We start from the raw sequence: 72,089 nt of genomic DNA on the forward strand, positions 1-72,089 counted from the left end.
ACATGAATCGTTGTCCATAACTCTTAAGACTCCCCTTATTAGGCTTTTTGGTGATAATCAGCAGACGCAAGCACAGGGAAATAAGACAATCGAAATGGGTTTCATGCATCTGACGATAGATAGCACCACACTCGAAAGCGAGTAATCGCTGAAAATCAGTCTAGCCAACCTCGTATATCGGTGTCTAGCTCCGGGTAGCTACCTAGCGCTTGCGCGGAGGTGGTTGGACGCAAGCCAAAGTACCAGTCGATTTACACCTCCAGGTAGTTTACCTCCCGGGCAGCTGCCAGCCACTTAACCAGCAGATGGTAGAACCGGCCCTTAATAAAATATCCTTGGCTGGCTTTAATCTCTCAATATTAAGAGTGGTCAAGAGTTTGTCAGTGTGAGTCAACTCTTAAGCTGGAAATGGACTTACGGAGGACGCGCACATGATCATTTTGAAAATCCACAGCTTGTTTCCATTCATTCGACTGGGTCAGGGATGGAATGAATGAAGCCCCCATCTAGCGGCGAGGATGGGAACTGTGCCGGCTGCCGAAGGCTGTCGCACTCCTCTGGGGCAATGATTAATGAATGACAGATGAAATGAAATTATATTGGAGAGTGTTGCTGGAATGAAATGATGACAGGGAGAACCGGTGAACCCGGAGGAAAACCTGCCCCGCCTCCCCTTTGTCCAGCACAAATCTCACATGGAGTGACCGGGATTTGAACCACGGAACCCAGCGGTGAGAGGCTGGTGCGCTGCCGCCTGAGCCACGAAGGCTGCCATGCGCACATGATCATTTTGATGGGAAATAATGATCTAAATTCATCTACCGAATGAGGCCAAACGAACAAATCCAAAATTACTCCTCAGCTGCCGTCCATGCTTCCCCTGCAACGCAGTGTTCATTTTTATTTTTTAGTTATTTATTCATTTTTATTTATTTATATATAAATAATTCGCTGGGGCCATCAAGGACCACGTTAAGTCTTCTTGCATTTGACACTGAACTTGGCCTTCTTTAGAGCCCAAATTTCCCTAATTCTTTGTGAGAGAGCCTGCTTACTCTCCTCTGTCCAAGGGGCACCGTGTCTTCCGTTCGGTTGCTCGTCTCGGTTTAGCCCGTTCGTCAATATTTTTTTGCGGAAGCGATCTCTGTTAAGGGCACCTTCTTCTGAGATATGGAGCATTTGCTGGTCTTCTTTGGTATTTCCAAACCCGGGAATGGTGGTTTTGGGATTTTAATAAAAACTGAACGATCCCTTTAGTTAACTTTCATCCGTCCATTCTTTTCAGATGACCGTAAAATCGTGCCCGCCTTTTTCGGATTGTGTCAGTAATTTTCTCTATTTTGCTGTAGACTTCTTCGTTGGATCTCTTTTGATGGATTCCATTTCTGTACTTTGATCCCAAGATTCCTCACACAATTTTGTGCTCTTTTTTCTCCAGTTCTTCAAGGAGTTCTTTGTTGGCATTTAGAGACAGGGTTTAGGCTGCATATAGAACTACTGGCTTCAGAACTGTTTCATAGTGACGTATCTTGGTGTTTTGGGAAAGGCATTTTTTGTTGTAGATTGCGCGGGATGTTTGGTAGGCTATTTCCAGTTTGCGTACTCCCTCCTAAATTGCTTCTTTGTCCAGTCCATTTCTCATGATAATCTCACCAAGGTATTTGAATTTGTGTACTCGGGTGATGCTCCCGTACTTTGTATGGAGTTTTGGTGGGGCCTCTTTGATGTTAGTCATTACTTCAGATTTTTCAAACGATATCTGCAGACCAGTTTGTTCGGCAATTTTCTTTGACATTTCAACTTGAGCTCTTGCCGTTTCTACGTCGTTTGAGAGAAAGGCAATATCATCGGCAAATGCTGGCTGCCTCTGTGGATCCGTGGTAGAGTGTCGGCCTCCGGATCCCAAGATAGCGGGTTCAAACCCGGCAGAGGTAGTCGGATTTTTGAAGGGCGGAAAAAAGTCCAATCGACACTCCATGTCGTACGATGTCGGCATGTAAAAGATCTCTGGTGATACATTTGGTATTTACCCGACAAAATTAATTAAATCTCAGCCATAGACGCCCAAGAGAGATCCGGTTTACTCTAGGTCCGCTGGATGGCAGACAGAGTAAACCAGAACGTCGAAACTGACGAGCAGACAGCCAGATGGCGTCAAATCGAAATGTCTGCAAACGGTAGCTGAGGCCATACGATTATTATTATTTTATTTATCGGCAAATGCTAAGCAGTCTGTTGTGATCCCTTTGGATTTGGTTCCTATTCTTAGTGGACTGTAGTTGGTTTCCTGTAATCTCGCCTGCCAGGTTCTGATGATCTTTTCAAAAACGCAGTTGAAGAGTATCGGGGATAGCCCATCACCTTGTCGGACTCCTGTTTTGATGTCAAAGGAATGCGAGAGACATCCGTGGAACTTCACATTTTGTATCGGTATTTATTTATTTATTTATTTATTTATTTATTTATTTATTTATTTATTTATTTATTTATTTATTTATTGTGTGCAATAGTTCGGCATATTGTAAATTCAGTGTTGTGTTGATTTTGGTAATTAGGCTTCTCATAAGGCACAAGAACGGAGCTGGCTTTCGGAATGGACCAAGTTTGCCTCACGTTAAGTATGTAACTACCTCTATGCTAACATAAAGAAAGATTTGAATAGTCATATTAACAATAGCGAGTGAGTTGGCCGTGCACTTAGAGTAGATAGCGTAGAGCTTGCATTCGGGAGATGGTGGGTTCGAATCGCAGCCCTGATGATGGTTTTCTGTGGTTAAGTGTACGGCCGCTATTTTCCCAATCCTAACACACTCCCTTCCTTGCGTCGCCGAAAGCCTTGAACCTGTTAGTGTGATTTATACCACTAATAATAATAATTGTAATAACGTATATACAACACCATTATAGACCGTTATGCGTTTCAGCGTTCAGTCTGCAAGCCTCTGTGAATTTACTAAACGTCGCCACGATCCTCTTTTTGCAAATTGTGATGTGGTCTCATTTAGTTCTATACCGCTTACGTTTAAACCGTTAGAAACTGAGTCTAACCATCGTCGCCGTTTCCTAGGTGACCTATCCTCCATTCATCTCACATGACACATCCTCTGAAGCCGCTTTATGCTAACTTAGCCTTTATCTACTTATTCCGAGTAACCTCCTGCCATTGTTCCGACCGATTTGTACCTGCAATAATTCTCGCTACTTTCATGTCTGTTACTTCTAGTTTATGAATAAGATATAATGAGCCCACTCAGCTTTCGCTCCAGTAAAGCCAAGTTTTTCTGAAAACAGACCGATAAAGAGATAATTTCGTTCGGGAGCTGACTTCTTTCTTACAGAATACTGTTGATCATAACTGCGAGCTCACTGAATTAGCTTTAATGCACCTTGATACAATCTTACCTTCCTGGGAGAACACACAACCTAAATACTTGAAACTGTTCCAGCTTTGTATCACCAATCTGACATTCATTTCTCTTGGATTTATTACCTACTGACATCAGTTTAGTCTTCGAAAGGCTAATCTTCGTACCATACTCACTGCACCTATTTTTAAGTTCCAAGATATTAGACTGCAGGCTTTCGGCACAATCTGCTGTTAATATCAAGTCGTCAGCATAGGACAGACTGCTTACTACATTTCCACCTTCCCTGCGACTTTATAGCTTTAAGCAGATGATTCATGTATACTTAAAGAAAAAGGTGAAAGATTACAGCCTTGTCTAACCCATGTATGTACCCTGAACCATGAACTCATTCTACCATCAATAATTCTCATTGCAGCCCAATTGTCAACACAAATGCCTTTGATTGATTTTAATAATTTACCCTTAATCCCATAGTCCCCTAATACGACGAATATTTTTCAGTCATTACCCTGTCTTATGCTTTCTCTATATCTACGAAACATAAACATAACTGTCTATTCCCCTCGTAGCGTGTTTCAGTTACCTGGCGCATACTGAAAATCTGATCCTGACAGCCCCTCTGTGGTCTGAAACCACACTGGTGTTCATCCAACTTCCTCTCAACGACTGATCGCACCCTCCCTTCTAAGATGCCATTTATTACTTTGCCTGGTATACTAATCAATGAGATACCTCGAGGGTTGTCGCAATCCTTCCAATACCGAGCTCGATAGCTGCAGTCGCTTAAGTGCGGCCAGTATCCTGTATTCGGGAGATAGTGCGTTCGAACCCCACTATCTGCGACCCTGAAGATGGTTTTCCGTGGTTTCCCATTTCACACTAGGCAAATGCCGGGGATGTACGTTAATTAAGGCCACGGTCGCTACATTCTCACTCCTAGTCCTTTCTTCTCCCATCGTTGCCATAATACCTATCTGTGTTGGTGCGACGTAAAGGAAATAGCAAAAAAGTCCTTCGAATAGTAGTAGTAGTAGTAGTACTAGTATTTGTTTTTGGCCCCACTAACTATATATACGGTCTTAGGAGACGCCAATGTGCCGAAATTTTGTCCCGCAGGATTCCTTTTAAGGGCCGATAAATCTACATGACTCGAGGCTGAGGTATTTGAGCACGTTCAAATACCAGTTGACAGAGCTAAGATCGAACTCACCAAGTTGAGATCATCAGGCCGGCCATCTACAGCCTGAGCTATCAAGACCAGGGTTGTAAACAAAGTTTACAAATCTCCTCATAGTATGTTCATGAGAGTATTTAGGGATTGTTGTAGGGATGTAAAGGAGAAGACGTGTAAGTCTGGTAAAACCCCAATTAGAATATGGCTCCTGTGGTGTATGGGACCTACACCAGGATTACTTGATACAAGATTTGGAAAAGTTTTCACAGAAAGCAGAACGAAATGTGTTGGGTTATTTCCGACAAAAGATTAGTATACGGTAATAAAAATATTGCAAACTTTGGGAATTTTGGACTTGGAAGTACGACGAACACGAAGAGCTGGGATACGAAGAATACTTCGAGCTGTCAGTGGAAATATGGCTTGGAATTACACTAGAAGACAGTTTTAATGGAGTTCTTAACAATGGGAGAGATTAAAAAATGTGGGCGTTATATTATTGTACTAGGATTCAAAATGTTAATTTATTTTATATTTTGTGGTATATTACTCGTAGGAATTTATGTACAATAGGACATTAAGATATGAATTCTTATAGATTTTTATTTCATGTTTGTCTTCTTTTCTCTAATTAAGTGTAAGACAGGGACACATTTCCCCAACTGTGCCAGTTAAAATAAATAATATACTATATTATATATATCTGTTCATTTAATCACTACGTCCACCAGTCTCCCTTCCAGAAAAACCCACTTCTAAATCTAAAGTACATCAGCTTGATTGGTTCAGTAGTTGAGATATGTAGGTGAGTATCGAATAAACACACTCCCATTTTTAATCTTTGAGCAATGAAATAAATATTTAAAAATTATCCACTACACGGAAAAGTATAGAATGACGGATATCGATGGCTAAAGAAAACCTCGTATTTTACAATTCACTTCCTATCCACTATTTCCCTGACTGGCCACGCCTACCAGCTACATACATAATTACGTATAAAAGAATGTCAACCTTCCATACATGAATTATGCTCTAGGAGTGCTGAAATACGTCGCGCAATCATACATTACAGTACGGTACGGCAAGGTTAACTTTCCTTTACATATCGGAGTAGAAAAATTAACACAACGAAAATTATTCTGATCGACTACATATCCATATGAGGCTAGGAAGCGTGATTAGTTTTAAGGGAAATAATAGATAGGAAGAGCATTTGGAGATACGGGGTATTTTAATTAGGCAGTCGATTTGTAGATATGGGCTATAAACGAAAGTGTGTTGAGTATCAGAGGAATGGTAAGAGGAGCCCACTGGTTTTGAGGTTAAACCAGTAAGAAAGATTTCATTTCTAATTTATCGTGCAATAAAAGTGGCAATTGACAAATCAGGGAGAGTTCGTAAGAATATTAGCAGTAGTTTCCCCTTCTTATATAATATTAATACCAAAACCCCAAAGGAAATTAATGCAGAATTGGCATACCAGTCCTCGACCGCCGAATTGCTGTCTAAAAACCCCTCCCCCACCTCCAATAATTTCGGAACAGGATGTTTTATTTTTCCCCCAAATGTTTAATGCGCGGTTCAAAGTGCCTGTTATTTTAAGTTTCATCCTCTATGCTCGTGTATTTACTCCTGTAAACCTCGCAAGTGGATCGATGACAAGCCAACGTTATTCGTTCCGTCAACTGCTATAATGTCCCCACTCTTTTGGCAGCCCTTACATGAAATACACGATACCTCTTCAATAATTTCAAACTTGAATGTTTTTCCCTCCGAGGGACTCTTTGCTACAGTTCTCTAGCAATTAACCACAGTAGGTGAACGGCTAACATATTATTCAATGAAACACACTTAAAATCACAGTGCATTTAAGAGGTAAGCGAAGGCTTGGTAAGTGGTCAGATTTCCGCCGAGGAATGTATATGAAGCACCAACTGCATACACACCTTCTTCTGTTGAAAGTTTAACAACCAGCAGTGTAGCTCGGGTGGTGCATTGTGAGGCTCTGGACTTCATGAGCGATAAAGATAGATGGATATACATTAAGAATGTCTTATATGTCATTCACATGGACAATATTTCTACAGAAATAAGGAATTACTTACAAGAGTCCCAAGAACAACCTGCTTAGTCGAACTACTCACCTGCAAAGAAAGAAGATAAGCATTACTTTAGATGAATGAGAAGAATATAGTGTAATTCAAGTTATTCCTGTTCAGTAAAGGAAAGCAAAGAGGAATATGGAAAGTGAATCACCATCTAAGAAGAAGAAATCAAAACTCTGAGATTTGCCGGGAACATTTTTTTCTGATATACGAGTTATAATTGCCATCTCCTTTAATTGCCTACTTTAGGCTACTTTAATTGCCTGACTGTGTCGTATAGATTTAAGAGTAGGATACTGGTTATGCACATTATCAAAAGGGTCACCATAATCCAATTTATCAATCATAAGTTTAACCAAAAAAGCTGCCCGTTTCCATTCCACAGCGAATAGATTTAACCCGCCTACACATTCTACAAGGTTTCATTGGTTACGTTGAATGCTATAGCGGTAGCCTGACCACACACAGAAACCTATTGCCTTTTTCTTTGTTGACTTTTCTTATGTGGTGCTCGAAGAACTTGATCGACATACTGTAGCCTAGAGAGAGCAAGAGCGTTATGTACCAGACTTTTTGTACTAGGTAAAGTAACATATTATGTAGAACACACCCGATTGGGTTGGCTGTGCGGTTAGGGTCGCTCAGCTGTGAGCTTGCATTCGGGAGATATTGGGTTCGAACTCCACTGTCGGCAACAGTGAAGCTGCTTTTCTGCGGTTTCCAATTTTCACAACAGGCTAATGCTGGGATTGTACATTAATTAAAGAAACGGCCTATTCCTTTCCATTCCTAGCCCTTTCCTATCCTATTGTCGCCAGAAGACCTATAAATGTTGGTGCGACGTAAAGTAAATTGTAAGTGAAACAGAATCCCACAGTACGCGCTGCGGAGGAACTATCCAAACATAGTATTAAAACGCAAGACCTTGTATTTGAACCAAAGGTACTTAGACTAGTGAAGTCAACGAGGGAGCTGGACATTTACTTTCTGTATTACATTCCAAAAGAACTACAGAGGGACAGTAGAAAATATAACGGAGCTCTGTTGTGACACAACCGTAAATTGTGTCGTACAATATGCACAGCTTGTTATACATTGTTGAAATAAAGTATTTAGTATCAGCCTGGGTTTGAAGTTTTACAGTTAGCTACCTATGTGGATCAATAGTAACGCACACATGAAATGCTGTCAACTGTGTACAGTTTTATTTACAAACTATACACACACACACATACATAAACTAATAACTGCCCTCTTCAACAAAACACTGTCCGACTCCATGGCTAAATGGTTACAGTGCTGGCCTTTGGTCACAGCGGACCCCGGTTCGATTCCAGGCAGGGTCAGGAATTTTAACCTCATTGATAAATTACGCTGTCACTGGGGCTGGGTGCATTTGTCGTCTTCATCATAATTTCACCCTTATCACGAAGCGCAGGTCGCCTGCGGGAAGTCAAATCAAAATACTTGCAACTGGAGACCCGAACCTGCCCTCGGACTAAAAGTCATATGACATTTCATTTCATTTTTCAACAAAATACTTCTACGGAAAAGGAGAATAAGAAAACTGCATTACTTGCATGTCAGCCAACTACCAACACAGCAGATTCACATAATCGATTAACAACTTGCACTCATAACTCTCACTAAAACAACCCCACTCAAGTCCCAAGACTGCCTCCTTCTATACATTGCCTGGCCAAGCTTCTAGAAGAATATGACAAAACAGGTTTTCTCGTAATTTTGAGAGCCTCCAATAACCTATTTGCAATGAATGGAATTTTCTGTAACTCTCTAGTTTCAGAGATACGATGTTCTGGACTATTACTGTGTGTTGCCCAATATTGCATTAGATCTATACATCATACATACAGGTAAATAATAAAGTATATACTATTAATTAGGTGTTCTGAGATTAAATAAACTTATATTAATATACATACAGCAGATGTCTCATGACATAGCTTTACAAATGATACGATCATGATTTATACTAAATAAAGTCAGTACTTAACTACGAAAATAATAATAATAATAATAATAATAATAATAATAATAATAATAATAATAATAATAATAATAATAATAATAATAATCGTCTAGCTTGATATTTCCATTATTTACCCTTGGGTAAGAGAATTGTATCCAAGTTATACTAGTGCATTACACCTCCATCAAACACAACCGATTGAATCGGTTGTGCGGTTAGGGTCGCTCAGCTGAGAGCTTACATTCGGGAGATAATGGGTTCGAACTCCATTGTCGGCAACACTGAAGTTGGTTTTCTAGAGTTTCCAATTTTCACAACAGGCTAATGCTGGGACTGTACCTTAATTAAGAACACGGTTTCCTCCTTTCCACTCCTTACCCTTTCCTATCTCATTGTCGCCATAAGACTTATCTGTGTTGGTGCGAGGTAAAGCAAATTGTACGTGAAACACAATCCCACAGTTGGCGCTGCGGAGGAATTAACCAGACACAGTAGTAAAATGCAACACCTTCTACTTAAACCAAAGGCACCTAGACTAGCACTGTCAAGGAGGGAGCTGGACATTTAGTTTCTCTATTACTTCCCGAAACAACTACAGAGAAAAAGTACAAAATATAACGGGGCTCTATTGTGTCAACACCGTAAGTTGTGTTGTACAATACGCACAGCGTGATAGATATTGTTCAAATAAAGTATTTAGCCAGCCTGTGTTTTGAAATTTTGCAGTTTGCTGCCTCCATGTATCAATAGTAGATAGTGTGACTCTGATGCCAAATCGCGGGTTGTATCCCTGCACAGTTAATGCATTTTTGAAAGTCATTGAAATATCTTTGTATTTTATATCATTGCTGTTGGTGTCTTAAAGATCTCTGGTGGAGCTCACAGCATCTCTCGACAATAATTTAACTCAGCCGTAGAACCCGTTATCCTTTCGTTCCTAGATAGCAGCACAATCGCAATGTCGAAATTTGGTAGGCAGGTAGCCTGGATTACATCAGTTCATGAGGTATCCTGCATTACGGCAAGTGAGGCTGTATATTATTTTTATTGTTATTCCCGGTATTACGTGGATCACAGATGGATAAGAAGCTCGTAGGTGGAATGGCTGGACAGGAAATTAACAAGAAAAAACTGAACACAACAAATTTTTAAATGTTATTCTTTTTCCTTCTTCCTTTATTTTAGCTTTAAAATTGATACATAGCAAATATGAGTGAATAAGAACAATATTGATAAGCTCGTCAGCTCTAACAATATAAGGGACTAGAGGTGTTACAAACGGTTTATTTTTATTTAACTGTTACATTTATCACTGCTACAAAAGTAACTGTGAAAAGTAACAGTTAAACGTCCAACGTTACTCACCTTTTATTTGTCATATCCTGGTGACGGCTTCAAGCTTGTTTCCTTACAGCTGTGTTGCGAAGTCCCATTCATTATACCAGGTGGCTCTCTAACGCCGTACTTCTATATATATAAAAGCAAGTCGGGCTAGAGCGATGTATATATAAATATTTAAAAATGAAAAAAGACGTGAATTAATGAGGCACTTCCAGAAATCTCAGAAATTTGAAACTTGGTACGGGAGAAACTGATGACCCCAGGATCCCTAGAAAAATCGGAAATTCTCAAAATTCCCTGAAGGGGGCACGCCAGGGGGGCTCAAATTTTGGGCTCAGCATAAGAACACAGTCGTATAGTATATCCAAAACGATAACCTATAGGTTTCGTGGGCTTAAAATTTTTTGGGAATTTCCTCATTTTTATCCCCCATCCCCCCAAATCAAGATGGCGGCACAACCTGCCAGACGAGGTAGACAATTGAAATTTGGTGAAATTATAGCTTTTGGTCCCTAACCGACGGGAAAATTCCAAGATGTTCAAATTTTTAACTTTTTACCCCCAAAGATATCGAAATATGGAGGCAATTTTATTGACTGTGCAGACATTCCTTTTGAGCTATTTTGTGGCTAAACGGTAAGTCGTATCACAAAACGGATGACACAATGTCGCTTCAATTCGGAGTGATCTACAACTTTGGTCCTGTGACATTTTGTCGTATCTCTCTCCCTTATACGTTAAATTTGGCCGTATTTCTGGATTGTTCGTAAATTTGGTGATTTTTACACGTATATTTCATTGTTTAACACACTTATAAGAATGATAGGATCATCACGTTGGGTGCGCACATTGGCACGATTAAGGGACATATGTGTACCAAATTTCATGATTCTAGCTTATACATAAGTAGGCAAAAAGTAATGTAAAATGTTAAAAATGCACCCAAATTTCACCCTATTCAAAATTTGAACTCAATTTACCCCCTTAATATGGGAGATACGAGGATATGGTTTAGAAACAAACATGTAGAGCAATAAATGAGGCGTCTCATGGCGCAAACCGTTTCTTAATATCATAAACCGTTTAGGAGATATGAATCTCGAAGTGGAAGTCTGCACTTTTCAACGAGCTCATGCTCATCTGTCATCTATATATATAAAAGCAAGTCGGGCTGGAGCGATGTATATATAAATATTTAAAAATGAAAAAAGACGTGAATTAATGAGGCACTTCCATAAATCTCAGAAATTTGAAACTTGGTACGGAGGAAACTGATGACCCCAGGATCCCTAGAAAAATCGGAAATTCTCAAAATTCCCTGAAGGGGGCACGCTGGGGGGGCTCAAATTTTGGGCTCAGCATAAGAACACAGTCGTATAGTATATCCAAAACGATAACCTATAGGTTTCGTGGGCTTAAAAATTTTCGAGAATTTCCTCATTTTTATCCCCTATCCCCCCAAATCAAAATGGCGGCACAACCTGCCAGACGAAGTAGACAATTGAAATTTGGTGAAATTATAGCTTTTGGTCCCTAACCGACGGGAAAATTCCAAGATGTTCAAATTTTTCACTTTTTACCCCCCAAAGATATCGAAATATATAGGCAATTTTAATGACTGTGCAGACATTCCTTTTGAGGTATTTTTTGGCTAAACGGTAAGTCGTATCACAAAACGGATGGCACAATGTCCCTTCAATTCGGAGTTATCTACAACTTTGGTCCTGTGACATTTTGTCGTATCTCTCTCCCTTATACGTTAAATTTGGCCGTATTTCTGGATTGTTCGTAAATTTGGTGATTTTTACAAGTATATTTCATTGTTTGACACACTTATAAGAATGATAGGATCATCACGTTGTGTGCGCACATTGGAACGAGTAAGGGACATGTGTGTACCAAATTTCATGATTCTAGCTTATACATAAGTAGGCAAAAAGTAATGTAAAATGTTAAAAATGCACCCAAATTTCACCCTATTCAAAATTTGATCTCAATTTACCCCCTTAATATGGGAGATACGATTAAATGGTTTAGACACAAACATGTAGAGCGATAAATGAGGCGTCTGATGGCGCAAACCGTTTCTTAATATCATAAACCGTTTAGGAGATATGAATCTCGAAGTGGAAGTCTGCACTTTTCAACGTGCTCATGCTTATCTGTCATCTATATATATAAAAGCAAGTCGGGCTGGAGCGATGTATATATAAATATTGAAAAATGAAAAAAGAAGTGAATTAATGAGGCACTTCCATAAATCTCAGAAATTTGAAACTTGGTATGGACTAAACTGATGACCCCAGGATCCCTAGAAAAATCGGAAATTCTCAAAATTCCCTGAAGGGGGCACGCTGGGGGGGCTCAAATTTTGGGCTCAGCATAAGAACACAGTCGTATAGTATATCCAAAACGATAACCTATAGGTTTCGTGGGCTTAAAAATTTTCGAGAATTTCCTCATTTTTATCCCCTATCCCCCCAAATCAAAATGGCGGCACAACCTGCCAGACGAAGTAGACAATTGAAATTTGGTGAAATTATAGCTTTTGGTCCCTAACCGACGGGAAAATTCCAAGATGTTCAAATTTTTCACTTTTTACCCCCCAAAGATATCGAAATATGGAGGCAATTTTAATGACTGTGCAGACATTCCTTTTGAGGTATTTTTTGGCTAAACGGTAAGTCGTATCACAAAACGGATGGCACAATGTCGCTTCAATTCGGAGTGATCTACAACTTTGGTCCTGTGACATTTTGTCGTATCTCTCTCCCTTATACGTTAAATGTGGCCGTACTTCTGGATTGTTCGTAAATTTGGTGATTTTTACAAGTATATTTCATTGTTTGACACACTTATAAGAATGATAGGATCATCACGTTGTGTGCGCACATTGGCACGATTAAGGGACATGTGTGTACCAAATTTCATGATTCTAGCTTATACATAAGTAGGCAAAACGTAATGTAAAATGTTAAAAATGCACCCAAATTTCACGATATTCAAAATTTGATCTCAATTTACCCCCTTAATATGGGAGATACGAGGAAATGGTTTAGAAACAAATATGTAGAGCGATAAATGAGGCGTCTGATGGCGCAAACCGTTTCTTAATATCATAAACCGTTTAGGAGATATGAATCTCGAAGTGGAAGTCTGCACTTTTCAACGAGCTCATGCTTATCTGTCATCTATATATATAAAAGCAAGTCGGGCTGGAGCGATGTATATATAAATATTGAAAAATGAAAAAAGAAGTGAATTAATGAGGCACTTCCATAAATCTCAGAAATTTGAAACTTGGTATGGACTAAACTGATGACCCCAGGATCCCTAGAAAAATCGGAAATTCTCAAAATTCCCTGAAGGGGGCACGCTGGGGGGGCTCAAATTTTGGGCTCAGCATAAGAACACAGTCGTATAGTATATCCAAAACGATAACCTATAGGTTTCGTGGGCTTAAAAATTTTCGAGAATTTCCTCATTTTTATCCCCTATCCCCCCACACCAAAATGGCGGCACAACCTGCCAGACGAAGTAGACAATTGAAATTTGGTGAAATTATAGCTTTTGGTCCCTAACCGATGGGAAAATTCCAAGATGTTCAAATTTTTCACTTTTTACCCCCCAAAGATATCGAAATATGGAGGCAATTTTAATGACTGTGCAGACATTCCTTTTGAGGTATTTTTTGGCTAAACGGTAAGTCGTATCACAAAACGGATGGCACAATGTCGCTTCAATTCGGAGTGATCTACAACTTTGGTCCTGTGACATTTTGTCGTATCTCTCTCCCTTATACGTTAAATGTGGCCGTACTTCTGGATTGTTCGTAAATTTGGTGATTTTTACAAGTATATTTCATTGTTTGACACACTTATAAGAATGATAGGATCATCACGTTGTGTGCGCACATTGGCACGATTAAGGGACATGTGTGTACCAAATTTCATGATTCTAGCTTATACATAAGTAGGCAAAACGTAATGTAAAATGTTAAAAATGCACCCAAATTTCACGATATTCAAAATTTGATCTCAATTTACCCCCTTAATATGGGAGATACGAGGAAATGGTTTAGAAACAAATATGTAGAGCGATAAATGAGGCGTCTGATGGCGCAAACCGTTTCTTAATATCATAAACCGTTTAGGAGATATGAATCTCGAAGTGGAAGTCTGCACTTTTCAACGAGCTCATGCTTATCTGTCATCTATATATATAAAAGCAAGTCGGGCTGGAGCGATGTATATATAAATATTTAAAAATGAAAAAAGACGTGAATTAATGAGGCACTTCCAGAAATCTCAGAAATTTGAAACTTGGTACGGGAGAAACTGATGACCCCAGGATCCCTAGAAAAATCGGAAATTCTCAAAATTCCCTGAAGGGGGCACGCTGGGGGGGCTCAAATTTTGGGCTCAGCATAAGAACACAGTCGTATAGTATATCCAAAACGATAACCTATAGGTTTCGTGGGCTTAAAAATTTTCGGGAATTTCCTCATTTTTATCCCCCATCCCCCCGAATCAAGATGGCGGCACAACCTGCCAGACGAGGTAGACAATTGAAATTTGGTGAAATTATAGCTTTTGGTCCCTAACCGGCGGGAAAATTCCAAGATGTTCACATTTTTCACTTTTTAACCCCAAAGATATCGAAATATGGAGGCAATTTTAATGACTGTGCAGACATTCTTTTTGAGCTATTTTGTGGCTAAACGGTAAGTCGTATCACAAAACGGATGGCACAACGTCTCTTCAATTCGGAGTAATCTACAACTTTGGTCCTGTGTCATTTTGTCGTATCTCTCTCCCTTATACGTGAAATTTGGCCGTATTTCTGGATTGTTCGTAAATTTGGTGATTTTTACACGTATATTTCATTGTTTGACACACTTATAAGAATGATAGGATCATCACGTTGGGTGCGCACATTAACACGATTAAGGGACATATGTGTACCAAATTTCATGTTTCAGGCTTATACATAAGTAGGCAAAAAGTAATGTAAAATGTTAAAAATGCACCCAAATTTCACCCTATTCAAAATTTGAACTCAATTTACCCCCTTAATATGGGAGATACGAGGATATGGTTTAGGAACAAACATGTAGAGCGATAAATGAGGCGTCTGATGGCGCAAACCGTTTCTTAATATCATAAACCGTTTAGGAGATATGAATCTCGAAGTGGAAGTCTGTACTTTTCAACGTGCTCATGCTTATCCGTCATCTATATATATAAAAGCAAGTCGGGCTGGAGCGATGTATATATAAATATTTAAAAATGAAAAAAGACGTGAATTAATGAGGCACTTCCAGAAATCTCAGAAATTTGAAACTTGGTACGGGAGAAACTGATGACCCCAGGATCCCTAGAAAAATCGGAAATTCTCAAAATTCCCTGAAGGGGGCACGCTAGGGGGCTCAAATTTTGGGCTCAGCATAAGAACACAGTCGTATAGTATATCCAAAACGATAACCTATAGGTTTCGTGGGCTTAAAAATTTTCGGGAATTTCCTCATTTTTATCCCCCATCCCCCCGAATCAAGATGGCGGCACAACCTGCCAGACGAGGTAGACAATTGAAATTTGGTGAAATTATAGCTTTTGGTCCCTAACCGACGGGAAAATTCCAAGATGTTCACATTTTTCACTTTTTAACCCCAAAGATATCGAAATATGGAGGCAATTTTAATGACTGTGCAGACATTCCTTTTGAGCTATTTTGTGGCTAAACGGTAAGTCGTATCACAAAACGGATGGCACAACGTCCCTTCAATTCGGAGTGATCTACAACTTTGGTCCTGTGTCATTTTGTCGTATCTCTCTCCCTTATACGTTAAATTTGGCCGTATTTCTGGATTGTTCGTAAATTTGGTGATTTTGACACATATATTTCATTGTTTGACACACTTATAGGAATGATAGGGTCATCACGTTGGGTGCGCACATTAGCACGATTAAGGGACATATGTGTACCAAATTTCATGATTCTAGCTTATACATAAGTAGGCAAAAAGTAATGTAAAATGTTAAAAATGCACCCAAATTTCACCCTATTCAAAATTTGAACTCAATTTACCCCCTTAATATGGGAGATACGAGGATATGGTTTAGAAACAAACATGTAGAGCGATAAATGAGGCGTCTGATGGCGCAAACCGTTTCTTAATATCATAAACCGTTTAGGTGATATGAATCTCGAAGTGGAAGTCTGCACTTTTCAACGTTCTCATGCTTATCCGTCATCTATATATATAAAAGCAAGTCGGGCTGGAGCGATGTATATATAAATATTTAAAAATGAAAAAAGACGTGAATTAATGAGGCACTTCCATAAATCTTAGAAATTTGAAACTTGGTACGGAGGAAACTGATGACCCCAGGATCCCTAGAAAAATCGGAAATTCTCAAAATTCCCTGAAGGGGGCACGCTGGGGGGGCTCAAATTTTGGGCTCAGCATAAGAACACAGTCGTATAGTATATCCAAAACGATAACCTATAGGTTTCGTGGGCTTAAAAATTTTCGAGAATTTCCTCATTTTTATCCCCTATCCCCCCAAATCAAAATGGCGGCACAACCTGCCAGACGAAGTAGACAATTGAAATTTGGTGAAATTATAGCTTTTGGTCCCTAACCCACGGGAAAATTCCAAGATGTTCAAATTTTTCACTTTTTACCCCCCTAAGATATCGAAATATATAGGCAATTTTAATGACTGTGCAGACATTCCTTTTGAGCTATTTTTTGGCTATACGGTAAGTCGTATCACAAAACGGATGGCACAATGTCGCTTCAATTCGGAGTGATCTACAACTTTGGTCCTGTGACATTTTGTCGTATCTCTCTCTCTTATACGTTAAATTTGGCCGTATTTCTGGATTGTTCGTAAATTTTGTGATTTTTACAAGTATATTTCATTGTTTGGCACACTTATAAGAATGATAGGATCATCACGTTGTGTGCGCACATTGGCACGATTAAGGGACATGTGTGTACCAAATTTCATGATTCTAGCTTATACATAAGTAGGCAAAAAGTAATGTAAAATGTTAAAAATGCACCCAAATTTCACCCTATTCAAAATTTGATCTCAATTTACCCCCTTAATATGGGAGATACGAATAAATGGTTTAGAAACAAACATGTAGAGGGATAAATGAGGCGTCTGATGGCGCAAACCGTTTCTTAATATCATAAACCGTTTAGGAGATATAAATCTCGAAGTGGAAGTCTGCACTTTTCAACGTGCTCATGCTTATCTGTCATCTATATATATAAAAGCAAGTCGGGCTGGAGCGATGTATATATAAATATTTAAAAATGAAAAAAGACGTGAATTAATGAGGCACTTCCAGAAATCTCAGAAATTTGAAACTTTGTACGGAGGAAACTGATGACCCCAGGATCCCTAGAAAAATCGGAAATTCTCAAAATTCCCTGAAGGGGGCACGCTGGGGGGGCTCATTTTTGGGCTCAGCATAAGAACACAGTCGTATAGTATATCCAAAACGATAACCTATAGGTTTCGTGGGCTTAAAAATTTTCGAGAATTTCCTCATTTTTATCCCCTATCCCCCAAATCAAAATGGCGGCACAACCTGCCAGACGAAGTAGACAATTGAAATTTGGTGAAATTATAGCTTTTGGTCCCTAACCGACGGGAAAATTCCAAGATGTTCAAATTTTTCACTTTTTACCCCCCAAAGATATCGAAATATGGAGGCAATTTTAATGACTGTGCAGACATTCCTTTTGAGGTATTTTTTGGCTAAACGGTAAGTCGTATCACAAAACGGATGGCACAATGTCCCTTCAATTCGGAGTGATCTACAACTTTGGTCCTGTGACATTTTGTCGTATCTCTCTCCCTAATACGTTAAATTTGGCCGTATTTCTGGATTGTTCGTAAATTTGGTGATTTTTACAAGTATATTTCATTGTTTGACACACTTATAAGAATGATAGGATCATCACGTTGTGTGCGCACATTGGCAAGATTAAGGGACATATGTGTACCAAATTTCATGATTCTAGCTTATACATAAGTAGGCAAAAAGTAATGTAAAATGTTAAAAATGCACCCAAATTTCACCCTATTCAAAATTTGATCTCAATTTACCCCCTTAATATGGGAGATACGAGGAAATGGTTTAGAAACAGACATGTAGAGCGATAAATGAGGCGTCTGATGGCGCAAACCATTTCTTAATATCGTAAACCGTTTAGGAGATATGAATCTCGAAGTGGAAGTCTGCACTTTTCAACGTGCTCATGCTTATCTGTCATCTATATATATAAAAGCAAGTCGGGCTGGAGCGATGTATATATAAATATTTAAAAATGAAAAAAGACGTGAATTAATGAGGCACTTCCATAAATCTTAGAAATTTGAAACTTGGTACGGAGGAAACTGATGACCCCAGGATCCCTAGAAAAATCGGAAATTCTCTAAATTCCCTGAAGGGGGCACGCTGGGGGGGCTCAAATTTTGGGCTCAGCATAAGAACACAGTCGTATAGTATATCCAAAACGATAACCTATAGGTTTCGTGGGCTTAAAAATTTTCGAGAATTTCCTCATTTTTATCCCCTATCCCCCCAAATCAAAATGGCGGCACAACCTGCCAGACGAAGTAGACAATTGAAATTTGGTGAAATTATAGCTTTTGGTCCCTAACCGACGGGAAAATTCCAAGATGTTCAAATTTTTCACTTTTTACCCCCCTAAGATATCGAAATATATAGGCAATTTTAATGACTGTGCAGACATTCCTTTTGAGCTATTTTTTGGCTAAACGGTAAGTCGTATCACAAAACGGATGGCACAATGTCCCTTCAATTCGGAGTGATCTACAACTTTGGTCCTGTGACATTTTGTCGTATCTCTCTCTCTTATACGTTAAAATGGCCGTATTTCTGGATTGTTCGTAAATTTTGTGATTTTTACAAGTATATTTCATTGTTTGACACACTTATAAGAATGATAGGATCATCACGTTGTGTGCGCACATTGGCACGATTAAGGGACATGTGTGTACCAAATTTCATGATTCTAGCTTATACATAAGTAGGCAAAAAGTAATGTAAAATGTTAAAAATGCACCCAAATTTCACCCTATTCAAAATTTGATCTCAATTTACCCCCTTAATATGGGAGATACGATTAAATGGTTTAGAAACAAACATGTAGAGGGATAAATGAGGCGTCTGATGGCGCAAACCGTTTCTTAATATCATAAACCGTTTAGGAGATATGAATCTCGAAGTGGAAGTCTGCACTTTTCAACGTGCTCATGCTTATCTGTCATCTATATATATATTTATATATATAGATCTATATATATAAAAGCAAGTCGGGCTGGAGCGATGTATATATAAATATTTAAAAATGAAAAAAGACGTGAATTAATGAGGCACTTCCATAAATCTCAGAAATTTGAAACTTGGTACGGAGGAAACTGATGACCCCAGGATCCCTAGAAAAATCGGAAATTCTCAAAATTCCCTGAAGGGGGCACGCTGGGGGGGCTCAAATTTTGGGCTCAGCATAAGAACACAGTCGTATAGTATATCCAAAACGATAACCTATAGGTTTCGTGGGCTTAAAAATTTTCGAGAATTTCCTCATTTTTATCCCCTATCCCCCCAAATCAAAATGGCGGCACAACCTGCCAGACGAAGTAGACAATTGAAATTTGGTGAAATTATAGCTTTTGGTCCCTAACCGACGGGAAAATTCCAAGATGTTCAAATTTTTCACTTTTTACCCCCCAAAGATATCGAAATATATAGGCAATTTTAATGACTGTGCAGACATTCCTTTTGAGCTATTTTTTGGCTAAACGGTAAGTCGTATCACAAAACGGATGGCACAATGTCGCTTCAATTCGGAGTGATCTACAACTTTGGTCCTGTGACATTTTGTCGTATCTCTCTCCCTTATACGTTAAATTTGGCCGTATTTCTGGATAGTTCGTAAATTTGGTGATTTTGACAAGTATATTTCATTGTTTGACACACTTATAAGAATGATAGGATCATCACGTTGTGTGCGTACATTGGCACGATTAAGGGACATGTGTGTACCAAGTTTCATGATTCTAGCTTATACATAAGTAGCAAAAAGTAATGTAAAATGATAAAAATTCACCCAAATTTCACCCTATTCAAAATTTGATCTCAATTTACCCCCTTAATATGGGAGATACGATTAAATGGTTTAGAAACAAACATGTAGAGCGATAAATGAGGCGTCTGATGGCGCAAACCGTTTCTTAATATCATAAACCGCTTAGGAGATATGAATCTCGAAGTGGAAGTCTGCACTTTTCAACGAGCTCATGCTTATCTGTCATCTATCTATATATATAAAAGCAAGTCGGGCTGGCGCGATGTATATATAAATATTTAAAAATGAAAAAAGACGTGAATTAATGAGGCACTTCCATAAATCTCAGAAATTTGAAACTTGGTACGGAGGAAACTGATGACCCCAGGACCCCTAGAAAAATCGGAAATTCTCAAAATTCCCTGAAGGGGGCACGCTGGGGGGCTCAAATTTTGGGCTCAGCATAACAACACAGTCGTATAGTATATCCAAAACGATAACCTATAGGTTTCGTGGGCTTAAAATTTTTTGGGAATTTCCTCATTTTTATCCCCCATCCCCCCAAATCAAGATGGCGGCACAACCTGCCAGACGAGGTAGACAATTGAAATTTGGTGAAATTATAGCTTTTGGTCCCTAACCGATGGGAAAATTCCAAGATGTTCAAATTTTTAACTTTTTACCCCCAAAGATATCGAAATATGGAGGCAATTTTATTGACTGTGCAGACATTCCTTTTGAGCTATTTTGTGGCTAAACGGTAAGTCGTATCACAAAACGGATGACACAATGTCGCTTCAATTCGGAGTGATCTACAACTTTGGTCCTGTGACATTTTGTCGTATCTCTCTCCCTTATACGTTAAATTTGGCCGTATTTCTGGATTGTTCGTAAATTTGGTGATTTTTACACGTATATTTCATTGTTTAACACACTTATAAGAATGATAGGATCATCACGTTGGGTGCGCACATTGGCACGATTAAGGGACATATGTGTACCAAATTTCATGATTCTAGCTTATACATAAGTAGGCAAAAAGTAATGTAAAATGTTAAAAATGCACCCAAATTTCACCCTATTCAAAATTTGAACTCAATTTACCCCCTTAATATGGGAGATACGAGGATATGGTTTAGAAACAAACATGTAGAGCAATAAATGAGGCGTCTCATGGCGCAAACCGTTTCTTAATATCATAATCCGTTTAGGAGATATGAATCTCGAAGTGGAAGTCTGCACTTTTCAACGTGCTCATGCTTATCCGTCATCTATATATATAAAAGCAAGTCGGGCTGGAGCGATGTATATATAAATATTTAAAAATGAAAAAAGACGTGAATTAATGAGGTACTTCCAGAAATCTCAGAAATTTGAAACTTGGTACGAGGGAAACTGATGACCCCAGGATCCCTAGAAAAATCGGAAATTCTCAAAATTCCCTCAAGGGGGCACGCTGGGTGGGCTCAAATTTTGGGCTCAGTGTAAGAACACAGTCGTATAGTATATCCAAAACGATAACCTATAGGTTTCGTGGGCTTAAAAATTTTCGGGAATTTCCTCATTTTTATCCCCCATCCCCCCAAAACAAGATGGCGGCACAACCTGCGAGACGAGGTAGACAATTGAAATTTGGTGAAATTATAGCTTTTGGTCCCTAACCGACGGGAAAATTCCAAGATGTTCAAATTTTTCACCTTTTATCCCCAAAGATATCGAAATATTGAGGCAATTTTAATGACTGTGCGGACATTCCTTTTGAGCTATTTTTTGGCTAAACGGTAAGTCGTATCACAAAACGGATGGCACAATGTCGCTTCAATTCGGAGTGATTTACAACTTTGGTCCTGTGACATTTTGTCGTATCTCTCTCCCTTATACGTTAACTTTGGCCGTATATCTGGATTGTTGGTATATTAGGTGATTTTTACAAGTATATTTCATTGTTTGACACACTTGTAGGAATGATAGGATCATCACGTTGTGTGCGCTCATTGGCACGATTACGGGACATATGTGTACCAAATTTTATGATTCTAGCTTATACATAAGTAAGCAAAAGTAATGTAAAATATTAAAAATGCACCCAAATTTCACCCTTTTCAAAACTTAAACTCAATATACCCCCTTAATATGGGAGATACGAGGATATGGTTTAGAAACAGACATGTAGAGCGATAAATGAGGCGTCTGATGGCGCAAACCGTTTCTTAATATCATAAACCGTTTAGGAGATATGAATCTCGATGTGGAAGTCTGCACTTTTCAACGTGCTCATGTTTATCCGTCAACTATATAAATAAAATCGTAACGACCGTGTGTCTGTACATTGATTAATTTGGCGAAATTTCCGTACAGTTATCCGTTTCAGGTGTAATAATGACCATCTGCATCATTTTTAGCTTTGGTGTCTGTTTGTTTGTTTGTTTGTCTGTCCTTCTATAACTTGAAAACTACTGGATATATTTCCACCAAACTTCATATTTAGAATCCACCTGTCCTTGGGTAGGTTTTAGCGAAAAAAAAAAAAAAAATCGTCTCGACTGTGTGTCTGTACATTGATTAGTTTGGCGAAATTTCCGTAGAGTTATCCGTTTCAGGTGTAATAATGACCATCTGCATCATTTTTAGCTTTGGTGTCTGTTTGTCTGTTTGTTTGTCTGTTAGTTTCTTTGTCTGTTTGTCTGTCCTTCTATAACTTGAAAACTACTAAATATATATTTCCTCCAAGCTTCATATTTAGAATCCACCTCTCCTTGGGTAGATTTCAGCGCAAATATCGTTTCTAAATCCCTGAACTGAGTGGGGATTTTTACGAAACCGAAACCGTGATTTTGCACTCCCTCAAAGTATACACAACCGAACTTAATGGAAATCAACCTGCCTTAATGAAAATTAATTTCTAAACCTTTTTTTCTCATGTGCATCATTTCGATAACAGGATTTAGTAAGGGAGATATCATTAACGGACTGTTTTTCGGTACAAATCCCAGCGGACTTACCGCAAGAGCGGGTGCGTGTAAAGTGTACTTCTTACAAACTTGAAAACTAACAAGATATTTGAACCAAATTTTATATATAGCATCCATCTGTCCAAGGGTAGGTTTCCTTGGTGTCTGTTAGTTAGTTAGTTTGTTTGTTTGTTTGTTTCTTTGTTTGTTTGTTTGGTCTGTTTGTCTTTCTATAACTTGAAAACTACTGGAGATATTTCCACCAAACTTCATATTTAGAATCCACCTATCCTTTGGGGAGGTTTTAGGGCAAATATTGTTTCTAAATCCCTGAACTAATTGGGGGTTTATGCGAAACCGAAACCGTGATTTTACACTCCCTCAAAATACACACAACCAAACTTAATGGAAATCTACCTGCCTTAATGGAAATTAATTTCTAAACCTTTTCTTCTCATGTGCATCATTTCAATCACTTACAGGAAGGATAGTATGATCAAACTCTATACGAACCTTGGCCCACCCAGTACCCATATGTGAGCCAAATGCTATGTCACATAATTATCCGAAAAGTAATGCAATGTAAGATAATCTTACACAAATTTCAACCCATTCAACATTTCTGATTCAATCTGACCCATGAATAGATTAGATGCGAGAAAATATCATAGGACCATCCATTTAGATCGCTAAATACTGCGCCTTACGGTACAATCCTTTGTCGATATGACGTACCGTTTAGCAGCAGTTAATCTGTAAATGAAGGTCTGCAATATTGTAAACATTCATATACTTTCGTATGTCCATCTGTATATATTCATTGATGTCGATTTGTAGCGATCGAGAAAGGATGTGTCTGCTATTGTAATCAGTACTCCCTACACCGACTTTGACTGCTGGCAGTAGAAATGGGGTCCTTCTCCAACTCCTGTGTAACTGGCATTAGTAAGGTGGGCCTACCACTTTAATGAATAATTCACTTTTCGATTTGTCTTGCAGAAGGCAAGGGATCATGCAGTTTTGTTCGAAAGTCCCCTATTATATTGTGTTTTTCTCTAGGCCAGGGTGCCCGCCATTATAAACAAATGTTCCAATCTAAAATTTGACCAGCATTAGGCATAGTGGCCTGCTATTTTCATGGAAACTCACTAATTCTGTGTGACTGGCAGTAAGCTGGCTAGCAGCAGTAAAAAGGGACTGTCATTATAATGATAACTGCACAACTCAATTTTGACTGGTGGTAGGGAAGTTGCCTGGTATTATAATAAAAACTCCTCAACTGTAACCTGTCTGAAAGTAGGAAATGGGTCTGCCATTGTAACTAAAACTCCCCAAATCGATTGTGACCGCGCAGTAGGCATTGGGGCCTGCAATTATAATGTAAACTTGCCAACTCGATTGTGAATGGCAGTAGGCAAGTGAGCCTGCCGTTATCATCACAACTCCGCAACCCTCACTTTACATTGGAAACAACGTATGTGGACCTCCCCATGCTATTTCTCGGATAAGGCTAAGAGACATGCAATTTTAAAACAATCTCATTTGCTGCACGCACAGTCTTTACGTCGATATCCGTGTACAATGTAGAATACCGTAGCGAAGCACGGGTACATTTGCTAGTTCTACTTATAAATTATAATATAGTTATATAATCTTAAATAATATTATACACTGACTGACAGAGCAAATGCAACACCAAGAAGGAGTGGTCAGAACTTTATGCCAATCGCAGGATAGACTGACGTCACTGAGGTATGCTCATGATGTGAAATGCGCCGCTGTGCTGCGCACGTAGCGAACGATAAATGGGACACGGCGTTGGCGAATGGCCCACTTCGTACCGTGATTTCTCAGCCGACAGTCATTGTAGAACGTGTTATCGTGTGCCACAGGACACGTGTATAGCTAATAATGCCAGGCCGCCGTCAACGGAGGCATTTCCAGCAGACAGACGACTTTACGAGGGGTATGGTGATCGGGCTGAGAAGGGCAGGTTGGTCGCTTCGTCAAATCGCAGCCGATACCCATAGGGATGTGTCCACGGTGCAGCGCCTGTGGCGAAGATGGTTGGCGCAGGGACATGTGGCACGTGCGAGGGGTCCAGGCGCAGCCCGAGTGACGTCAGCACGCGAGGATCGGCGCATCCGCCGCCAAGCGGTGGCAGCCCCGCACGCCACGTCAACCGCCATTCTTCAGCATGTGCAAGACACCCTGGCTGTTCCAATATCGACCAGAACAATTTCCCGTCGATTGGTTGAAGGAGGCCTGCACTCCCGGCGTCCGCTCAGAAGACTACCATTGACTCCACAGCATAGACGTGCACGCCTGGCATGGTGCCGGGCTAGAGCGACTTGGATGAGGGAATGGCGGAACGTAGTGTTCTCCGATGAGTCACGCTTCTGTTCTGTCAGTGATAGCCACCGCAGACGAGTGTGGCGTCGGCGTGGAGAAAGGTCAAATCCGGCAGTAACTGTGGAGCGCCCTACCGCTAGACAACGCGGCATCATGGTTTGGGGCGCTATTGCGCATGATTCCACGTCACCTCTAGTGCGTATTCAAGGCACGTTAAATGCCCACCGCTACGTGCAGCATGTGCTGCGGCCGGTGGCACTCCCGTACCTTCAGGGGCTGCCCAATGCTCTGTTTCGGCAGGATAATGCCCGCCCACACACTGCTCGCATCTCCCAACAGGCTCTACGAGGTGTACAGATGCTTCCGTGGCCAGCGTACTCTCCTTCACCGTTTCGCAAATGACAGGAACTGCACCCAACTAAAGCAGTCCTTAACATCTATCTTCCTGGAGGAGTACCCAAGGGGCTGAGATCAGGTATTCTTGTGTCCAATAATAAGAAATATGTATATTTCTAAGAAAATTGTTTCTGTTTTTTTTATATTCCTGAGATTCTTGTAGCCTAAAATATTAAAAAATCGAATGATATGCTTTTCTACTTCTTATATGATTTATGTTTTAACTTTATTGGAATTGGTATCTGTATTTTAATTTTAAGTTTAATATTAAGTTTAATGTTCAATTTGATATTTTAATATTCTAAAATGTAGTTAGTATATTCATAAACTTGTATTGTGTTATAAGTAGACGCTACATAAAGGGGCTTTTCAGCCTCAGTGGCATGTATATCATCATTATCAATAAATTAAATTCAAAAATTCAAAAATTGAATTCAAAAATTCAAACCAATCGAACACGTGTAGGATCTCATTGGACGCCGTTTGCAAACTCTGCCCCAGCCTCGTACGGACGACCAACTGTGGCAAATGGTTGACAGAGAATGGAGAACCATCCCTCAGGACACCATCCGCACTCTTATTGACTCTGTACCTCGACGTGTTTCTGCGTGCATCGCCGCTCGCGGTGGTCCTACATCCTACTGAGTCGATGCCGTGCGCATTGTGTAACCTGCATATCGGTTTGGAATAAACATCAATTATTCGTCCGTGCCGTCTCTGTTTTTTCCCCAACTTTCATCCCTTTCGAACCACTCCTTCTTGGTGTTGCATCTGCTCTGTCAGTCAGTGTATATAATTTATAAGCAGAAAGTACGGCGTTAGAGAGCCACCTGTTATGAGTATGGAACTAGAGGTGCGACAAAGAGTTATTTCTGTTTAACTGTTACATTTGTCACTGCTACAAAAAGGAACTGTGAAAAGTAACCGTTAAAAATAACATCCAACGTTACTCACGTCTTATTTGTCACAGCCTGGTCACGGCTTCAAGCTTGTTTCCTTATAGCTGTGTTGCGAAGTCCCATTCATTCACCCGGACATGCGCCCAAGCATTACCACACTGTTGAAAGCCGGTTCAGCAAAACACGCGTTTCTATTTGCTATAAAGTTAACGAGAGGGAGACAATGGATGAAATGAGAAGACAACATAGCGTCTTTTCTGAATTCTACAGGAGTGAGCTGATAATGCCCCGATCACGGATCTCGACACAAACTGGTACATGAGCATCGACTAAGTAAAAGAAAGTAACGCTATGTTATCTATAATGCCAATATGGAAATTTAGCATACTCATTTATTTATCGTACAAGAAAAAATATACATTTGAAACGTATTATAATATTATAATGTAGGTAGCCCTGCGCGATATCTGAGTCAACTCTTACCACTGAACAGTTGAATATATCATAACAATTTACACTTTAGATACCAGATGACAGCAGCAACTAAAACAAATACACAATAGAGTATATTATACACTATAGTGTATTTGACCTAAAGCAATCTCCTACGAAAAGGTTCTTACACGGAAGACATGCGTGCTATCTGAACTCTGAAGGTCACATTCTGTGTCTGTAAGCTGCGACTATTGACAGTTCTCACTTCCCAGTTACTGTTTTCCCTAGTACGTTATTCTGTTGTAGTTACTTGGTAACCTGTTATTTTTTGTCCTCGTTTCATTTGTAACAGTGACAGGTATGTTAATGTTACAAAGTAACTGCTACGTTATTTTTCAGCCATCTCTATAAGGAACAAAAATTTGAAAGGCTTACGAATTGTTAATTTAAATAGAAAAGAGCCGAATCGCTCTTGCCAGGCAGAGTAGTTTATGGGAGCAAGAAATGCTGCAGGAAGGTACACTTCGTAGGAGTTCGCGCTCAAACTCAACGCTCGCAGGGGCAAACAGTTTCCTTTGCCAAACCTAAATTACAATAGGAGACACATCGTGTGACCTCACTTCGGAGTTTTCATCTATTACTCCACGTTTACAATGACACTAATCACTGTTCTTAAGGGAACGACAACGCAGAAACAGTTACTGAAAAAACAGGGGCATAATTGTCCATACTAAGTGACCGTAATGTAAAAGAGGAGGTTGCACATGACCAGACATAAGCAAAAGGCAAGGAGGCGAAAAAATAAAATTACACTCCTTATAGCACCTGAAACAGATAGAATAACTGTAAGGGAATTTCGACAAATTACACAATGTACAGACACACGGTCGTTACGATTTTATTTATATATATTGCGCCCTGGTGGGGGTGTGATAAGCGTCATGCAATTATAATTAGTTATGGAGGAATATATATTTCATTTTCAGATACAAGAAGATCGTACTGTACATACAGTAAGAACAGGCCAGGCCGAGATGGTATGGTGAAACATGCACATAATATTGTCTCCATTGAGATTAACAAGTTGAACGCGGGGTTGGCACTGGAAGAAAAAAATATGAGCCTTCCCGGTCACGTGGTTTAGGTGGACCAGTGGAAAAATTCATTTGACCAAAGCAAGGCGACAACTTCGTATTGTAAGAAGCACTAGCGAGGCTAACTCCGTGGATTAAACTGATAGAAGGAAGTGAATTATCAATTCAGAATAAAGTGGAATTTAGGAGCCTTACTATATCATAAAACTTATAAAAAGTTAATAATTGCAGGAGATTGCATGGTGTAATTCTGAGAATTCATGGACGCTATTCGTTGATTGGCTGAAGGCAAAGGAAGCCACAAAAGAGCGCGAAATCCCGAGCCGGGATACGGCAGCTAAATTCGCGAATATATCCATTACCAGCGAACGATAAAAATGTTGAGAATTGGTATAGAGCCTTTGAGAACATAATTACATCATTGGATCACATATTTAAGCCACGGGCCGAACCGCAAAGTGTCGTATGAAGATATCGGGACTGCGCGTCCCAAGATGAACTCCGGTGAACTCGGAAGAAAGGGGATACAAGTATAAATATGAGGTCATGGACAAGGACTGACAACTATTTCTGACAAAGTGTTCGGGCGGTCACCACGCCAGTGGTGCGTAACTACTTCTGACAAAGTGTTCGGGCGGTCACCACGCCAGTGGTGCGTAACTACTTCTGACAAAGTGTTCGGGCGGTCACCACGCCAGTGGTGCGTAACTACTTTTGACAAAGCTTTCGAGCGGTCACCACGCCAGGGGTGCGTGACAACTTCTGATATTTTGTTCGAGCCGTGATTACGCCAGAGGTGCGAGTGTGTACTTACTCGTGGAGTAGAGTTCAAAGTATTTTATTGTTACATAGTACAGTGATTCATGACGTGATATAACTCATATTACAGTCTTGAGCAGTATATTAGTATGAAGTGTTTCAAATAGACAGGACTCAGTAAAGCATAACTTACGGAGTGTGAGATTCTACCAACAGATTAGGAAGTGCGTTACATGAGAACGGTCACGAGTGTTTATGTCACCTAGTAAACAGTCGATTCTAAACTGATACCTGGTCAGCTACACGAACGTGAGACGGGAAATTCAAGTGCGCGCACGGGCCGTTGTAAAGGGAATCCCGAGGTATCCCATGTTCCTAGTGTCCGGGAAAGGAATGACGAATGTATATCTACATTAAGTGGGCTAGATACAAGGCCGAGAGTGTAAAATTTGTGAGTAGAATTTAGGGTGGAAATTATTCCAAAGTGCAACAGTTATTTTATTTGTTTTTATTCAAAATATGTAAAGTTGAAAAGGGTCAAGGATTAATTCTTCAAGCTGGCATGAATACCAGTGGAATGCAGAGCTAAAGACTGGACGGGGCCTGTGTTTCTCGTCCGGTTTTAGCAGACTACAATGGCAGAGATGAGTAACCTTTTAACATATTTGTAGATTGCTATCGTTAGGGGGCGGAAATCATTTTATTTTATCATGGTAACTTGATTGTGAAACGAGCCGTTTCCGGCTCATATAAATTCAAAGACAGATAGACAAAGGGACAAATTAATATGTACATGATTAAATCGAGCACTCATCATAATTTTGATTATTAAATAGAGTATAGTAGGGTTGAGTTGTTCATGCAAGTGCTTGAGTTGTTTGATATGATAGGGAGCACGTTTCACGTAAAGATAATGTTAATATTCATTTAGAAGTGCTTCCAAAGTGTTTTTCCGTTATTGGAACTTTTATAGATATTAAGGCATGTTGTTAAGATAATCCAGAGGTAGGATTGACAAGTTATTTAAATTGTTGTGGGACGGAATGAAGTCCATTGATTTGTTTGTAAATATCGCGAAGTTCGCCAGTGGACAAAATAATAATAATCTGTACAAGTGTCGAAGTAGTACATTAAAATTTGGTAATGTGTAAAGGCGTGTTTAATAATAATCTTTGAGAATAAAGGCACGGGCCTAGTTGGATAGAATGATTGCAAATTAAAGTAATTTAAATGTGGAGATCACATGTGCCGTGAATAATTATAATTTGGGCAGTGAATCCGGTTTTAACACTAATTTTTGATTTAACGTTTTGGACTCCATAATAATCATAAATAAATTGTGGTAGAAACGAGATAGGCATTTTGATAATATGGTCACGCTATGTTTGAAGCCCAGAGTGATTTGAGCCAAAGGTTGAGATTTGGAGTTTTATGGGACAGAAATCCGGCCCGAAATGAAAGTGAATTGTACTGATGTTGATGAAAAATAGATGGATCTTAAGGCCCACATAGAGGTTGTATTTATATACCGGTGTCTTGAGTGGCAGAATAGAGTCCACACACCGAGGGTTAATTAGTGAAAATGTCTTGAAGAGTTCCAATGGACAAATGAACTTCAAAATGGAAAAGGAAGGAATAATTAAATACTTGCACAGATTGGAGGTATTTGCCCAACTGCGAGGTGTTATGGGATTTGAGAATTGTCTTAGGAGCATATGGTCTCCATGAATTAACGACAGTACGAAAATAAGGTTGCGGGTTCGAACACTATTATGTCCCGACCGATGTGAATTCGGATCATGGTGATTTCTGTTTGGGAGAGAACGTATGTGACTAAATTATAAAGAATGGGAATAAAAATAAAGATTCTCGAAAGAATAATAATACTATTAATAATAATTATATTCCAAGTAAATCATATCTGGATTGATTAGTTCCAAAATAACTCGGAATTGTAAAAGGGGTTATGCGTTAAACATATTAAGAGTGGACTACCGTGTAACAGGCGAAATTAATTTTTTTAAATTAATAATAATAATAAACATATATTAAAAAACTATTTTTTTGAACAAGAAGAATTTACCTTTTTTATATTTTGGACATAATAATGATGTTGGGAGTTGAAATGAAAAATTTGAGATTTTTAACTAATAATAATAATAATAATAATAATAATAATGGGAATATTTGAAGAGGGAGAAGAAGAATAATCAAATAAGGTACCTTTATTTATTTCAGATGAAAATAAAAATCGCGAAAAGTTGAAATATTATTCCGAGAATGATTACGGGTTACGATAATCATGATCTCCACAAATAATAATAATAATAATAATAATAATAATAATAATAATAATAATAATAATAATAATAATAATAATAATAATAATAATAATAATAATAATAATAATAATAATAATATTTAATAAAATATTTTATTATTTTATTTATTTTCTTATTATTTCGGATGATGATGATGGATGATACTAGGGAAGTCAGCTGACGAATTAACGTAATAATGTCAATTGCTGGTAAATAATAAGTTAAGTTAATATTTGTAAAATGAAGGCAAATCCATACATCTGGACCATTAGGTTAGAGTTCCTTTGTCGTATTCCTTCAACTAACGATTAGCATATCTTGGTTAGGAACCCGGGGAGAGTTTGTAGTTTCCCGGGTTGGTCTCATCTCAATCAAAGTGGAGGCGATAATATGGTCCATGTGATCGCGCCTACTTAGCCAACATTTAATTGGTCCATGATCAAATATGGTCATGGTGTTAACGAAGGTAAATCTGATACCTTCAGATATCAACGGTTCTACCACCCAAATGGAAGGGTGGTCGAAAGTGATAAATATTATGTAATCATTTTTCAGGAATAATTTGCCAAATTACCGGCAAATCAAGGGTCAACAGATTTTGTTGTGTGTAAAAATTATTTTGTTTACTTAAATAAAATGCTCCTTTAGCATTTGCAAGGAAACAGTTCCAGGTTCTTGTTCTTGTAGAATAGTAAACCCTTGGTGACCGTTTAAATATCCGTCCCCGTCCCTAGGATGGAGCCTTCATAATTTCCCTTTGATCTGAATATATATAATTTGTGTGTTTTATGATGAGTTAAAGATTAGAGTGTCCCGTTCAACCCTGTAGTACTGCAACGTGTGAATTTATTTTAATTTTTGCAAAAAAAAAAAAAAAAACATTGTTGCATTAGCGACGACATCATGTCACACAACTAAGGGACGGATTGCATAACAGTTAGACCCAATCATGGGAATTAAACATTTAGGACGGATTACATCATGATTAAACCCAATCGGGGTATTTGAATTCATTATAGACCGCATCACGGTTGTGCGTTTTTGGGAAGCATTTATTCAGATCTAGGAAGGTAACTCTAAATAATGATGGCATCGTCTAGTGTACGAGATGAACCCATTATTATAATACTTTGTTTATTAAATTGGATGTTTACATTTCACTTGGTTTTTAATTTATTTATTGTCATTGTGTTCAGAAATTTATCAACATAGCATAGGCTAGTAGTAATTTCCGAACGGGACTCATTTTATAGGATGATAGAAGTAGGTTGTTATGCTCATCAGTTAGTAAATACCCTTTTTGTAATTTTTTTAAATGCGATTTTATATCTGCGAACGTGGAGGCTCCACACTTTGGTCACCAAAGGGCAGTAGGAAAATATCGTAGGTACAAGGAGAAAATGGTAAAATTAATACTGAGTTTCAAACTCCAAGTTAATACAGGAATGAGAACTGGAACTGTGTCTACGAGAATTTATTAATTTCAGATTTAAAGCTACGAGACTGCTGTGTTATGTCAAAATTTCTAGGTGGTGTTTGACATAACAGTTTTAAAATTAATTTCTATGTGTGTCTGACACGTATTTATTCTGGGTGGAACCAAGCAAGATTTAATCGAAACCGACTTACAACCTATTAGGTCGTGTTACGTACATTTAGTACGTATTGAAGAGATGTTAAGTACAGAACAAAAATGGCCAACCAGACCCCAGTGGGATCCGAACCCGCAACCTACCGATTTCGCGTCGGTTGCTCTACCCATTGAGCTATGGTGGCCTAGGCCATCTTTGTTCTGTTGGAAAGGATCTAAGCTACAGGTCTGGTACTACTACCATCTCACTGCAGAGTGCGTTTAAGTTGCCCGTTGAGGGCCAAGTCAATGAATATTGAATATTCACGACCGCATTGTAATCGAAACCGACTTTCAACCTATTAGGTCGTGTTACGTACATTTAGTACGTATTGAAGAGGTGTTAAGTAATCATCATCATCTGTTTACCCTCCAGGGTCGGCCTTTCCCTCGGACACAGCGAGGGATCCCACCTATACCGCCTCAAGGGCAGTGTCCTGGAGCTTCAGACTCTTGGTCGGGGATACAACTGGGGAGAATGACCAGTACCTCGCCCAGGCGGCCTCACCTGCTATGCTGAAGAAGGGCCTTGTGGAGGGATGGGAAGATTGGAAGGGATAGGCAAGGAAGAGGGAAGGAAGCGGCCGTGGCCTTAAGTGAGGTACCATCCCGGCATTCGCCTGGAGGAGAAGTGGGAAACCACGGAAAAACCACTTCCAAGATGGCTGAGGTGGGAATCGAACCCACCTCTACTCAGTTGACCTCCCGAGGCTGAGTGGACCCCGTTCCAGCCCTCATACCACTTTTTTTTTAAATTTCGTGGCAGAGCCGGGAATCGAACCCGGGCCTCCTGGGGTGGCAGCCAATCACGCTAACCACTACACCACAGAGGCGGACGAAGAGGTGTTAAGTACAGAACAAAAATGGCCAACCAGACACCAGTGGGATCCGAACCCACAACCTCCCGATTTCGCGTCGGTTGCTCTACCAATTGAGCTATGGTGGCCTAGGCCATCTTTGTTCTGTTGGAAAGGATCTAAGCTACAGGTCTGATACTACTACCATCTCACTGTAGAGTGCGTTTAAGTTGCCCGTTGAGGGCCAAGTCAATGAATATTGAATCTTCACGACCGCATTGTAATCGAAAACGACTTTCAACCTATTAGGTCATGTTACGTACACTTAGTATGTATTGAAGAGATGTTAAGTACAGAACAAAAATGGCCAACCAGACACCAGTCGGATCCGAACCCACAACCTCCCGATTTCGCGTCGGTTGTTCTACCAATTGAGCTATGGTGGCCTAGGCCATCTGTGTTCTGTTGGAAAGGATCTAAGATACAGGTCTGGTACTACTACCATCTAACTGTAGAGTGCGTTTAAGTTGCCCGTTGAGGGCCAAGTCAATGAATATTGAATTTTCACGACCGCATTGTAATCGAAACCGACTTTCAACCTATTAGGTCGTGTTACGTACATTTAGTACGTATTGAAGAGGTGTTAAGTCATCATCATCATCTGTTTACCCTCCAGGGTCGGCCTTTCCCTCGGACACAGCGAGGGATCCCACCTATACCGCCTCAAGGGCAGTGTCCTGGAGCTTCAGACTCTTGGTCGGGGATACAACTGGGGAGAATGACCAGTACCTCGCCCAGGCGGCCTCACCTGCTATGCTGAAGAAGGGCCTTGTGGAGGGATGGGAAGATTGGAAGGGATAGGCAAGGAAGAGGGAAGGAAGCGGCCGTGGCCTTAAGTGAGGTACCATCCCGGCATTCGCCTGGAGGAGAAGTGGGAAACCACGGAAAAACCACTTCCAGGATGGCTGAGGTGGGAATCGAACCCACCTCTACTCAGTTGACCTCCCGAGGCTGAGTGGACCCCGTTCCAGCCCTCATACCACTTTTTTTTAAATTTCGTGGCAGAGCCGGGAATCGAACCCGGGCCTCCTGGGGTGGCAGCCAATCACGCTAACCACTACACCACAGAGGCGGACGAAGAGGTGTTAAGTACAGAACAAAAATGGCCAACCAGACACCAGTGGGATCCGAACCCACAACCTCCCGATTTCGCGTCGGTTGCTCTACCAATTGAGCTATGGTGGCCTAGGCCATCTTTGTTCTGTTGGAAAGGATCTAAGCTACAGGTCTGATACTACTACCATCTCACTGTAGAGTGCGTTTAAGTTACCCGTTGAGGGCGAAGTCAATGAATATTGAATTTTCAAGACCGCATTGTAATCGAAACCGACTTTCAACCTATTAGGTCATGTTACGTACATTTAGTACGTATTGAATAGATGTTAAGTACAGAACAAAAATGGCCAACCAGACACCAGTGGGATCCGAACCTACAACCTCCCGATTTCATGCCGGTTGCTCTACCAATTGAGCTATGGTGGCCTAGGCCATCTTTGTTCTGTTGGAAAGGATCTAAGCTACAGGTCTGATACTACTACCATCTCACTGTACAGTGCGTTTAAGTTGCCCGTTGAGGGCCAAGTCAATGAATATTGAATTTTCACGACCGCATTGTAATCGGAACCGACTTTCAACCTATTAGGTCGTGTTACGTACATTTAGTACGTATTGAAGAGATGTTAAGTACAGAACAAAAATGGCCAACCAGACACCAGTGGGATCCGAACCCACAACCTCCCGATTTCGCGTCGGTTGCTCTACCAATTGAGCTATGGTGGCCTAGGCCATCTTAGTTCTGCTGGAAAGGACGTAAGCTACAGGTCTGGTACTACTACCATCTCACTGTAGAGTGCGTTTAAGTTGCCCGTTGAGGGCCAAGTCAATGAATATTGAATTTTCACGACCGCATTGTAATCGAAACCGACTTTCAACCTATTAGGTCGTGTTACGTTCATTTAGTACGTATTGAAGAGATGTTAAGTCATCATCATCATCATCATCTGTTTATCCTCCAGGTTCGGTTTTTCCCTCGGACTTAGCGAGGGATCCCACCTCTACCGCCTCAAGGGCAGTGTCCTGGAGCTTCAGACTCTTGGTCGGGGGATACAACTGGGGAGTATGACCAGTACCTCGCCCAGGCGGCCTCACCTGCTATGCTGAACAGGGGCCTTGTGGAGGGATGGGAAGATTGGAAGGGATAGGCAAGGAAGAGGGAAGGAAGCGGCCGTGGCCTTAAGTTAGGTACCATCCCGGCATTCGCCTGGAGGAGAAGTGGGAAACCACGGAAAAACCACTTCCAAGATGGCTGAGGTGGGAATCGAACCCACCTCTACTCAGTTGACCTCCCGAGGCTGAGTGGACCCCGTTCCAGCCCTCGTACCACTTTTCAAATTTCGTGGCAGAGCCGGGAATCGAACCCGGGCCTCCGTGGGTGCAGCTAATCACGCTAACCACTACACCACAGAGGCGGACAGAGATGTTAAGTACAGAACAAAAATGGCCAACCAGACACCAGTGGGATCCGAACCCACAACCTCCCGATTTCGCGTCGGTTGCTCTACCAATTGAGTTGGCAACACTGTAAATTACCGATCCTTTATTTCAGTTCATTATTCTTCATCTAGCAATTCTAAGCTACAAGTCTGGTACTACTACCATCTCACTGTAAAGTGCGTTTAAGTTGCCCGTTGAGGGCCAAGTCAATGAATATCCCACTGGTGTCTCGTTGGCCATTTTTGTTCTGTACTTAACATCTCTTCAATACGTACTAAATGTACGTAACACGACCTAATAGGTTGAAAGTCGGTTTCGATTACAATGCGGTCGTGAAAATTCAATATTCATTGACTTGGCCCTCAACGGGCAACTTAAAAACGCACTCTACAGTGAGATGGTAGTAGTACCAGACCTGTAGCTTAGATCCTTTCCAACAGAACAAAGATGGCCTAGGCCACCATAGCTCAATTAGTAGAGCAACCGACGCGAAATCGGGAGGTTGTGGGTTCGGATCCCACTGGTGTCTGGTTGGCCATTTTTTTCTGTACTTAACATCTCTTCAATACGTACTAAATGTACGTAACACGACCTAATAGGTTGGAAGTCGGTTTCGATTACAATGCGGTCGTGAAAATTCAATATTCATCAAGCAAGATTTGTTGTCCTTATGCTACTCGTTGTTTGATACGAGTGATTGAATATAAATTGTGGTAAGAAAATAGAAATTTAATTCGAGTATTGAACCGTTAGATGATTGGACCTTGACCTACTGTTAAAGGTAGTGCCGTAGGGCGAGGAGCCGTTTGCCCCTAATTTGTTATTATATAATTTCATAATGTCTGATGTAGAGGGGGAGATATCCCAGGATGGACATGTAGAAGAGGAAGAATCGCTTACGATGGCGGATATGATGAAGGCTATGGCTCTTCAATTTAAGTCGTTAGAAAGGTCTAATGAACAAAGTAATAGATCGATAGAACCGACTAATAATTCTTTAAAACAGCCTATGGAGCAGAAATTTGAAGAAATGCGGATTACTTGTGATAATAGTCGAATGGAATTAGCAGTGCAAATAGGTGAAGTGCGGACCGCGTGTCAAAATTACGAACGGGAGTTTACCCGAGGGCTAGACCAGGTACGCGAAGCGTGTCATAAGAAGAAGGAGGAAATGAAAGAACATTTCGATTCAAGTCTTATCCGAGTGACCGATAGGGTAGAGGGAGTTAGGTCCGAAGCATTGGAGGATCGTAACGAAATCAGGGAAAGGCTCGTGGCAGGACTCAATGAAATCACGACCCAGATGTCAGCTGATCGTGATGAGTCAAAGGCACAGAATGACAAAATGCGAGAGGAGTGTCGGCTAGGACGCGAGGAGATTAGGTCTCAGATCCAAGGCCATATCATTAAAGCCGCACGGAAAACTGACGAGATAGATAGTGAAAAACGTGGAAACGCTACGTACTGACCACCAACGTACGGAAGCGAAGTTTTCGGTTCTGGAGTCAGAAGTTGAATCCCTCAAAAATAATCGTGAGGTTTCAACCAAATTACAGGATGCAGTAGTCCGGATCGAAAGTCTAGATCACAGGTCGGAGGCTTGTGAAGATATAAATGATAACCTCATCAAAGCGACCGAAGCACTTGAAATACGGGCGCAGGAAACCGAAGAGTTGGAACGAAAATTAGGCATTAAACTGGAAGAGTGCGTGGAGAGACAGTTTAAGACTAAGTTCATTGCGGATGTCAACGCGGATAAAATAGATGAACTGAGGAAGGAATTTGAACTGTTAAAAACGCACGAGGACAGGTCCGGTACTCGAGACTTTAACCTAGAGTATAGGGAGTTCGAGACCGCAGAGAACAGAGGGTTGAACAGGATGAAGGAGGAAAACTTGGCAGCTGATACGACAGGTTCGAAACTCCACATTGAAGACGGATCTTCGTCGGCTTCTGCGAACCATGCGACGTCTCCTATAGTTCATTTTATTAGGATGTCAGATGACAAACCTCTCAAGTTCGATTCTCGAGGGCAAATCACGCCAAAATGGTTCATCAGGGAGATCACGAAATACATCCAAGAGCACAGTATACCTGCCGAAAAACAACTGCGGACAGTGGAAAAATTTCTGGACGGAGCGCCAGCGATTTATATCAGGGCGTTTCTTTACACCTTTGATGACTTCATGGGGTTCCGCCAAGCCTTTTTACAGAAGTATTGGAGTATGGAATCGCAGCAGAATCTCAGGTTAGAGTTATACTCGAGACGATACTCTACTTCTGCGCCAACAAAGTACTCCGAGTACTTCACCGCACAATTTCATAAAATGCGCGGTTTGGACAATCCGGTCTGTGAGACCGAGCTCATAAGTGCCATTGCGAAGCAGTTGCCGTTCGAAATTCAGCGAATGCTGATTGCTTCTAATGTACGCACTGCAGTACAGGCGGAAAGTCCGTTAAGGCAACTTGACCAGACGACCCATCACGGAAATGGTAGGCACCAAAGATCGTTAGAGCCGCAAGTCAATAATATTGAAATGGGGACAAGCCCGAAAACTGAGTCCACTAGAGACCAGAGCACGAACACCAGTCGTGAACTAACAACTGCTAAGGGGAGAACGTATGAGCAAAATTGGCAACATAGACCATCGAACAACCGAGGGACATTTCAGGAGAAAGGAAGACCGCAGTACCGGGGAAACTTCCAGAGAGATAGGGGATACCGAGGATACGAGGGAAGGAGGAATGACAGTCGACCTTACCCGTACCCAGGACGTGACCAAGCCCAGTACAGAAATCGTCAGAATGCATATAATTAATCAGAAAATCGACAGCAGAAGAGTAGGAGAGATATTGATGAAATCAACAGGAAATGGAAGGATGCCATAAGGAATCAAAGTGGAAAGGAAGACAGGCCATGTAGTGTGTGGGATCGTGATAAAGAGAAACCCTACATAGAGGCGTCCATACAGAGCATGGAGGAGCTGGAGCAGGAATCGAAGCGGTATCTTGAAGAATATTGGAGTAAAGAGGCTAATGGCGTTCGCAAAGGGTATAGGAACGCGTCCTGCACGGACAGATCACCGATGCTTCAAAATGAAGGTGGTTGCTCGCTGAATCTAAATGACCCTAGGTTCATCAACGAACGTCAACTAGGGGCCAGAAGAAAAACAAGACAGTTTGAGTAGGAGACGAGGCGGATTGAGAAGACGAAGAAGATGAGGGAGAAGAAGAGGGAGAAGGAGATGAAGAAGAAGATGCCATAGGAGAAGAAGAAGCCATGGAAGTAGATGTCCAAAATGATCCGGCCTACATCAATAGCCAGACCATGTTCAGAATGTGGAAACCCAGACAGCGACGTCCTGGAGTTCATAGCAATGATTCGTCAGATAGAACAACAAAACGAGGCACTTCGAAAGGAGAATCATCAACGACGGAACGAGATTGTTGAAGTCAAGGAACTGATTGAGTTTAGAAGGATGTCAGAAAACAATTGATGACGCTATAGTGATTCCAATGTTATTAAAAATTTCATGTATGCACAAAATTTTTAAACGTAGCGTGGGAAATAATGCGCCCTGGTGGGGGTGTGATAAGCGTCATGCAATTATAATTAGTTATGGAGGAATATATATTTCATTTTCAGAAGCAAGAAGATCGTACTGTACATACAGTAAGAACAGGCCAGGCCGAGATGGTATGGTGAAACATGCACAGAATATTGTCTCCATTGAGATTAACAAAAACAATGAACAGCAGAATTACAATTCTCAGAAATCGTGACGAGGGGGAAAGAGAAAGGCACGAGTTGTTGACTAGTTGCGGAAGGTTTTCATAGCCCCGGGCAGTCTAGGAAGTGGAAAGAGCGCAGAGAGCCGGGTGCAAATTTCTGAGAAATGATGGCGGGGTATCTCCATATAACTAGCGGGAGTTGAACGCGGGGTTGGCACTGGAAGAAAAAAATATGAGCCTTCCCGGTCACGTGGTTTAGGTGGACCAATGGAAAAATTCACTTGACCAAAGCAAGGCGACAACTTCGTATTGTAAGAAGCACTAGCGAGGCTAACTCCGTGGATTAAACTGATAGAAGGAAGTGAATTATCAATTCAGAATAAAGTGGAATTTAGGAGCCTTACTATATCATAAAACTTATAAAAAGTTAATAATTGCGGGAGATTGCATGGCGTAAATCTGAGAATTCATGGACGCTATTCGTTGATTGACTGAAGGCAAAGGAAGCCACAAAAGAGCGCGAAATCCCGAGCCGGGATACGGCAGCTAAATTCGCGAATATATCCATTACCAGCGAACGATAAAAGTTGAGAATTGGTATAGAGCATTTGAAAACATAATTATATCATTGGATCACATATTATAGCCACGGGCCGAACCGCAAAGTGTCGTATGAAGATATCGGGACTGCGCGTCCCAAGATGAACTCCGGTGAACTCGGAAGAGAGGGGATACAAGTATAAGTATGAGATCGTGGACAAAGACTGACAACTACTTCTGACAAAGTGTTCGGGCGGTCACTACGCCAGTGGTGCGTAACTAATTCTGACAAAAGTGTTCGGGCGGTCACCACGCCAGTGGTGCGTAACTACTTCTGACAAAGTGTTCGGGCGGTCACCACGCCAGTGGTGCGTAACTACTTTTGACAAAGCTTTCGAGCGGTCACCACGCCAGGGGTGCGTGATAACTTCTGATATTTTGTTCGAGCCGTGATTACGCCAGAGGTGCGAGTGTGTACTTACTCGTGGAGTAGAGTTCGAAGTATTATATTGTTACATAGTACAGTGATCCATGATGTGATGTAGCTCATATTACAGTCTTGAGCAGTATACTAGTATGAAGTGTTTCAAATAGACAGGACTCAGTAAAGCATAACTTACGGAGTGTGAGATTCTACCAACAGATTAGGAAGTGCGTTACATGAGAACGGTCACGAGTGTTTATGTCACCTAGTAAACAGTCGATTCTAAACTGATACCTGGTCAGCTACACGAACGTGAGACGGGAAATTCAAGTGCGCGCACGGGCCGTTGTAAAGGGAATCCCGAGGTATCCCATGTTCCTAGTGTCCGGGAAAGGAATGACGAATGTATATCTACATTAAGTGGGCTAGATACAAGGCCGAGAGTGTAAAATTTGTGAGTAGAATTTAGGGTGGAAATTATTCCAAAGTGCAACAGTTATTTTATTTGTTTTTATTCAAAATGTGTAAAGTTGAAAAGGGTCAAGGATTAATTCTTCAAGCTGGCATGAATACCAGTGGAATACAGGGCTAAAGACTGGACGGGGCCTGTGCTTCTCGTCCGGTTTTAGCAGACTACAGTGGCAGAGATGAGTAACCTTTTAACATATTTGTAGATTGCTATCGTTAGGGGGAGGAAATCATATTATTTTATCATGGTAACTTGATTGTGAAACGAGCCGTCTATGGCTCGTATAAATTCAAAGATAGATAGACAAAGGGACAAATTAATATGTAGATTAGATCGAGCACTCATCATAATTTAGATTATTAAATAGAGTATAGTAGGGTTGAGTTGTTCATTCAAGTGCTTGAGTTGTTTGATATGATATGGAGCACGTTTCACGTAATGATAATGTTAATATTCATTTAGAAGTGCTTCCAAAGTGTTTTTCCGTTATTGGAACTTTTATAGGTACTAAGGCACGTTGTTAAGATAATCCAGAGGTAGGAATGCCAAGTAATTTAAATTGTTGTGGGACGGAATGAAGTCCATTGATTTGTTTGTAAATATCGCGAAGTTCGCCAGGTGACAAAATAATAATAATCTGTACAAGTGTCGAAGTAGTACATTAAAATTTGGTAATGTGTAAAGGCGTGTTTAATAATAATCTTTGAGAATAAAGGCACGGGCCTAGTTGGATAGAATGATTGCAAATTAAAGTAATTTAAATGTGGAGATCACATGTGCCGTGAATAATTATAATTTGGGCAGTGAATCCGGTTTTAACACTAATTTTTGATTTAACGTTTTGGACTCCATAATAATCATAAATAAATTGTGGTAGAAACGAGATAGGAATTTTGATAATATGGTCACGCTATGTTTGAAGCCCAGAGTGATTTGAGCCAAAGGTTGAGATTTGGAGTTTTATGGGACAGAAATCCGGCCCGAAATGAAAGTGAATTGTACTGATGTTGATGAAAAATAGATGGATCTTAAGGCCCACATAGAGGTTGTATTTATATACCGGTGTCTTGAGTGACAGAATGGAGTCCACACACCGAGGGTTAATTAGTGAAAATGTCTTGAAGAATTCCAATGGACATATGAACTTCCAAATGGAAAAGGAAGGAATACTTTAATACTTGCACAGATTGGAGGTATTTGCCCAACTGCGAGGTGTTATGGGATTTGAGAATTGTCTTAGGAGCATATGGTCTCCATGAATTAACGACAGTACGAAAATAAGGTTGCGGGTTCGAACACTATTATGTCCCGACCGATGTGAATTCGGATCTTGGTGATTTCTGTTTGGGAGAGAACGTATGTGACTAAATTATAAAGATGGGGAATAAATATAAAGATTTTCGAAAGAATAATAATACTATTATTAATAATAATAATATTCCAAGTAAATCATATCTGGATTGATTAGTTCCAAAATAACTCGGAATTGTAAAAGGGGTTATGCGTTAAACATATTAAGAGTGGACTACCGTGTAACAGGCGAAATTAATTTTTTTAATTAATAATAATAATAAATATATATTTTTTTAAAAATGTTTGAAGAAGAATTTACTTTTTTATATTTTGGACATAATAATGATGTTGGGAGTTGAAATGAAAAATTTGAGATTTTTAACTAATAATAATAATAATAATAATAATAATGAGAATATTTGAAGAAGGAGAAGACGAATAATCAAATAAGCTACCTTTATTTATTTCAGATGAAAATAAAAATCGCGAAAAGTTGAAATATTATTCCGAGGATGATTACGGGTTACGGTAATCATGATCTCCACAAATAATAATAATAATAATAATAATAATAATAATAATAATAATAATAATAATAATAATAATAATAATAATAATAATAATAATAATAATAATAATATTTAAAAATTATTTTTATTTATTTATTTTTCTTATTATTTCGGATGATGATGATGGATGATACTGGGGAAGTCAGCTGGCGAATTAATGTAATAATGTCAATTGGTTGTAAATAATAAGTTAAGTTAATATGTGTAAAATGAAGGCAATCCCTACATCTGGACCATTAGGTTAGAGTTCCTTTGTCGTATTCCTTCAACTAACGATTAGCATATCTTGGTTAGGAACCCGGGGAGAGTTTGTAGTTTCCCGGGTTGGTCTCATCTCAATCAAAGTGGAGGCGATAACATGGTCCATGTGATCGCGCCTACTTAGCCAACAGGTAATTGGTCCATTATCAAATATGGTCATGGTGTTAACGAAGGTAAATCTGATACCTTTAGATATCAACGGTTCTACCACCCAAATGGAAGGGTGGTCAAAAGTGATAAATATTATGTAATCATTTTTCAGGAATAATTTGCCAAATTGCCGGCAAATCAAGGGTCAACAGATTTTGTTGTGTGTAAAAATTATTTTGTTTACTTAAATAAAATGCTCCTTTAGCATTTGCAAGGAAACAGTTCCAGGTTCTTGTTCTTGTAGAATAGTACACCCTTGGTGACCGTTTAAATATCCGTCCCCAACCCTAGGATGGAGCCTTCATAATTTCCCTTTGATCTGAATATATATAATTTGTGTGTTTTATGATGAGCCTTAATGTTAAAAATTAGAGTGTCCCGTTCAACCCTGTAGTACTGATTGGATGGCGCCCTTACATTTAGTTTGAGATCTTATATCTCAAAATATTTTTTAATTGTTTATTTGTTGCGATGGATTCGGACCGTAACACTCCCTGAGATAAATGCTGGTTGGGACTCAGGCTTTGAGCGGGTACAATATATATATGACTCATAAGCATGGGCTCGTTTATAAGCGCAGACCTTCATTTCAAGATTTACTGCTCCTAAACGGTACATCAACAAATGGTTTCCTCAAATAGACGCGCCATTTATCTATCTTCATCTTGGTTCTTAAATGATTTTCTCGTATCTCTAACATATATTGGTTATATTGAATTAGGAAAAATGAATAGTGTGAAATTCGGGTACATTTTCTACACTTTACATTACTTTTTGCATAATAACGCATAAGCTAGAATCATGAAATTTGGTTCCCGTTTGGCTATTGATCGTATCAATGTGCGTACGAAATTTGATGACTTCATCTTTCGTATAAGTGTGTCAAACAATGAAATATATGTGTAAAAATCACAAGATGTACTTAAAATCGAAAAATACAACCCATCTAACGTATAAGGGAGAGAGATACGTCAAAAGTCATAGGACCAATGTTGTAGATAGTGCCATCCGTTTTGTGATAGGACATACCGTTTAGCCACGAAATACCTCGAAACGAAGGTCTCCAGCGTCGTTTGAATTTCCTCGATATTTCGATATACTTCGGGGACAAAATGTTAAATATTTAAAGATCTTGGAAGTTTTCGTCCGTTAGAGGCTAAAACGTATAATTTTGCCAAAAGTTCAATTTTCTAGCTCGTCTGACAGATTGTACCGCATTTTTGTCTTTGAGGGAGGGCGGTAAAAATGTGGACATTCAGGAATCTAAAGCCAGCAAATATAGAGATGGTCATTATTACCCTTTAAACGGATAGCTGTACGAAAGTTTAGCTACAATAGTCAATGTACAGACATACGGTCCTTACAATTTTATTTATATAGATAGAGGAGGGATCCGCTCCACGTACAACACACTTGGGCTATATCCGCTGGACTTAGCCTGAAAATCCGACCGATCATGATACTTTCCTTATTAATCCTCCTACCGAAATGATGCACATGAGAAAAAGTTTCAGAAATTGAGTTACATTAAGGATTAATTTTGGATTTGCATATTTTGTGGGAGTGCAACATCATAGATTCGGTTTTGAATAAACCTCCAGTAAATTTCGAGTTTCGGAAAAAAAAGAGAAATATTGGCCCTAAAACCTACCCAAGGACAGGTGGGTCCTGAATATATAATTCGGTAGAAATACAGTCAGTAGATTTCGAGTTAGGTATAAGAACTCAGACAAGCAAACAAACAGACGAACAAACAGACACCAAAGCTAAAAAGTATGCAGGTGGTCATTATTACATCCCAAACGGATAACCCCAAGAAAATTTCACAAAAATAGTGAATGTGCAGACACACGATCGTTACGATTTTATTTATATAGGTAAGGAATCTGCTCCGCATACGACATATTTGGGCTATGTGCGCTGGACTTAGCCTGGAAAACAAACCGTTCATGATATCTCCCGTATTAATCCTCTTATCGAAATGCTGCACATAAGAAAATGTTTTAGAAATTAATTTCCATTAAGGATTTTAGATTTCAATTATTTTTAGATGTGCATATTTTGCGGGAGTGCAAAATCATGGTTTCGGTTTCGAATAAACCTCCAGTAAATTTCGGTATTCAGAAAAAATATTGGCCCTAAAACCTATCAAAGGACAGGTGGTTTCTAAATACCAAGTTTGGTAGAAATATATCAGGTAGTTTTCAAGTTATAAGAATTCGGAAAAATAAACAAACAAGCACACAGACAAATGCACAAACCGGAAAAGCTAAAAAGTATGCAGATGGTCATTATTAAACCTGAAAGTGATAGCTGGGAGAAAATTTCGCCAAAATAGTCAATGTACAGACACACTGTATTTACGATTTTATTTATATAGTTATATATAAAATAACATATCCCGACTGGCTGGCTAACTGATTCATAATCGCCGAGTCAAATTAACTGGACATGACGAAGTAAAATTGAGGGGACACATTTATATTATATCATATTATTTTATATCATTAAGGAAGAATTTTAGGATATTCAGTTACTAAAGTGGTGGAGGATGCTTATATCCCAAAAACTGAAGATAATTCAGACGTGAAAATTGGTACATAGAGTCTCTATAAAAATAAGGACACACAAATATTTGTTCTCTCAAAAACCACTTAATGTGCTGAAAAGAAGGAAAGAAGTGAAAAAGGACGTGAATTTTCAAAATGAGTATATCTTATTAACGTAACATGTTCAAACGTAAATATTGGTATTTGGCAACTCTTTTAAAAATAAAGAAACAGGAATTCCCGTGTTTTTGTAAAATAAAATTAAAGGAGGTTAAAAGAAGTGAAATATGGGTGAAATTTAAAATTGAGGATATCTCAAAAACTTAACGTGTTACTGACGTAAAATTGTTTCTTTGGAATCTCATTTAAAATTAAGGCGTATTCGTGGATTTTCGGTAAATTCAGTTAAAGGAGGTGAAAAGGACTGAAAATGAGGTTGAATTCTTTAAAGGGGTTACTTATGTCTCACAACTGAATATGTTACAGGCTTGAATATTGGTAAAATATGAAGATGTTAGAGAAGTAAATTTTTTTAATCTGGAATCTTCTTTAAAAATAAAGAATCACTTTTTTTTGGAAAATCCACTTAAGAGGGTAAAAAGATTTAAACCATTGGGTCAATTCTTATAATGAATATATCTACAATATATTACAGAATTCTAACGTGTTACAGATATCAGTATTGGTATTGAAATCTCCTTTAAAAGTAAAGAAACACGTATTTTCTTTTCCGGAAAGTCAACTTAATGGGGAAAATGGGTGAAAAGAAATTAAGCAGATGTATTCGTTTTATAAGAGTATTGTATCTCATAAAATAAAGGTGCTGGAGGCGTTAAAATTGATATTCGTATTCTCCTTTAAAAATAAAGAAAGACATTTTTTTCGACTTGAGACAAAACCGTTTCTCCCATGTAGAGTTGCATGTCGCATGTTTTAGAGTTAGCTCTGACACTAGCTTGGTCACCTTAGCCACGAAAGGCAATACCACCAACGTTGTTTTTCAAAGAGATGCTGGGTAAAATGAAACGCAGTTTTTCGTTAAAATTTATACTTTAGGGATTTCCAAATATTGTTCTTGTGCAAAACCCTTGAGTGATTACTTTTATCAAATCATGAAATCCTCACGAGCGAAGCCGCGGTTACGTTATAAAAGTAGATGTGCTTCTGGGTTTGGGCTGGTCGGTCACTGGTCATGGCAAAGAATACATCTCTTCTTTAAAAGGATTTCCACGTAATATTCGAATATGTTCCCTTTCCTCGTCTCCTTATAAACCGTGCGTAAATAGATCTGAAATTTTAACGAACGACATTTTTCGCATTTCTACGCATGGCATTGTTTTAAAATGTTTACTATTTTATATTCCTGTGTTATACATGTATAATCCCGTGAGACGCGTCATACGGCTCCTCATAGGCCGTACTACCGCGTTGCAGAACGACAATTTACTACTTCAAGGTGGAAGCACTATCGCATCGCCTGATGATGTCACACCGAGGTCAGACTATTGTTGCTAGATTAATGGGCATGTATTCAGATGTGTTGCCTATTTTAAAATATCCACAGCCTGTTTCCAGTCATTGAACCGGGTCAGGAATGGAATGAATGAAGCCTCATCTAGTGGCTAGGACAGGAATTGTGCCGGCTGCCGAAGCCAGTAGCATTCCTCTGGGGCAATGATTAAAGACTGACAGACGAAATAAAATGATAACGGACAGTTTTGCTGGAATGAATGATGTCCGATCCAGCAAGTTCGCCGTGCTGTTAGGGGCGAGTAGCTGTGAGCTTGCATCCGGGAGATAGTGGGTTCGAAGCCTGAAACGCTTTTCTTCCGTAGTTTCCCATGTTCACAGGAGTTAAATGCCGGTGATATTCCTTAATTAAGGCCAAGGCCACGGCCACTTTCTTCCCACTCCTGGGTCTTTCCTATCCCTTCGTCACCATAAGACCTATCTATAGCGTTGTGACATAAAATCAATTGTAAAAAAATTAAGATATGGTAGGGAAAACCGGAGTTCCCGGAGAAATACCTGTCCCACCTCCACTTTGTCCAGCACAAATCTCACATAGAGAGACCGGGATTTGAACCACTGGACCAAGCGCTGCCACCTTAGACACGGAGGTTCTTGTTGTTTATATATTATTTAAAACTTTCATGGTTTCTTGTAACTTTCATTGGGCCGAATATGGTTCTGAAATTATAGCGGTATTCTACCTCAGATACAATTTTAATATCTGTCTCTTTGTTATAATGGAGATGAGGTAGACACTCCAGCTTTATCATTCCTTTGTCTTAATAGAATTCTGTGGGTTGAGAGAGAACGTGCCAAGATGTGTGATGTGACAGCACTACTTGGCAGCCACGAGCTTGCGTTGTCAGAATAAGGAAACGAGCAGGTCCCAGCTTCCAAGGTGGCATGTCCCTAATTTGCACACCTCTTTTGTAAAAGCAATTGGATTAGACATACTCTGATTCATTCTTGACTTACCAACAATGCATGGTATAAACGTTGAATGAATATAAATTATATGAGTATATATGGCCCCATGGCATGACAGATAAATTAAATTACCATTAAGTTTATTGGCGTTTGAAAGACCGCCTTTCTATGGTAAGCACAAAACATGCCACTTCCTAGTTTGAAAATAATGCAAGAGCGATTTGATGTAGACGTAAGAGGTCGTATGGAGTGCATTTCGTACATACAGAAGATACCTCATGTCATCATCATCATCATCTGTTTACCCTCCAGGTTCGGTTTTTCCCTCGGACTTAGCGAGGGATTAAACCTCTACCGCCTCAAGGGCAGTGTCCTGGAGCTTCAAACTCTTGGTCGGGGGATACAACTGGGGAGTATGACCAGTACCTCGCCCAGGCGGCTTCACCTGCTATGCTGAACAGGGGCCTTGTGGAGGGATCGGAAGATTGGAAGGGATAGGCAAGGAAGAGGGAAGGAAGCGGCCGTGGCCTTAAGTTAGGTACCATCCCGGCATTCGCCTGGAGGAGAATTGGGAAACCACGGAAAACCACTTCCAGGATGGCTGACGTGGGAATCGAACCCACCTCTACTCAGTTGACCCCCCAAGGCTGAGTGGACCCCGTTCCAGCCCTCGTACCACTTTTCAAATGTCGTGGCAGAGCCGGGAATCGAACCCGGACCTCCGGGGGTGGCAGCTAATCACGCTAACCACTACGCCACAGAGGCGGACAGATACCTTATGTACAGAACGAAAATGGACAACCGATGAAATCTAGACAGAAAATATTGGGGATCACTGTAGGTACTTATGTGATAATAAAAGAAATGATCCCTGTTGGGTTAATCACTTGAATCTGGTAAGACCCCAACTAGAGTATGGTTCCAGTGTGTTGGACCCTGACCAGGATTATTTGGTTCGAGAACTGGAAAAAGTCCAAAGAAAAGCAGCTCGATTTTTTTTTTTTGGTTGACTTTCTACAAAAGAGTAGCGTTATGAAAGTGTTGCATAGTTTGATCTCCGAAAACTTGGGGGAAAGGAGACGAGCTCCTCGACTAAGAGGTATGTTTTGAGCTGTCGGTGAAGAGATGGCGTGGAATGACATTAGTAGACGAATAAGTTTGAGCGGTGTTTTTCAAGTAGGAAAGATCACAATATGAATATAAAGTTGTAATTCAAGAAAACAACCTGGCTAAAAATAGCTTAGGCAGCCAGCAAAAGTTCCATCCTCGCCGATAGGTGTGGCTTCATTCACTCCATCCCTGTCCCGGTCGAATGACGAGAAACAGGCTGTGAATTTTAATTTTTCCAGTGTATGGTACCCTCAACAGGATTCTAGAACTGGAAATAATCCCAAGGTAAGCAGCAGGCTTTGTTCTTTGGGATTTCCGACTATATAGTGGTGTTATGAAAATATTGTACACTTAGGGCTGGGAAAACGAGGCAGAATTGTACAGAAGTAATTAACTCTGTTGTAAAGCGTAACTAAAACATATGCGCTTCAATTCTATATCTCCCAACTCGATGAACTTCACACACCTGTCCGGCTTCATGGCTAAATAATGAGCCAGCTGGCCTTTGGTCACACGAGTCCCGGGTTCGGGAATTTCAACCATAATTGGTTAATTTCATTGACACGGAGACTGGGTGTATGTGTCGTCTCCATCATCATTTCAACCTCATCACGACGCGCAGGTCACCTTCGGGAGTCAAATTCAGAGACCTAGGACACTCCTGGCACTAAAAGCCATCCGCCATTTCATTTCACTTCACACACCCAACGAAATGCTATCAATATATTGCTGTCTGAAGTGTTATGATAATAATAATAATAATAATAATAATAATAATAATAATAATAATAATAATAATAATAATAATACAAAAAATTCGTGTGGCTATTGCTGGCCTAGTGCAGCCCTTGTAAGGCAGATCCCCCGACGTGGGTGGATGGGATCTGCAGTGCATGGGAAACTGCGTGTTATTGCAGTGCTAGGTGTTGGGTACAGTATAAATACCCAGTCCACCAGCCAGTGGAAAAAAACGATTTAGCACTTACCGGGCTGAGTGGCTCGCACTGTTGTGCCACTCAGCCCGGCGTGTTATTTTGTCTGAGTAAGTCAGAGGAGCAGACGTGTTTAGTGACCAGTTGAATGATACACAAGATGATGTTTAACATAAAACAGCGAGTGTTATGCAAATCAAGATTGGTGGAAAACCTGTGCGAATTTGTTTGCGCAAGAATTTAAGAATGTAAATGTTTTGGCAAAATTTCCAACAAAGTTTGCAATAAACAACTAAGTGGCAAAATGGCGTGATTTGGGCTCTGTCTGTTGCGAATAAAAACCAAAACATTTCGAAAAGAGTTCGAACACCGGAAATTATTACTCTTATGAAGCAATTCCTGGAACGAAGTCCGACGAAATCTCAACGCCGTTTATCTGTGCAACTGGGAATTAAGAGGTCGTCGTGTCAAATGTACTGTTGTGCATGTCAAGCGAAGTCTGAACTTTTGGATCCTCAGTTTTTCCTTTCTCTATTCCCAGCATCTTCTGTGATGTTCATTAACAATGCTCAATCCCGCGTCAGTCCCATTCCGTTGTAAGTTTTTTTCGCACGCGGTAGAACTCTTAATGCTGACATGTTTAAAAATAACGTGACTGGTTGTGCAGCTGTGACGTCAATAATGTTCTCTTTCTTTAATGCGTGTTGATCAATTTGTTAGCAGCACGGATAGAGGAATGGACTTCTTATCCATATATTTTAGTTTCGAATAGTAAAATAGTTACAATATTTCTTAACATGAAAGGCATGATAGATCAATTACCATTAATGTCTGATTTTTTGTTGTTCTTTTCTTGATATTGGGAATTCCTTAACATAAATTATTGTAACTGCAAATATGAAACACTTACATGTCAAGTCACCTGCCACATGTGTACTGATCTGGCAGAAATAATCTTTCTACTGGTTAGGGATTGATTGAAATTGCATCAGTGATTCCTGATATTACGCTCCATATACAAGCAAAGTCGAAAATCTTTCTCTCCTAATATTAGGATAGAGTTTACTAATTTATTTATTTATTTATTTATTTATTTATTTATTTAGTTAGTTAGTTAGTTAGTTAGTTAGTTAAAGCTTGCCTTTTAGTTAGAGCCCTGCACGGATGCGGATATCCCCGGATATCCGCGAAGTTAGTGTCTTGGTGGACGCAAAACTTATGGCAGTGCGGATATTTTATCTGATAATTTCTAAATAGTTAATTTTACTGATTTTCACTCAGGTATACCCTTATTTTTGCTTGGCGACTCTTGGCATTGATACGGGAGAATGGTGATATATAACTACCCTTAAGACCATAAAGCCATATATCTGACCTAATCCCAACAGGATCCAGCCTGCAATTAATGGAAGGAAGGGACAAAGGTCAATACGGCGGTAGTTGTCGCAAGAGAAAATCTGCCATAAACCCGTGACAGTAGGGGTTCTTGTGACATGTATCATGCCTGTTGCATTACGTTAACAGATCTATCCATTTCAATACCTTGGGTATAACATACTGTAGTTAAATATATATAAAATTCGCGGATAACCTTTCGCGGATGCGGATGAAGGAAGAGCGGATGTGGAGGCAATACGGATAATAATTTGTATATCCGCGCAAGGCTCTACTTTTAGTGCGGAAGGTGTCCGAGAATATTTTCGGCTCATATGTTGCTGTCATTCTATATGATATAAGTGTGGCATAAAGGGAAAGGGTGAAATACTGCACAGAGATTACTCTTGTCGAATAACCCCAAGGGTTCTGCTTAAGGCTCAACGTTCCTATCCGACGGGCGAATTCCTATCACCAGCATCGTAGTTCTTCACTCCATGTGAACAATGCAAAGAGATTAGGAGTTAAATCCTTGTTTATGTCACGCGATCATGTGATTAGGAATTGTGTACCACTACGTCTCCTACCTGCTAGCCAATACTATCAATGAACTGTGACTGGTCAAAGGTAGGGCCAATTGATATATTTAGTTGTAACGTACTACAATAATGTTCTTAATTATAGGACGCTGGATCTCATACTGTCCAGTTTCATAGTTGATATGGAACGTAAGGAATTTGCTCTTGTGTCAGAAGATTTACATCACCCCACTCTTATTTTCTTTACCTCCAGTAAACAGGTGTTAATTACCAAAAAAATATTAATCGAGAATACTACGATTTCAAGAAAGCGGATTTTCTACAACTGTATTATAAGTTAAGTGTTATTTAATTTAAACCATTGTATACATATCAGAACTTGGACCAGACTGTGGATTCTCTTACTCGACAGTATATAGATGCTTCGATAATTGCATACCTAACGGTCATGTCATTATAAAAGTCAATATTCCAGTTTGGTTTAATCATGATATCATTTAGATAATCAGAAAGAAATGGAAGAGTGCCAAAAAGAGGAAGTTATCCAGGTACTATGGTGATCGATTCTGGCAGCTCAGATATAAATTGAAGGTAAAAATAAATTCCAAGTATCGAGATTACGTTAACGAACTAGAGGTTACTATAAAATGTGATGTAACACATTTATGGAGACACACAAAAAGTAAGCGATTAACGCGATCAGGATGAACTACTTTTATGTATAATGGTGAGAGCTGTGAGAGCGGTACCGGTAATATTGTTCGTGGTTTTGCTCGATACTTTCTATCAGTTTATGTCAGATCAGATTTCAATTAGATATTGGATAATTTGGCTTTGGAAGGCATTCCCCTATTTTCCTCTGTTGAGATATTACCTGTTAGTGGGATAACTGTTGAAGAAGTAAAAATAAAAGGCTATTAATAGTAAACTTAAGCCTAAAAGTTCGAATGGTCCCCGAATTTCAACATGGATTTGTATGCAACAGATCAGTTATCACCAATCTTTTGGCTATACCCAAAATTTGTATGATACCATTAACACCAACGGAAGGACTGGTGTTACTTATATGGACTTCGAAAAAGCATTCGATAAAGTCGACCATATAATTTTAGTTACAAAAATGTATATATTTGATTTCTGTAAACAGTTGCTGCAGTTAACGTGTTCATATTTAAAAAATCGACAGCAGTTTTTTTAACCAAGCAGTTTCAGATAAATTTATCAGCCCTGGGGTATCGCAAGGTTCTAATCTTTGACCATTTTTGTTTTTAATGATAATTATTGATTAACCAGACAATATTTGCCAATCTAACAGTTTACTTTCTGCAGATGAATTGAAACTTTACAAATACATTAGCGACCCCAAAGACCACGATAAGTTGCAAAAGGACATTGATAATTTCGCGTCATCGTGTGATATTGTACTCGCTCAAAGCCTGAGTCCCAACCAGCATTTCACCTCAGGGGTGTTACGGTTCGATGTATGGCGCAAACAAACAAACAAACAAACAAACAAGCAAACAAACAAACAAACAAACAAACAAAAAATGAAGATACCCAATCTCCCATTTAAATATAGACGCAGTGAAATTAGTACTACAGGGATGAACGGGGCACGCAAGGTATTTACATTGAGGCTCATCGTATAAACAATTTAATTACAGTAAAAGCAGATCAAAAGGGAAAAACAGGAGGCTCCGTCCTAGGAAAAAGGGACAGATATGTTAAACGGTCGCCAAGGATTTACTAATTTACAAGAACGAGAACCTGAAACTGTTTCCTTGCAAATGCTTAAGGAGCATTTAATTTTAAAAAATTCTGGAACACACAAAAATTGTTTACCCTTACTTGTCTATTATTTTGGCAAATACATTTCTGAAATGTAAACAAAAATAATTTACTCTTTGTGGACCAGCCATCCACTTGGGTGGTTGAACCTTCCAACGCAGATGGTTGAAACAATGACCCTCTACGACAATGCCACGACAAAATATGGTCGAGACCATTTATCTGCTGGAATGGTGGGCGCAAGCACATAAATAATGAAGTCCCCTTCACCTCTCCCGAGATGAGACCCACCCAGGATTGTTCAATGCCATGTAGGGATTTGCCATCAATATTATCATAAAACCTTTCTATTTACAGCATCTTTACATTATTTACACCTGTTCGTCAGCTGACTTCCCTTGTCGCCGTCAACATCACCATCCGAATTCATCCATAAAAACGTTATATATTTTTATTCTTCTCCTTCTTCCTTCTTCGATTCGGTCTTATAGGGACCACGTCAGTTCAACTGTCGTCTTTCCCAAGCTTTAACTGCCACCCAATGCTTTTGCATTCGTTTATTATTATTATTATTATTATTATTATTATTATTATTATTATTATTATTATTATTATTATTATTATTATTATTATTATTATTATTATTATTATTATTATTATTATTATTATTGATTTTCAACCTTAATTTCGAATATTTCGAATTTAGGCACACATGTTAAATCCCAGATATTCAACCAAGATCCGACTTCACATCGGTCGGGACAAAATAACGGTAATCGAACCGCAACCTTTCTTTAGTTCGTACTGTAATTAATTTTTGGGGACACCATATCCTCCCAAGACAAATCTCAAATCCCATGGCAGTTCGCGGCTGGGAATCTCCATCTAGTCCGTGCGAGTACTAAACTTATTTGAAGAACATTTCTTTCTGTGGAACTCTTCAAATTATTTTATTCATTAATCCTGGGTGCGTGGAATTTTTATGCCACGCGTAACACCGGAATAGGCATATAGCATCGACGTAGGCCTCGGGATTTATTTATTTCTTCATCAACATCTGTACGATTCAATTTGATCTCATGCCGGATTTTTGCTACGGGCTTTACGTCGATCACATACATATAGGTCTTATGGCGACGATGGGATAGGAAAGGCCTGGGAGTTGGAAGGAAGCGGCCGTAGCCTTAATTAAGGAACATTCCCAGCATTTACCTGGTGTGAAAATGAGAAAACACGGAAAACGATCTTCAGACGCCGGATTTTTGTTCCGCATGACTTCCAAAATATAAAAAGGGCTTGACATATTCTGGGCCTTCAGCATGGTGTGACCATCACACCCTAGTGCCCCTATCGCTTCTAAACACCTTATTTTGATTATTATAGAGTCCAAGATCATTAAATCAACAAATAATAATAGCAAAGCAAAGTCATCTCCGTACAGGCCATGAAGGCCTTGGGAATGGTGGAAGGTAAAGGCTTCCAATATTCGTAACCTCGGCAGTTGATGGGGTAGAGTGGCTAGCCCGGCCGCCTTTGCCCCAAGGAATTAACCTGGTACTCATTTTTTGTGTAGGCTGAGTGAACCTCAGGGCCATATGCACCACCAGAAATTTTACGACTTTCTGACGGGGATTCGAACCCACGTCTTCCCGGACGAAAGGAGAAAACCTTTAGCGCCTCGACCAGGCAGCCCCTAACAAGTAATAATCTTTAATTCAACTTTGCTGCTCGAATTAAAGGCTTCCACGTGCGACATGTTATTTCTCCATATTTAATTTACAAGAAAACATTCTTAGAAATCATGCCGGTGTCTTATTCACGAAGTATAATTACACATTCGTGTAGACATAACCCGTGTCCATTTATCATTCCCATATTTTGAACGATTATTATTACTGACGTCAACCGGCGAACTTCGCGGCACACATAATCACTGCTATTTACATCAAACAACCGGTCATCAACCCTGTCCAGAAATATTAAAATTTCACTGACAACCCGGTTCCTCTGGATTATCATACAACATGCCTTAATATCTGTAAAAATTACGAGAACCTGACATAAGTCAAACACAAGTAATAAATGAACAATCTCAAGCACTTGATACTATTGAAAGTGTTTAAGTAGCGTGACCGCGAGGACTGTGTTACAGTTTTGAAAAATTGTGTTTTGAGTGATGCAACTTATTTCAACATCATTAGAGTTGTTACAGTGCAGAAGAGGACCCTGGGATTATGAACTTGCTCAGCAAGAATAGCAGGGGATTCGAACCTGTGACCAACGTCAGCGCCATGAAAGGCTAAGCGACGTTAAGGGCCTTTTCCCCTGGGTTCGAACCATGGATTTCACGACATAATGATAAGTACAGAAAATATAAATTTTATCTAAATACATGCACGGTTATGTAATATGTAGGTCACATAAATTAGGTTTGAAATGTAAATTGCATGTACTCTTGAATTAGAGAGAGAGAGAACTTGTGAGTTATCTTCATATTGTTTCTATATTCATCTAGATGGGAATTGAAATTCTATCGTATGGGCTAAAATTTTTGGCCTGAAAAGTATTTATGTTATGCATGTACGTGATTTAATGGAAAAATATCAGTAAGTCTGAAAGTGCTTTAGATTAGGTGGGAAAATGTAGATTTGATTATTGATGATCTCAAACCGTGATATGTATATTTTATTTTATGGGTTATTCAAGCCTATTTTGGTAATGCGTAGTGACAGTGTCTTCAAAATGCACTATCGGCTTATATCATGAAGATGGGAAGGCACTCTTGTTTTATTGTAATTTTGCATGATAAGAATATGTAGATGGCTGCATTAATTATAGGCGCAACTTGTGACAAGCCTTGACAACGAACAAACGCCCTCCCATTTAGATAAGTGTTTTCCTTTTATGTCAAGTATTTGCTTTTCTGTAATAAGAGAATAACATTATGGATACGTTTAAATCCATATTTGATACTTTTGTCTGAGTTCAACCTGTGGGAAAACACAGGCTGAGATATTCGATTTAGTCGGATGGATGTGTACGTGGACATTCTAAGTCTATGGATGTGAAATTAAAAAGATGGATGGTGGCTTGGTATTGAATTAAAGAATTGTAACAGGGCAGTGAATTAATAAGCCAGTGGTTCTTTGGTATATGATATGAGGATATCAGTTGAAATGACAGTATTTACCATGATGTATTTTAAGGGAGACGATTGGACTCGCCTTGAGTTGTTGACAAGAAATATTCAGCTGCCGACCATTATTTAGTGTGGTTAGACGTTGTATATTTGACTTAGAAAAGGGTGCGTGAGCACTTCCCTTGTGAGAAGGGTCACTGCCAAGTGTATTGTTCAAGCCTGTCCACTAAGACTGAATGCAGGGAGTTTCGCATTAAACCCGATTACATTTAAAGGATTCTTTTAACTCTTTCATGTTTACTTCTATAAAGGAATTAAATAACCGGAACGCCAGTATTATTATTGATTTGTTGATCTTATGAATAACTGAGAAAGGGAGTTTTTAGAGACCCGTATGTCGATGTCATCCTGGTGATCATCGGTTCGAACTCCAAGGCAGACCATGGATTTTCTTTGTCACACAATATTTATTTTACGTTATACAGTCAGTTGCATGCGTATGTTGTTTATATTTTGTTTTAAAATATGTGTACATATTTTTGGAATATGCTCCTTGACTTGTGTTTAATTTTTTTTATTTGGATTCCAAAACGAGCTCTGTCTCGTTATTGTCATCGGATTCATTGTGATGTGGGTTCGATTTCTGGACCCGACATCAGTCAAATTTTATTTTGATGATTATGATTTATCCACTAGCGTTCGCTTATTCTTTTGTTTACTTATTTAGTGATATAATTATTTAGTTAGGCGACCACTCCAAGTTACCTCTAATTTGTCGCATAGGTAATTGTTCCTTCTAATAGTAAAGAAGGAATGTATTGAGAACCGTCGCATTTATAAGGATATTTCTGTTCTTAAAAAAGATTTCGTACCGATTGTTTCATGTAATACTTATTGTCATGTCAGAAATAAATGGAATAAAGAATTTCGACATTTAATCAATAAATATTAACCAAATATGAATTCATTAATTTTATCAATGAAAGGAGTGACATCGCCAAATTTGTATTTAGTCCATCGGAAATTGTACATTTTATTTCCATTATATTAGAATTATTCAGGGTTGATTTCAATTAATCGTGATTTTATCAAGGATTAATAAATACGTTAATTTTTTGGTTTGCCTGTCATTTTGCCGGAAAAACGTTGCATCCAAAATTTCCCTCCGTTCATTTATGCCCTTAAGTTAGTTATGTGTTATATTTTTGTCTTTTGTCGCGAACGCACCGTGGCCCTGGGAGGCCGTTGATTTGATTCCTTGGAACGAAGGGGTGCAGTTGCTCCTTGCACGGTCGAAAGAGCGTTTGCTCAGCCATCATTTTGAAGTTTATTTTTGTTCGTTTTCCTAGATGAGCTGGCATTTGGCTCTAGACTAAAAAGGTCCCATACCATAGAACGCCTTGGCGTATGGTGCTATGTGGCAGTAGCCCGAATTTATGGGTACTATGATGCTGTCATGTGGTTCTATGGGGCAATGGCGTGGGTGGTAAGGTCGCATTACTAACAAGCGTAGTAACGGCTCGAGTAAATTTTACTGAGTGGTTCTTGTGTCCCGCGCGCACTTCTATTTATATTATATTAATCCCCTTTCCTGATTCATGGAAGGTCACGTTAGAGCGTGAAACGCCAATTTTACCGTTTGGCTACACGCAGATCTGCCTGTGGATTCACTTTGTGGTCCACCTGTGTGATTATTGATTTCTTGCCTTTGTGTGATATCGGAACTAATTTCTATCGCAGGTTATTATAATAATTACGAATTTAGCTCCTGTCTTCCCGGCGGGCTATTTCTCGCTATTTGTCGCGTCCCTTACGTTTAGCCAATCAGAGAATAGCTTCACTCATTTTCGAGAATTACAACTGCAAATCTACATACGTAAATTACCAAATTTAATATAGGTTCATGCTTCTAAATTCTTCCTAATTCTGATCCTGTATTCAGTTTTCATTTATTATTTGTTTTCGCGGAGTATAGCACATTCCATTAAAAACTTTGGCATGATTGCTTCTTCCCGTCTAATTTTGTCATTGGTGCACCACTACACGGGAGTTTGAAATCTCACGTAATGACTCTCGTTGCCAACTTCAGCCATCAGCCCGCCTCCAGTGTTGGATTTTTCGTGACGTCATTTCCAAGAAATCCTGCGTGATGCGTTTCCTTGTCCTAGGTATCGTCTGAACCTGAAACTATGTATTTTCCCTGCTGGGTTCGAAAATAAAAACCCCATTCTAGTTCCATCTTTATAAGACTTCCTGGTACACTAAATTTGCTTGCTATTGTTCTCCTCCTCATGTCTTATTCCTTTTGCAGACAGTTGTCTGTATGGATGTCACAACACCTTACAAACTGGCCTGCAGGCTTACAATGTATAATATTATTCATAGCGTATCTGTAATATATACCTTAATAATTAATTGAATAACGCAGCCTACCAGGCTCCAAAAGTAATACTTTGTCTTTGAATGTTAGTAAATCAAATTTCATGACGTTTACCAGGAGAAAGAAATTTGAAGCTTCAGCTTATCATATACGTGGGTGAAAGTTGGATAGGGTTTTAAAGTTAAAGGTATAATTTTTGACGGTAAGCTAACGTTCAACAATCATATGAATACAATAACAAAGAATGCTAACTGAATGCTAGGATTATTGATAAGATGTTCCTGACCATTTACTCAGCCTTGGGTACTGAATGAATTATATGTTACCGTTGTATGGAGCATATTGGAATATTCTGTAATAATTCGGAGCAAGTATACAAAGCAACGAGTGAATGCTATTGACATTGTACAAAACATGTCCCTATGTTTTCTCTATTTCAAAATTTTTAATATATATTAACCTTTCTACATATCAACCCAGTTATTGAGGACTATGTATCAATTTCTCTCACTGAAAAACCAGATGGCCCTTAACTTCTATATAAATACTAAAAAAATTAATACGACGATTTGATTCTTTGGACGTGATAAACCGCATTTCATTCCATGTTCCGCAAATAAGATGACGTCAGCTCGAATTATTTAACGTTCACAGGTCAAGAACATTGCATCTGTCAAATTCATCTTACGTAAAAATGACAACACTTTATAGCACTGCAACAAAAGAAGTCGATATATTCACCGACTCGGATTATGAATTCATTAATACACTAAAAGGCTGCATTTACAATGAGTAATTTTTGATAATTCTTTCATTCTTTTATTAGTCATATTTCCCAGTGTACTCATTTGTGTTTCACATTTGCTTGTTTCTTCTTTTGATTTTGATTTATTTGATTCTAATTTATTTTAAATTGTAAATTATATCATACATAATGTTAGTATTCAATTTGTTTTATTTTTAAGTTTGTTTTTGTGAAATTCTAACTTCATACATATGGATCGATGATGAATAGGGCCCGGATATTTATGCAGTAATAGGTTTGAATGCAAACTTACTGAAGCGAGTTATACGTAGAGTGTACCCGCACGACGGTAATGGTATGAGGTTTATATAAACATTAGAGGTTCGGCCCATTAGAACCCCTAGAATTTATGTTACTCCCGCTACTAAGATATTTTGTTACTAAATAAGTTTGTTAGTAAAAATGTCCACTAGTCCGCTTTAACGTAGTGTAGTGGGAGTAACATTATAGGGTTATTAATGGGTCGAACCCCTAATGTTTATGCAAACCTCATAGCATTACCGTCGTGCGGGTAGACTCTGCTTGTTACTCGCTTCGGTAAGTTTGCATTTTAACCTATTACTGCATAAACATCCGGGCCCTAATGTAGGATGTTAAGAAGGTACATAATGGGGCGCAAAACCTGTGTGCTTTCAAATAAATAAATAAATAAATAAATAAATAAATAAATAAATAAATAAATAAATAAATAAATAAATAAATAAATAAATGTTTTCTACAAATGGCACTCGAACCAGCTAACTATTGTGTCATACCATAAGGATCTGATCGTGCCAGATTCAAGTTTTAGGTGTGATAAATTTCTTTGATAATATTATTGTGGTATCAGCGCAGGCAACATACGGATATTCCACTTTACGTTTGGTCGCGGATTACACTCTCTCCATTACAGGAGCCAGTAATAATTTAGAGATCAGTATTTGCTCTCTGGTTTTCATAATTAAAGGGGACACACTCACTGCTGGTACGTAGGCAGCCTTTTAAGCAGATGAAATTTCCCTCATCACTGCTTCCTAATAATGTAACACATGTGGGACTTCGAACTCTCCGCTGGAATTAATGTTGGCATACTTGGTCTAGTAACAATTGGCATACCTCACGTCCCAGAGGTCCAGGGCATTGTGATTCACTTTAGGAACTTGGTCATCAGTCTGAAGCACTTGGTTTACGAGTGACGTTGTAGAGTTCGTGATGCCGTCTGTAATTAGCATGTATTATGTGGGGAAACAAACTGTAGTGAAATTACAAACATGCTGTGGACATTAATATGTGTCACTTACACACGCAAGGATATGACGAAAACACATATCTAAATGTGTCGGTACAGCATGTTTTCAAAATACTCAACCTCAAGTCTCACGCATTGTAATTAACGGTCCTGGATATTGTGAACCTGTTGACGAACACTGGTTGCCACCTGGACACAAAAGTGACTGTATCTCCTCTCATAATTCGAGCAACAGACTTGGATCTCATACTTCGATTTTTGAAGTGTTACCAACACTAATGTACGAGATGGATGGACTTTAACCAAGACCTGCGTAAAAGACAGGAAGGCTTCGAATGTTATGAATCTTGTAGACGGAAAGAGTGAGAACTTCTGAGGTTATGGCTGAACTGAAAAAGAGAACTGAGGTACACTTTCCACCAAAACAGTCGAAACTTGGATATATCGGATAGTTCAAGAGGAATGGTAAGTAAAGGCTGATAGAGTTAGTGATGTAGGGTAAGCAAAAGACCGACGGAGACCTAGCCGAAGAAGAACATCCTGAATGATCTACCTCAGCCATAGGTACCGCATGAGAATGGCTTCAATTTTCTGCACAGCAGCTTCGAACAAAAAACTCCCATGATATTCACCACCCAGAAAAAGTGACGGCGTAAGAAGGAAAACATACTACGGCTGAACTGATTTTATTTTGTCGGGTAATACCGTGTGTCACCAGATATCTTTCGCATAGGATGTCAGAAGTTGCATTCGGGGGATGGTCGGTCATAATTCCACTATGGGTACCCCTGGAAGTAATTTTACGCATTTTTCCATTTACACACCAATAATAAGCTGGGGACTGTTACTTTGGTCCCAATCCTAGCCCAGTCAAATCGCACCCTTTCCATACAACCTGTCTGTGTCGGTATGGCGTAAGAATTTGTCAGAAAACGAAATCATCATACTGGAAGAAAACCAAAATTTTGCTTAGGTGCGGGAAGATAATTCCTGAGACTTTACTTGTTGTTGTTTGAGTCATCAGTCCATAGACTGGTTTGATGCAGCTCTCTATGCCACCCTATCCTGTGCTAACCTTTTCATTTCTACGTAACTATTGCATCCTACATCTGCTCTAATCTGTTTGTCATATTCATACCTTGGTCTACCCCTACCGTTCTTGCCACCTACACTTCCTTCAAAAACCAACTGAACAAGTCCTGGGTGTCTTAAGATGTGTCCTATCATTCTATCTCTTCTTCTCGTCAAATTTAGCCAAATCGATACTTAACGATCCTTAAACTGTGAAGGGTGTTCTCAAACCATTAGTGTAAGCAATCTTCTTCTACTTCTTCTACTTGTTCTTCTTCTACACGTTTCCTCACACCCTGGTTGGGTCACATGTATGAACTGTAACTGACGTGCGGAGAATTAATCATAGGGCCTACGAAGTAGAACTCTCCGGCTCGACCGGGATCCCAATTCATAGCCCTCCGAACTGAAGACTAATACGCATACAATACAGCCAACGAGTGCCGGCCCCCGTGGTGTATGGGTAGCGCACCTGTCTGTTACCCGAAGGCCTGCGTTCTTTTTCTGAGCGGGTCAGGGATTTTTACCGGGATCTGAGGGCTGTTCGAGGTCCAATAAGCCCACGTGATTGGAAATGAGGAGCTATCTGACGGTGAGATTACGGCCCCGGTCTAGAAAACCAAGAATAACGACCGAGAGTAATCGTCGTGCTGACCACACGACACCTCGTGATCTGCAGGCCTTCGGGCTTTGCAGCGGTCACCTGGTAGACCAAGGTCCTTCAGAACTGTAGTGGCATGGGGTTAGTTACAGCCAACGAGCTCGACTTGAACCCAAAAGGAAAAATAAAAAAATTAAAATTTATCTAAAGGAAAGCAGGCATGATTTACAGATTCGAAGGCGGATGTTTGTACCATTTGTGCTATTGTAGAGTATAATGTGGCATACCTGAATATCAATTCTCCCTAGACATCAGAAATATCGCCCAACTACCCCTAACAGAAATGCCACAATGTAAAGAAAACGAATTAACCTCCATCAATGAAAATATGTGAGGTTGTTGTTCTCTCTTGTGAGAGAACCGGGTGAGTTGGCCTTGCAGTTAGGTTGGAAGGAAGTGGCCGTGGCCTTAATTAAGGTAGATCCCCAGAATTTTTCTGGCGTGAAAATGGTAAACCACGAAAAACCATCTTCAGGGCTGCTGAGAGTGGGGTTCGAACTCACTGTCTTCCGGATATAAGCTGACAGCTGCGCGCCCTTAACCGTATGGCCAACTCGCCCGGTAAATAATGAATAGGAAGAGAATTGTCACATACGAAGTATTGTTTACTTACAGACGAGAACCAATAATGACAGTTTTTGATAAAGAAGTTCGATTGCTGCGACAGTAGTGTGAATCCGACTACACAATAAGAATAAGAATCTGGAACCGATCATCAGTTCTCTTACGAGTGTTAAAGCTACTAAAAATAATGGTCCCTGAAAATGGAATCTGACAAGTGAGAATCTAGCAAATTAGTAGCCTGAAGTTACAATATTTGTAGGAAACTACTCTCGTATAAATAATAATGAAATAAATTACTCAAATTGATGAGTGACAGGAATGGCTCCAAAATTATTTAACCTTATTCTATGTCATGTGGGTGAAGGTTCGAGTAGCCATGGAAGTGGAGGAGAGAGATGTCACAGCACGTCCAATACCAAAACTTCAACCTAAGTACGCGTCAATCCCTTTTCCAAAGTAACTCTGCTCTGAAGATCGCAAGCAACTTTACCTCAAGTCAAGCAGCAGCTTTTACATCCAGAGTTAACGACAGAGTGTAACAACTCGAGCAAGGAGCCATTTGCCCGGCATAGTTTAGGTAGGCCTATTAGTTCGAAGTGCTGCAACATTAAATGCAGTGTTACCACCCATTTTCCACTGTGACCGAGCGGATAAATCAAAATCTCCCCACTTTATACTTAAAAGTCTCCATTATTATTATTATTATTATTATTATTATTATTATTATTATTATTATTATTATTATTATTATTATTATTATTATTATTATTATTATTATGTCCAACTCGTTGGCTGCACGGTCAGCGTACTGACCTTCGGTGCAGAGGGTCCCGGGTTCGATTCCCGGCCGGGTCGTGGATTTTAACCTTAATTGGTTAATTCCAATGGCACGAGGGCTGGGTATATATGTTGTCTTCATCATCATTTCATCCTCATCACGACGCGCAGGTCGCGTACGGGGGTCAAATAGAAAGACCTGCACCTGGTGAGCCGAACCCGTCCTGGGATATCCCGGCACTAAAAGCCATACGACATTTCATTATTATTATTATTATTATTATTATTATTATTATTATTATTATTATTATTATTATTATTATTATTATTATTATTAATTGATTGCGGAAATTAAAACATTTAGGATACATTTCTTAACAATTTAAAATCAAAACATGTGCCAGAGAAGGGGATGAATTATCTCCCTTTTGTTTAATTCAGTTCTGGGATAAATGAATAGGACATGTCAAAATTAATCTACAGGTATAAATATTGGTAGAGGTATCCAAAATCAAATTCACCTTAATTTCCTTGCATTTGCTGACGACTTTGCTATCATATCCAACAACAAACAGGAAGGAATCTACCCTGTAGGAAAACTCCATGAAATAGCGTCCAAATGACGACTCCAAATTCCTTAAGAATAGACAAAGTACATGGAAGGGACTAGATCAGGTTTCAACAGTCAACAGTTAATCTCCACATATGGAAATATTGCTCGAGTATACAAATTTAAGAATTTCGTTTCAAATTTTTGAACCGGCAAGATTTAATCAGCAAGCTAACAAAGAATGAATTGCAAAACTTCAAACAGCATACAAAATACTTGGAACACACGCAATAAAAGAACTATATCAGAAAATGTAAAATTACGACTTTATAACACATTAGTTAAAACACAAGCACTTTATACATCTTAAAGTATTATAATTGGTGGCAAATCTCGAATAAAGATGATAGAAAAACAAGAAAGCATAGTCCTCAAGAAAATTTTAGGACCAAAATGCGGAAATGGAATTTGAATGAAAAGAAATCACATGGAATCTATCAAGTTACAGAAAAAACACAAATGCAATCAGGAAACGGCGATTACAATTTTATGTTCCACTAACAGTCTTTACATTGGTCTGTTTTTAATCCAACTTTGTTGTACGGGAATGAACATTTGGTGTACTCAGGATATCTTATTCACGAGTTAGAATGGATGATAATGTGCTCACAAATAAAATTTTAAACTTTTCCTTACGAATGAGAATTCTCAACAATTCGCTGAAAGAAATGAGTGAAGAACTAAATGAAATTGGCGCTAATGAAAACCAATCAAGATATAATAAAATTCAGAACCTTAATTCAGAAACAGAACATTTCTGTAAAGCCACCCGACGAAGTACAGGATGGACTAAGGATGTTAAAAAGGAACACAGTGACAGGATGAAGAAATATTGGAAAGAGAAGAAGAAACCAGAAAAGTGCTAGTAAGTTCAAACTTGCTCCTTTGTTCGGCATAACGAATCAAGAATTAGAATGTCAGGTTGGGAATAGAGAAAAGGAATAGATAGTGCATTTCAAGTATTTAGGATGTGCATTCACCCACGATCGTAGAATATTAAGGGAGACTGAACCAAAGTGCAGCAAAGCCAACGCAGTGAACTCGCAGTTGCGTGCAACAGTGTTCTGAAAGAAGGAAGTAATCTCCCCGACGAAACGGTCTTTACATTGGTCTGTTTTCATTCCAACTTCGTTGTACGGGAGTGAAAGGTTGGTGGACTCAGGATATCTTATTTGTAAGTTAGAAGTAATATACATTAATGTAGCGAGAATGATTGCTGGCAATGACAGGGGGGTACAATGGCATAAGGTAATCGGAAGGAAGAGATAAAGGTTAAGTTAGGAATGAACTCGATTGGTGGAGTTGTGTGCATTGTTAACTGGCTTTGGTGAAGAGGTCATGCGTGGCGAATGGAGGAGGATACGTTACCTAGGAGAGTAATGACTCTGTTGTGGAGTTTAAAGGCAATAGAGAGAGACTAAGACGACGATGGTCAGACTAATCTTTTGATGATTTAAAGGTAAGAGATATAGAACTAAGTGAGTTTACAGAACTGTTTAAAAATAGAGGATTACGCTGGCATTTAGAGAATTCACGGAGGTTTGTAGACAACGCTGAAATGCATGATAGTCTATAATTATAATGTATAATGTACGAAAGTGTATATTATTATTATCTGTATTATCTATTAATATGCCTTTGCTGACTCGATCTAGTGCTTTTAGTGTACTATGTATTCTGGTATGGGCTAGAACAAATGTGTTTATTTCATTGAACTGTCTCATTCTCGTCCTTGACTTTGACGATATGAAAACGACTGTGGTATGAGTGATGCTATACTGAAAGTCAAGTCAAGAGCTTAGGAAAAGTATCCTTCCGCATGTGAGCACGTCCCCTGTTCCCTCTTCCCGTCTCCGTTCTCCATCTCCGCCAGGACCAGCTTATTATTAACGTCGTGCATCTATCTGACAAGTACTTCATTCTCAAATAGTGAAGCATCAAAAGAAATCACTTCCGTTCACATAGCTGTACAGTACTTTGATTACGTACCATACCTATTTATTCCTTTATTGACCAATATATACATTACTGACGAATACCGAGGCAAGAGAAGCAAGGTTTATTTTTATTTCATAAAGCAATTTGTGTGAGGCACATGGGGACTTGGAACATAAGTGTACGACTGCGCTCTCGTGCTACGACTGTCAGTGGCAGTTCAACAAGCTGAAAAACCCACCTGTGAGTGGGATTGCAAAATACAATGTTTCCAGGAATGTTCTTAATATTGTAGTCTCGTCATTCGGAAGGTAAAAACGAACTCATGATCCCCTCATGACAACATTTCTGCAGTTAGAGTGCGATTACGAATATAAAGTAAAGTACAAATTATTATTATTACACTGACTGACAGAGCAAATGCAACACCAAGAAGGAGTGGTCAGAACTTTATGCCAATTGCAGGGTAGACTGACGTCACTGAGGTATGCTCATGATGTGAAATGCGCCGCTGTGCTGCGCACGTAGCGAACGATAAATGGGACACGGCGTTGGCGAATGGCCCACTTCGTACCGTGATTTCTCAGCCGACAGTCATTGTAGAACGTGTTGTCGTGTGCCACAGGACACGTGTACAGCTAAGAATGCCAGGCCGCCGTCAACGGAGGCATTTCCAGCAGACAGACGACTTTACGAGGGGTATGGTGATCGGGCTGAGAAGGGCAGGTTGGTCGCTTCGTCAAATCGCAGCCGATACCCATAGGGATGTGTCCACGGTGCAGCGCATGTGGCGAAGATGGTTGGCGCAGGGACATGTGGCACGTGCGAGGGGTCCAGGCACAGCCCGAGTGACGTCAGCACGCGAGGATCGGCGCATCCGCCGCCAAGCGGTGGCAGCCCCGCACGCCACGTCAACCGCCATTCTTCAGCATGTGCAAGACACCCTGGCTGTTCCAATATCGACCAGAACAATTTCCCGTCGATTGGTTGAAACAGGCCTGCACTCCCGGCGTCCGCTCAGAAGACTACCATTGACTCCACAGCATAGACGTGCACGCCTGGCATGGTGCCGGGCTAGAGCGACTTGGATGAGGGAATGGCGGAACGTCGTGTTCTCCGATGAGTCACGCTTCTGTTCTGTCAGTGATAGTCACCGCAGACGAGTGTGGCGTCGGCGTGGAGAAAGGTCAAATCCGGCAGTAACTGTGGAGCGCCCTACCGCTAGACAACGCGGCATCATGGTTTGGGGCGCTATTGCGTATGATTCCACGTCACCTCTAGTGCGTATTCAAGGCACGTTAAATGCCCACCGCTACATGCAGCATGTGCTGCGGCCGGTGGCACTCCCGTACGTTCAGGGGCTGCCCGGTGCTCTGTTTCAGCAGGATAATGCCCTCCCACATACTGCTCGCATCTCCCAACAGGCTCTACAAGGTGTACAGATGCTTCCGTGGCCAGCGTACTCTGCGGATCTCTCACCAATCGAACACGTGTGGGATCTCATTGGACGCCGTTTGCAAACTCTGCCCCAGCCTCGTACGGACGACCAACTGTGGCAAATGGTTAACAGAGAATGGAGAACCATCTCTCAGGACAACATCCACACTCTTATTGACTCTGTACCTCGACGTGTTTCTCCGTGCATCGCCGCTCGCGGTGGTCCTACATCCTACTGAGTCGATGCCGTGCGCATTGTGTAACCTGCATATCGGTTTGAAATAAACATCAATTATTCGTCCGTGCCGTCTCTGTCTTTTCCCCCAACTTTCATCCCTTTCGAACCACTCCTTCTTGGTGTTGCATTTGCTCTGTCAGTCAGTGTATTATTATTATTATTATTATTATTATTATTATTATTATTATTATTATTATTATTATTATTATTATTATGGAATACGCCAAGGATCCTATTGCCATACCATGTTAAGGCCCTTCCCGTTCTATTTACGGCGAGTGCATGGTTCGAACTGAGCTGACACATAGGCCTACTGACGAACAACCGAACGAGCAAGCAGCTTAGTTGAATGACATTTTCCTTATCACCTTGACTGCTTGTTTGCATAATGAGACACTTTCTTAAAACTAAATGTTCAGCGACTTTACAGAAACATGTCATCAAAAAGGCTCACGACATACAGCCACAGGAGGGCGTACGATATAGAACCACAAGAAAATATAAGAATTCCCTTTCGACCTTTCGCTGGAGACTTGGATTTTCCGTGGAGTTTAAATTCTACGCGAGCGGCGTAAGCACTGTACACAGAAACGCCGGTCAGCTGCGCGGACTTTTTCACGTCTTTCACAGTCCACAGCGGATTCTAATCTCGTAGGCTACTGTAAACGTTTAAAACAATGCGTTTAGATTTCCTACTTAATTTTTCTCCACTTTTGTTAGCTTTAAAATATTTCACAGGGGACTCAAGCGCCACAGCTTCACACACGTGTTGCTCACAGCTGGCAGCCATTATGAATACTGAACTGCTGTTGCAACCAGTATTGCCAACAGTTTTCTTGTATCCATTTTCAACGTCGCAAATATTATGCGAACTTATCAGCAATGGAATGAACTCGAACAAAGCTTACCAAGTACACAGTGCAATAAGATATCAATCTCATATTAAATTATTATTATTTTGCTACATGCACCACTGAGAACAGTAACTATCCATAGCCATCTACGTATGAAATATAAGAGTTGGTAACGAATCCGAATAACATAAAACATGTGATATCTTTTCCATATTTATATAGAGCAAAAATTTTTTATTCGTCAAGTCAGTTCACCAGAATATCTAACCAAACGGAAGGAATCTCCTGACTTCAGGAACAAGTAACAAACCTACGGAACTAATTAGCGCTGCGGAAGCCTTTTCACCGACCAGAAGTCTGACTAACATCAAAGAGACCGCTAAGGTCTTCACTTGACTCTCAGTATAGTAATGTCATTCCTAATGCCGCTTGTTAAGAATAGTGTACAAATGTCACCCTTATGGTCGATCGATGTTTACATTTTAGTGGGCTTGTCAAACTCATGGGCAATAACAACTTCTGGCTCGGTGAGGAAAGCAACGGGAAATTACCAACTCCACATTTCCTTTGTGTGCCTCTTCAGTGCCGCCTACGCCATCTATGGCAGCTGATGGCGTAGCTGTCGAGGTTCTAGCCATCTCCGGTTTGAGGGCTAAGCATAATGTATTATTATTATTATTATTATTATTATTATTATTATTATTATTATTATTATTTGCGTATGGACCCTGTTGGATCACGCATTACATTTGCGATTCACCTTTCTAACAGACCATATTGCTTTCATTCTTTCACTGTGTGCCTGTTTTCTTTCTTCTGACCACTTAGCCCCCGATCTTTTAGGGACTTCATTCTCTGACTTTACTACCCATCTATGTACATTGTAACGGTAACTGTTTCTGTCTAGTATTTCTGATGGTTCTATCTGGGCCTTTCCCAGATCATTTTTAACATCCTGTATCCATGGTACGTTCTTCAGTTTTTCAGTACATGTCAAAATCTTGTGGGTTAGCCTTGAAGACGATAGTCAGCGAACGTGTCCTTAGAATTTCAGTCTTCGTTTCCTATTGTTATTATTATTATTATTATTATTATTATTATTATTATTTTATTATTATTATTTCCTATTTATTTATCACATTTTCGCGGTAATACTATTCAAGAAATTGTACAGATTTTACGAAATCAAAGCACGATATACCTTAGTTTACACAACATTCTTACGCAGAATTTGAACCCATAAATTTCCGTACGATTCCAGTCGTGGCAACGACCACCGCCTTCTGCACGGTCTTGTAGGTGATGGTGTTGACATCCAACTCGTTTAGTTCTTCCACCAGAGTTTTAGGTATAGCAGCTGTACTCAAAGTCAAATTCAAAGATACCCGTCTCCCCTAATCTCGAAAACTATAGATTAGAGAGATGGTATTGTTTATTGTAATCGTTTCATAATTTGTGACACATACAGTATACAAAATTAGAAGGAGTAAACTGAAATAACTATTCAAATTCTATTAATAAACTGAAATTTAATTGAATATTAATATAAACACCGATGATTAGAAATTGAACAGAGAAGGAATAACCAGAAATGAATGTTGGAATTGTGTTGATAGATGAAACTTTATAAGAAAAAGCGAAACATCAATGAATATTAATATCAAACGCAAACAAAACCTCAAAGAATCTCTAGATTGTCTTTTCAGACTATTGAGAAAAAAAAAATGAAAATTAGTATTGTCGTTTCAGACTATTGGTAATACGGCAGACTAATAGAATTACTACGATAAAGTAATTCCGTACTATACACTAAATATACGTACCTAATTTCTCTAGACTTCAACGGAGTAACCTTGGGCACAATTCAGTTCCTGGCAGACATGAATCACATCATTTCCTTCCCTCAGTTTCCTACTCCACATTTCCCTAATGGAGT

This window comes from Anabrus simplex, chromosome 5, assembly GCF_040414725.1.
Source record: "Anabrus simplex isolate iqAnaSimp1 chromosome 5, ASM4041472v1, whole genome shotgun sequence".
Lineage (NCBI taxonomy): Eukaryota > Metazoa > Arthropoda > Insecta > Orthoptera > Tettigoniidae > Anabrus > Anabrus simplex.